General features: G+C 44.3%; 2 protein-coding genes across 2 annotated transcripts; one reads left to right on the forward strand and one right to left on the reverse strand.

Annotated features, from left to right (window-relative positions):
• Window positions 1-18,986: 18,986 nt before the first annotated feature.
• LOC147635397 (uncharacterized) lies at window positions 18,987-60,157 on the reverse strand. The gene is made up of 7 exons (XM_086802667.1): window positions 59,979-60,157; window positions 58,174-58,224; window positions 57,955-58,046; window positions 57,756-57,869; window positions 19,821-19,888; window positions 19,624-19,735; window positions 18,987-19,452 (listed from the first exon to the last, which is right to left on the reverse strand). The coding sequence occupies exons 1-7, from the start codon at window positions 60,097-60,099 to the stop codon at window positions 19,357-19,359; spliced, it is 654 nt and encodes a 217-aa protein (XP_086658793.1). The 5' UTR covers window positions 60,100-60,157; the 3' UTR covers window positions 18,987-19,356.
• LOC147635398 (uncharacterized) lies at window positions 38,898-40,821 on the forward strand. The gene is made up of 2 exons (XM_086802666.1): window positions 38,898-40,349; window positions 40,450-40,821. The coding sequence occupies exons 1-2, from the start codon at window positions 38,917-38,919 to the stop codon at window positions 40,781-40,783; spliced, it is 1,767 nt and encodes a 588-aa protein (XP_086658792.1). The 5' UTR covers window positions 38,898-38,916; the 3' UTR covers window positions 40,784-40,821.
• Window positions 60,158-62,513: the final 2,356 nt, after the last annotated feature.

The raw sequence follows: 62,513 nt of genomic DNA on the forward strand, positions 1-62,513 counted from the left end.
CATTTATCAAATACTCATAGAATTTAAACATAGAATTTAAGATAATTCTAATTTTGATATAAAAATTCTAGATGCATCTATTAGGAATAACACTTTTTAAAATAAAAAGAATTTCTTTATGCATCTATTTATGCATAAAAATTAAATTTAATAAGAATAACACTTTTGTAATTAAAAAAATTCCATTACGCATCTTTCTATGCATAAAAATCAAATTTAATAAAAATAACACTTTTGTAATAAACAAAATTCCTTTATGCATCTTTCTATGCATAAAAATCAAATTTAATAAGAATAACGCTTTTGTAATTAAAAAAATCCATTATGCATCTTTCTATGCATAGAATTCAATTTTAATAAGAATAACACTTTTGAGAGTAAACAATAACAAGAGTTTAATTAATCCCTTAGTTAATCTTTCTAGGATTGAGAAAGGTTGGAATGTAAAGAGGAGAAGGGGGTGGCTTTTTTATCAAAGGCATAGCATTTGAATTTAATTCAACATTGGTAAAACATAAAAATCAAGAAAACCATAGATTTTTCATTAAACAAGTAAGAAAATTAGCTTACATGGAGCTTGTAAGCTCTTCTTTGGCTTGAGGGATTGATGGTTCTACTCTTGTTTGAAGCAAGAGTGGCCACCAATTCACTTTGGAGAGGATTAGGCCAAAAACAATTGAATTATTAAAAAATTCAATGTAGATGGCTCAGGGCAGGAGCAGAGTAACAGTGCATAAACACCATTAAGCTTTTACAAAGGGGGAGGCTTCTATTTATAGGAAAAGGTGAGCCTCTAACCAAGCAAACTGATTCTAGAATTTTCCAGATCGGTTTGGTTAATTTTTTACCATTTTTGGGTCAGTTCAGCTTACTTTTTTGATCTAGTTTTGAAATAGGAGAGAGGAGAGATGAAAATATCTCATTTTATTGATTAAGAATTGGGGGTAATGATAAGAAAAAGGCACCTACTTCATGAGGGGAGATCCCCACTCTGAGAGAGGTGTCAAAAATCAGTTTTTTAATTCTTTTCTTTGGTCCTTAGTCCACTCTCCATCTTATGTGAGCATTTACTCATTTTTTGGGGGGGGGAGGGGGGGTTCTTTTATTCTTCAAATTATCTCCTCCCTACATTTGGATCAATCTTATTGGTCCATGGGAACCTTAATTGGACCATAATCCAAAAATTTCTGAAAATCTAGACCCTTAGGCTAAGGTCTTTTATACCTATTTTCAATTAATTCCAATTGCACATTGGAAAGTTCTTTTTGAGTTTTTGTTTCAAGGGAAACCATTTTAGACACTAGGAGGATTTTTATATCCAAAAATATCTCAATTTTGAATTACCTCCCTCTAGACATTTTCTCTCTCTAGGCCAAAACAGGGTAAAAATAGGATCTTTCTTTTATTTCAGAGAGGAGAATAATTATAAGATCAGAAGGGGAGGTTCTTACACCTGCACACCTCAAAAACTGGAGGGAGGAATCTTACACTCTTTTAAACTCACAAAGTTAAGCTTCTGGATCCTTCCTACTATGACTTCCATGAAAGACGGGTATTTTTTTCATTATAACTTGGATGGTGTAGAATTTATTTATTTTCAAGGAAAAGAGAAGTAACAAGATCCCCAAAATTAATTCTCCTTCTATATATATGATGCCAAGGACATAACACATCCCTTGCAAGTCTATTTCGCATACTGGGCATACTATATGTTGTATCCATGAGTCACGCCCACAAGGAAGAATCCTCACTCCTCTCAAGAAAAGGGTTTGCCATGTATATTGGACATAAGAGGTAAGTGATTCAAAGAGGACAATAACACATATCTTCCTTTCTTCTAGATTAAGATTCACAACACAACAAGATCAATACATACACATCCCATGGTACTTCATTATCAAGTATAGGAAGGATAAGGGGTTGAGGTGATTGTAAAATTTCCCTTAATCTCTCGAAACCAAAAAGAAAAGAAATATGTTTTTAACTCACTATAAGATTCATAGACAAAGTAGGGGAGGGTTGGCAGGGTTGAATGGGAAGATTTAGATGAAACATTAAGACATGAAATGGGTTTTTACCTCCCCTTTGAGAATAAGATTGATTTGCCTATCAATCATGAACACTATTGAGCTAGATAATATGCATGTGGAAGCATTCCATTTTAGCTCTTCTATTAGCTCTACTTCCACAACAAAAATCAGTCCATTAGATCTCATCTTTGTGTGAAGCATACCAAGTAAGGCAATTTAAACTCCTTCTACAATGACCCCTTCTACATAATTTGCTCAAAGTTAAATATGTACTACATAGGAAATCAAAACATGATGCCCAATAGATCATTGCAAAGATATTAAAGAGTAATAAAACTTTGCTTTTTGAAGCACTTAAAATTTCCTTCATTTGCAAAAGTTATAGCTAAAATAGTGAAGCTAGGTGCCCAAAAACAACAATTTTTAGAGCCCTTCCACATAATTATGAATGCCCACTTCTACCTCTAAAGCTTAAGTTTTCCAAAGATCAAAATTGCTAAATAAAGACATTTATTAGAGCTTCCAATTTCATCTTTCAATTTGAAAATACGTCCTTTGGTGGGGCTCAATTACATAGCCTAAAAAATGACATTTTGAGATATCTTTGGCCCTCTCTACACAACAATCTAACTCAGAGCTCAATATACTTTGCATATAAACTCAAAAATTGACATTCATAGGCTCATTATATAGAAAAGAGTACTACATTTTTTCCTTTTGAATAAGTAGGGACAAGTGTTCCAAAATACACCCAAAAGCAAGTGCGCACAGTGCAAGAAGTAGGAGTTCCGCTCTCCACAAGAGCCCACTATAGAAGTGCCTTTACCACAGAATGAAGTTCCAATTCTTCTTCATTTACAAGAGGAATAGGTAACATAGGTATGGGCAAAGAGCCAATATTAGGGGACTACCTCATCACAAAGGGGTCCACAAGAGGGTTCTATGCATGTTCTCAAGTGTACTGAGCCTATAGCCTTGAGCCTATAGGCTCAAGGCTAGGCTCACAGAGGATAACTATTGGAAACCATGCAGCCAAACCCCATAAGGCAAGAGATCACATACCCTAAAACAAAAGGTCTCACAGCCACCTCCTTATATTATTCCACTACCACATGAATACGTAGAAGAAATGTTGAGGATGGCATTCCAAAACTAAAGAGGGGGGTTGCAACCAACATAGAAAAGATTTGGGCAAACCTCAAGGATGATGACCAAATTTGATGGAATTGGAGATCTCATTCAGTACCTAGAAAAGTTTGATCAAATTTGTGAGACCATGGAATGGATTAATGATTCCACATAGATCTGTGCATCGGACTTTGCCTAGAAGGCAAAGCAAGCTAATAATTTGGGTCCCTAAATCTATAAGAAAAGGCTACGAGATATTGAGACACACTTTTGTATTGAGATTATCACCTAGTGGAGGTAGATGGAGCCCTATTGCATAAATATATAACCTCAAGGAGGAGGAGAGAGAAACTATGCAGGAATATCTTACTAGAACCAAGTATCTCCACATGAGATACAATGCCCAAAAAGACTGGATGACTTATCGCTCATCAATCAATTTATGATCCGTCTTAAGAGAAAAAAGGCTTCATGACCATCTCTACAAGTCTAGGCACTACATCTTTGATGAGTGTTGCTATTGGGAAGCAATAGACCTAGTAGGCAACCTGCAAGACAAGGACATAGAAGTCGTTCACACCCAAACCAAGAGATAGGGGATGCATCATCCAAAGCCTCATCATCATCATCAGAGCCAAGGGTGCCCACAACCAGTAGTAGCTAGAGTCCTAGTCAAGGACATGAGCATGGATGAGTTGGTAGGAAATTTACTTAATTTTTTAGGCTAGCAATGGCAACCCCAAGGTTAACCCCAACCAGCACCTCAAGCAAGACTCCCACATCTATTCCCATGAAGAGATACAATTTGTTGCACAAAATAATACAAGCACCGAGTGTCTGATGCCAGTTTGATGCTAAGGCCTAAACAACAATGGTATTATGTTCATTGCTAACGCCATAGAACCGCGACACAACTCATTAACCACGACAACCTACGGGACTAAAGAAACCACTAGCCCTATTGCCCATGCCAAATTCTTCTCAACCAGTGCATAATCCAACACCCATTCATCAAAACCCTATATCAAGAGGTATGTGCATGGTCCCACCACACCAATGCTATACCAGCTTCTCATATTACTGCCCCGTCGGTTCCTCTTGGAATCACATCAATACTACAGTACCTGTGACTTTGCGAGTGGACTCCGAGAGCCCAGAATAGGAGAGCCATGTGTCATATGAGAAATATACTTTAAATGGATATCTAGAACAACCCCAGCCATTGAGTATACCTCTGTATTCAAAGCCATGGTGTAACAAAGAGTGAGGGACCTCAACAATATGTCATGCAAGCCACCTCCTTAGAGCCTCCATTACAAGGGTCCACATTGTGTTATTAAGTGTCCTCATAGAACCATTGCACCTAGAACCCCAACTCCATCCCTAAATCTAGTGCCAAACCCTAATATCATTCCATACAGGAGTACATCTTATGTGTGAATTCGAACATGCTTTCAAGGATTGTCCTGATAGAGAACAAGGAGGATTTTTTCATATAGTCCCCCTCAATGTCATCACAAGGCTCCAAACCAAGTCGACAATAGTTCCAAAGGAAACATCTAAGGTAACTAAGAAGCAAAAAGCTCAAACTTAGACCTCAAAGCTAATAGCCCAAGAGCCACAGGTATAAGCCCCAAAGGATGTAGCAGCCCTAAAAAGGCTAATGAACCAGCCCCAAAGGTCTAAAAGTAGAGGACCTCAAAAAGCACACCAAAATGCAATGCACGATTAGTTGTCAAGGGCAATGATATCATGATTGTGCACTCACCAATATAAATGCTAGGGCTCCTCATTTGTGACCTTATTAGGTGCACAATTGTTGAAGTATAAACAAAAGTGAGGAACAAGACTCAATTAGACAAACTCAATTAGGCACATGCTAGAAGACTCAATTAGACACATGCTAGAAGACTCAATTAGACACACGCTAGAAGACTAAATTAGACACATGCTAGAGGACTCAATTAGACACATGCTAGAAGGGGTAATGAGAAGACACAATAAGAGACAACATAAACACAAGCATTACTTCTTCCTCTCTTCTCCTATCCTCCTCCTCCTTTTCTTCCCCTTCTCTGGTTTAAAACTGTAAGCCCATGGCTATTGCCACCACACCCTTGTGTTAGCCTTTTGTCATCGCTTTTCCCAACCCAAGGAGTGCAACCTTTTCTCGTAGCCACCCTCGAGCATACCCCTCCTCCTCCTCCTCCTCCTTTTCTTCCTCTTCTCTATTTTAAAACTATGAGCCCCTGCAAATAGCTATTGTCAGCACACCCTTGCATTTGCCTTCTGTAGTCACTTTGCACAGCCCTAGGAGTGTCAGCTTTTGCTCATGTAGCACAACTGTCTTATCTTTTTTCCATGTAGCAACTACCTTAGCTCCTTGTGTCATTCGCTAGAAATTGTTGGGTGTTGAACCTCTCGCCTTGTGCCATCGCTAGAAATTGTCATGTGCCAAACCAAGCATGTTACATGCTACTTTGCCTAGTTTTCATCGGGCCTACACTATTGAGTGTCAAGCTCAACTAGAGCTAACACTCACGATGTGCCTGGGTGACCATTCCACACTTATATCACTAGCACATCTAGTAGCTGACATGATAGATCTTTGCCAATGATTCTACAGCTAGACTACACCTAATTAGTCAACCCGTCGAGTTATGGCATACTTATCGCACCAGCTCACCTATTTAGCATGTTCACATTATGGACCGCTTATACATAATACTCTAGTGCTTATGTTGGGTTTTCAGTTATCTTTTGTAGCCTTATTTTAAGAGTAAGAAGAAGAATAAGATTTCAACCTTCCATCTTTGTGTGTGTGTTATCCATTGCTATGTGAGTGTGTGTGTATGCTTGCAAGAGCTCAAGCTCTCTCTCCTCCCCCAATATTTTCATGGTCCTAGAGCTTGGTTTAAGCTAAGGAGTGGTACATAGATAAATCATCATCATCTCTTCCCCTTCTTGTTGAGGTACGACACCCCTTAAGTAGCTCTGAGAGCTACACATCTTCAATTGAGAAGTTGTCTTCGCTCGCAGTAGGCGTGGAGGTGCCTATGTGGTGCGAAGTACTTTGTATTGAAATTTGGGGCCAAATTCATGTTTCAAGCGTGTTTTAGCCTCCGTTCAGCCACTGTAAGGTGTTCTCAAGCAGTTCTGAGAAGTTATAGTGAAGAACTGTCTCTGCTTGAAACCTGGTTATTGCAGCATAGCAGTGCATTTTGGGAGTGCAGATAGTATTTGCACATGCATTACTTATTTTTTAGGTGTATGTACATGTACTCTAGTCACATCTGGTGACATTCATGTTGTGCAAAAGTATTGCTGTACTCACAGAAGATATTATTGTGTTACAAGTTGCATATAGAAATTGTATGTTTGTAGGGTTCAGGTTGTTGTAGGTAAGCATGTCTGGACTCAATCAGTTTGCCAGTGAGAAGTTGGACAAGAACAAATTCCATACTTGGAAGTTCAAAATAACCAATTTTTTGATGGATAGGATTTTGGGACTATGTTAAAGGAGCTAGCAAGGAGCCTCCAGAGTTGCCTGAAGAGAATGCCACTCCAGCAAATGTAAAGACATTCAAGGAATGGAACCATGGTGCAAGGAAATTCATGTATTAACTTTCAATCAGCATCACAGACACAATGATATGACATATACAGGATGCCAACACTCCAATAGTTGCATGGGAGAACCTGGTACAAATGTTCTAGACCAACACAAAGGTAAGCAGATTGCATAGTGTGGAAAAGAAAAGTATGTCTATCAATGAGTATGCCTTAAAGATCAAGGGCATTGTTGAATCCCTTGGGTCTATCAGTGTCTCTATGGAAGATGATGATTTAGTGAGTGTCTATCTAAATGGGCTTGGCAAAGAGTACAAGCCATTCAAGACCTCCATTACAGACACGGCGAATGTTTCCAAATTTCAAGACTTAGTGTCTATGTTGATTAAGGAAGAAAATTCCTTGGGTGAAGACTCTTCTTCACAAAACAAGAACACAATAGAAGAGGCCTTCTACTCCAATTCAGGTAGAGGCACAGGTAGAGGGCATCATTGAGGCCAAGGTGGTGGCCAACATGGAAACCAGAATTATACACAACGGCGGTCCAATGATTCTCGCAGTAGTAGCAGCAGCAATCATACAGAGGTGGAAGAGGCCAGTCTCAAGGTAGGGGGGAGCCAAAGAGCCCGTGGTAATTGGAATAGACAAACAATCAGGAATAGGTTCCAGAGATTGCTATTATTGTGGAAAACTAGGTCATTTTTCTACAGAATATTGCAAGAGATAGAGTGATATGAAGACTGTGAAATTGTAGCAAAATACTTATACGTCTTCAAGAAAGCAAAGTGAAGATAGATATGAGCATTTATTTGTTATGCATCACATGGTAAATATAGTGACTGTAGATGTATCCACAAATGTTGATGATGTAAGTATGTGGACTTGGGAGCCTCTAATCACATGACCTGTCAATTATACGTCTTCAAGCAAGCAGACTGAAGATAGATATGAGCATTTATTTGTTATGTAGCACATGGTAAATATAGTGATTGCAGATGTATCCACAAAACTGATGATGTAAGTATGTGGACTTGGGAGCCTCTAACCACATGACCTGCCATGGTGAGTGGTTTCAAGATGTAAAGACCTTGGAAAAACTAGGTTATGTAGAGACAGGGGATGATACAGCTCATCCTATTTCTTATATTTGCAATGGGCTATTGGCTATGCAGGATGGTAAGATCAATTACTTATCTAATGTACTTTGCGTGCCCAACGTCACAAAGAACCTAGTTTTAGATGGAAAATGATTGAGAAGGGTTTGCAGGTACGCTTCAACCCTAGTGGCTACTATGTAGAGGACTGCAAGAACAAATGTCGTTTGGTTGCAGAGGGAAAGAGAGTGGGGAGAATATTTACTTTGGATGTAAACATACTTGAGGTCAAAGCTGCTATGTTTGTATAAGGTGCATGTATTGTGGTGCATATAGATATTTGGCACAAATGTATTGGTCATGTAAATGAGCACCGATTGAAGTCCATGCAAAATTCTAAAATTGTTACAGATTTGCCACCAAATTTTAAGGTGGATGGAATGCATACGGTTTGCGAAGCATGTCAATTTGGGAAGAAAAAAAAAAGAATGTATCTCTACATGACAGAAATGTAAGAAAGAGGGCACTTCATGTGGTGCACTTAGATGTATGGGGGCCGACAAAGACGGCATCAGTGGGAGGATGTCGATTTTATGTATCTTTCATTGATGACACACAAGGAAGGTGTGGGTGTACTTTATGAAAGAGAAAAGTGAAGTGTTTACTCACTTTCAGAATTTCAGAATGTTGGTTGAAAAACAAACAAACTTATAGATTAAGTGCCTGAGGTCAGATAGAGGGGGAGAATATTTCTCCAATGAGTTCAATGTGTATCTCAAAAAACATGGAATTTAGAGGCAATTTGCATGCAAGTACATTCCGCAGCAAAATGGTGTTGCTGAGAGGAAGAACAAGTACATTGCAGAAGTTACTCGTGCATTAATGGCTGAGAAGAGCATGCCTCATCATTATTGGGCTAAAGTAGTTGTGAGTGCAGTTTACATTATAAACATGACCCCCACAGCTATAGTGCATGGTATGACTCCAGAGGAGAAGTACAGTGTGGTAGACAACCTGATTTGTCACACCTAAAAGTTTTTGGGTGGATGCATTGCATATGTACATATTCCTAATGAGCTACACAATAAGCTAGATACAAAGCTTGAAAATGTGTTTTCATTGGTTACTCCCTTGAATAAAAGGGGTACGGCATTACAACCCTATCACACGTGAAATGAGAGATGTTGTATTTAATGAGATGAGTTGCTGGTATGCTGATATAAAAGACTTGATTGGGGTTGATGCACAAGAATAGGTGGTTACAAAAAATGTAGGTCAACAATCACATTCATTAAGTGGACCGAGAGATTCCTCTAGCAGTGGATCTATTAATAGACCATGGAGTGGCAAGCTACATTAGAACGTCAATCCTACAAATTCAACAGGTGCATCACGTAAAGGCAAATAGAAGGTCAATGAGCCCCTTCGTATTCCTGACATTTCAGTAGGGCATTCATTTGTTGATGAAGAGTACAGAGCCTTGATGAGGAGTTTGGGATTCCAACTATCAAGGCACCCAGTGTAAGGAAGGCTAAGGCAGAGGACACCAAAGATAGATCTAGCACCACGCGGGTCAAATAGGGTGAAAAACCTTGTTCAAAGATTGATGTATAATGGTTATGTAGCCACCATTATGTATACATGACAAAGGTTGTGCAGGATGTTGAACCCACATGTTTTGAGGATGTTGTTGGGTATGCAAATTGGGATACAAGCATGGATGAAGAAATGGCTACATTGGATACCAATAAGACATGGGAATTGGTGCCTTTATCTGAGGGTAAAAAGGCCATTGGATGTAAGTGGGTGTACAAAGTGAAGCACAACTCTGATGGAAGCATAAGCAGGTAAAAAGCTAGATTGGTTGCTAGACGTTATGCTCATACCTATGGCATTGATTATGAAAAGACATTCAGCCCCATTGCCAAGATGGCCACTATGAGAGCTATAATTGCAGTGGGGCTGCATATTAAAAGGTTGGGTCTTACATCAGATGGATGTAAAGAATGCATTCTTGCATGGTGAGTTGCAAGAAGAAGTGTATTTGGACCAACCACCTGGTTATGAGGATTTGAGTCACCTAGATTATGTGTGGAGGCTACGTAAAGCCTTGTATAGTCTGAAATAAGCATTGAGAGCATGGCATGACAAAATCGCAAAGTATCTTATCACCATTATATTCATAAGGGAGATGCAGATCATTCACTCTATATGCCAAAGAGTAATAAGGGGATTCTTGTCATTATTTACCATTTATGTGGATGACTTGATTATTGGGGGTGACAAGAGCAAGAAGTTGAGCATGTGAAGGGTCTCCTCAAGAAGAAGTTTAACATGAAAGATTTAGGTGAGTTGAGATACTTTTTTAGCATTGAGATCAATTGGATGCCTGAGCACACACACACACACACACATGTGTGTGTGTGTGTGTACATACATACACACATGCATGCATGCACACGCACACGCACATGTATATATGTATATATATACCTATACATATATGTGTATACATACACACACACGTATATATGTATATATATACCTATACACATATGTGTATAGGTATATATATACATATATATGTGTACGGTGTGTGTGTGTGTGTGTGTGTGTGTGTGTGTGTGTGGACATATAGGTATGTGTGCACTATTAGTACACATACTAAATGAAGATACATAAAAGAAAGATTGTATAAAAATTGTAGTTTTATAACTCACCCGTGGTTATGATGGATGTGTGTTCATGTATATATCTATATTAAAAAACATATGAATGTGTCTATGTTAGTTAACAAGGATGCGTGTATGTGTGTGTGTGTGTGTGTGTGTGTGTGTGTGTGTGTGTATTTAATTATGTTTGTGTTTGTGTATGCACGTACTTGTCTATATTAACAAAGATATGAGTGCGTTTATGTTAACAAAGATGTGTGTGTGTGTGTGTGTGTGTGTGTGTGTGTGTGTGTGTGTGTGTGTTTTCTTGTATTTATCTATGTGTGTATATTAACAAAGATATGGGTGCATCTATGTTAACAAAGATATGTGTGTGTTCCCTTAATTTGTCTATGTGTTGCACACCCATGTGTGTGTGTGTCAATAAAGTTATGTCTTTCTACTCATGCAAAGGAGCAACTCGTTCAAGTGAAGAGGAGCCATGTGAAGATGAAGCTTCATGAATGACACGTTGGCAAATCTTATGCCTTTCTTAACCAAGATTTTGATGCTTCCTTGATCTCTCGTAGGCGAATAGGCATTTAAGATGATGGAGAGATTATGCTATTGAGCCAATAGGTGAATCCATGCAGTTATTTGGAAAGTTGTCGAGACGATAGGCAAACTCTGCAAATCGTAAGAGACACTGTATTACAACCTCTTTTACTAGAACTAATGGGAATAAAGGGTAGTCAATTTGTCGTATTTTGGATACATTTTTTGCTTAATAATGCTGAGCAATATTCTCACACATTTTTGTGATTTTTAATGTCCAACACCTTAGTGACACAAAACATTACTCAAATTGAAGCCTTGTTTTTTTGCCAAAATACACGATATGCCTAGTGATAATTTAGTGACGTGCGTCAGTATTAACGTCACTTTTCCGCCTTAACATTAAACATCCCCAATCATTTTATAGATCATAAACATAAAATTCATGTGTTTTTTTAGGTGTGTGACATTAAGCCTATAGTTTTCTTCTTGTAGTGCTTAAAATTATGTGAGCTCTTACATAAGGTTATGACCTCATGTGAGAGTTAATAAGCTTTTATATAGTCCTATGATATCTTAAAAGCCTATCATGCTAAAGAAAACCACACTATTGGATTTCGTGGATGACAGTTTCAAGACCTCATGAAGGGGTGCCTAGGGATAGGATCCTTGACCTAAGGAGTTGTCCTCTCTAGCATTGACTCACCTTGCGCTTTTGCCCTTACACCACTCCATAAAGCATTGGAATTGGCACACCTTCATAAGCCCCTAATTCCTTAAACAAATCCATGTCTACAAAAGGAATCTTTTTCACCATCCTTTTGAAGAGATATATTCCCTATGCATTAGCATGCATCAACCTCTTAAGAGATCCAATTCAAACATGACAACATCCAAATAATTAGCATCTTTAACACTAGTTCTGTAATTGGACACTTAAGTGTCCTGAGACACTAAAGTGTCCTGAAAAGTTCTTGAATTTTTGTGGGCAATCTATTAAGAGTTTTGAAATGCTTAACATCCACAGATGTTCCTCAAGACCCAAAAAATCCTTGAGATTTTTTAAATTGCACTTTTCTTAGCTTTTGCAAGGCAATATTTTAATTTTCTTAGACACATGCTGATAAAACGCATGATTTTTGATGTTTTCAAAATAGTAGTAATTTGGACATAACTTTTAGAAGGGACATAGTTTGATCATAAACTTGGCTTGATGGAAAGCCCATGATGTAAACTAAATCCTGGAATCATCAAACGACAATTATTGGATAAATTTTTGACTCGCTAATATTGAAATGACGTTTTTTATACAGGTGGAGCATGAATTTTTCTCCTTCCATATGCAAGCTAATAATGTAAAACTTGAGGTGCACCCATGTTATATAGGGTAAATACTACTTTGTTTTGAATTTTCCAAAACTTTAGAGCCACTTTTTGGGCCTCTTCTCATACATGGCCTTTTGCCCAATCTGTTTTTAATACATAAAATGTCTAATTATGAGCCTAATTTTGATTTTCATCAAAGGAAAAAGCTGTGTAAGTGCATTATTTGTTGTAACTATAGGTGTAGACTACTGGTGCAAGCATAGTTATGATTAGTTTTTGATAAAAGATGATCAAATTTTGCATTTTTATTTTTTACAGTTTTTTTAGAACTAGGCGATAAGAACCAACTTAACTCGAGGCTAAGTTAGTGTCATACACATCAAATTATGGCTTATTTATCTCATCTCAAGCATGAAAACCAATAATCAACATTCTCATTGATAGGGCTACATTATTTTTTAGTGGCGTGATTGAGTTTTGATAATACGCGTTACTTTTGCTAATTTTATGCAGCTTTTTTGGAAAAAATTCTAGGAAAGGAAAATGATTTTTTTAGTGAACTTCTACCTCCTTGGACTGATGTATGCTATCAAAATATCTTGGGAAAAATGCTATTGATATCATTGGATTTTTTTTTGAGAGAATGATGCTTGCATATTTGGAAAAATCCTGAAAAATGTTCATTTTCAAGACATATGCTACTTTGTTGCTTATGTACTTTCAAATAAAAATGCATTTTATATGTTTAGCATTTTTTACATAAGCATAGGATTATGTTCTACATGCCCAATGAAGCCTTTTGGTTTTTAAAGCCTACATTAGGAGTTTGATTTTTTTCCGCAACCCCCAAAAAAGGACACTCAAGTGTCCTATTTTGGTACCAAACTAGTGTTAAGTACCCTATGCATTAGCATGCATCCGCCTCTTAAGAGATTCAAGTCATACATGACAACACCTAAATAATTAGCATCTTTAAGTACCTTAGTACTTAAAGATGCTAATTAGCATGCATCAGTCTCTTAAGAGATCCAATTTAAACATGAAAAGATCCAAATAATTAGCATCCAAAAGAAATCTATATCACCATCCTTTTGAAGAGATATATTCCCTATGCATTAGCAAGCATTAGTCTCTTAAGAGATCCAATTCAAACATGACAACATCCAAATAATTAACATCTTTAAGTACCTTAGAACTTACCTTAGTTTTCTTTTAAATTATCAAAATCCTAACTCATGTACCTACCTTTGCAATAGCCATATACATGATCCTACTTTCTCATCATCTTGTCATAGTATTAAACTAGTGCCTCCACATTTTAGGATGTGTCTCTTTACAATCATTTACCTCTATTCAAGCACATAGTTATATTAAATACTTTTAGTCTCCACCCTAAAATTGGAGCTGATCTATACTAACCGTATCAAAAGACGAGGGGGGGGATTATGGCTAGCAAAAGACTCAAATTGAATTAGGTGGTGGGGATGGAAGGGTACCTTAAAGGATGTAGCGAATCGTGTTGGAGTAAACAACCCAAATTCAAAACAAGCATCTTTCAATTATACAAACATATCAATGATCTACAGATTCTCTTCATGTCTCTCTCCCTCTCTCATAGATATAGACACTATCTCTTCCACTCACTATTGCTCTCTACCTTCTTGTTGATCCTTTCTGTCTTCTCTCTCTCTATATATATCTTAGCCTTCATACCCCCCTTTCCTCACACACACACACATGACCCTCTCTCTCTCTCTCTCTCCATTTCCATGTCTCCTTTCATCCTCCCTCTCACTCTCAATTTGTGTCTTCATGTGTTTCACACACTATCATTAGATATTAGACACACACATAAACACACACACTCTATCTCTTCCTCTCACTATCTCTCTAGCTTCTTGAGAGTGAGAGACACATACATAGATAAACACCCTCTCAACATCCCTCTGTCTCATTCTCTTGACTCTCTCTCTCTCTCTCTCTCTCTCTCTCTCTCATGGATACACACACCCTCTCTTCCTCTCACTATCTCTCTACCCTATTGCTCATTCTCTCTCTCTCTCTCTCTCACTCTCTCTCACACACACACACATATACACATGTTTGCTTACACCCTCTCTCTCTTCTCTCTCTCTAATATATATCTCTATGTATCTTTACTCTCACCCTTCCTCGCACACTTACACACACTCTCTCTATCCCCCCTCTCTATATCTCTACCTAGCTATACCTCCACGTCTCTTTTTCCTCCTCTACCCTCACTCTCTCACCCTTCCTCACATATATACAAACACTCACTCACTCTCTCTCTCTCTCTCTCTCTCTCTCTCTCTCTCTCTCTTTCTCTATGAAAATTCTATTTATATAGATTGATTGCTTTCTCAATACTAATGTACTTAATTTATTTTATGGTGTTGAAAATCTTTAGTTGGAGGCCATTTGTTTACTATGATCATATAAACATACATTGAGTTCTCTATATAGGTGTTGCTACTTTTTCAATATAGAGATGACTCATTTACTAGATGAAAGTTAAAATCCCTATGTAGATATTCTAATTTTCTATATAGAGCACACGTTTTTACTAGATGCCAAGTAGGTTTTTTTATATGGTTATTGCCAATTACTATATAGAAACTTTGCAATGCTATATAGAAATTACAGTTTGCTATGAAGGCGAAACTTATTTCCTAGTTGTAAGATTATAGACATTCACAATCCGGATATCCTTTACTAGATGTAAAGTTATTTTTCTATGTGGATATTATCATTTCCTAAATAGGAACCACTTATTTGCTAGAATAATATATCATAGATTAGATGATAAAAAAGTGTGTTGATATATATCTAACAAATTTTGTCGAATTTGTCAACTGTGTCAAAATTCCCTTGTGTAAAGAAGTTGTATAATCTTTTGCAATAAGCAAATTTTATGCTGTGAGCCAATTTGCAAAAACAATTACTAATACAAGTTCTTAATCCTGCGTTATGTAAGGTTTCTGTCAAATCAAGTGCTTTATGTGAAGTCTATGTACTCAACGGCAGCATAGAGCTTACTTCATGTAGAACCATGTGCAGCAGTACAAGGAGTTGTGTTTTGTACACATCAATATAGAGATGTTGTATGGTGGGCGATGGAGCTTTTCTCTCTGTCTGGCAGATGAACAGGTGCTAGCAGCTATAGTATACACTGAGTATACAAGATGATTTATTATATGTATTGCATACTATACGAAGATAATGTAGACCCTTAGGTATATACAATAAGAAGAGTGTTAGAGATACCACAAGAGCGTGTGTGAAGAGGAGACTGCCAGTCGAATACTTGAAAACTATGAGCAAAGTTGAAGCTGGTTTGCTTCATGTGTGTTTGCTGAAGGTTTGCATTGTAATTAGCAAAGAAGGCTTACCCAATAGGAATTGTACAGATTGAGACCAAGAAGGCTGCCATTGGGAAAGAAAAAGTCTCTATAGCACTCCAAAAAAAAAAGCTCTCTACATGTGTCCCACGTGAAGTATTGGGAAATATTGGGTAACCCCATATCAAATGGAGAGGACCCTCTCATTCCCTCATCACGAGAGCTTTTCATGAAGATGGCTATGGAAGCCTACGCGTTCTTGCACATGCAGTTGTTGTGAGATTGCACACATGGTATCAGAACCAAGCACACTTGAGATGTTGTCACCTCACACATGGTATTAGAGCCAAGGACACTTGAGATGTTGCCACCTAACACATGGTATCAGAGCCAAGCACACTCACCTCACACATGGTATCAGAGCCAAGGACACTCGAGATGTTGCCACCTAACACATGGTATCACAACCAAGCGCACACAATTGTTGTGAGATTGCACACATGGTATCAGAACCAAGCACACTCGCGATGTTGTCACCTCACACATGGTATCAGAGCCAAGGACACTCGAGATGTTGCCACCTAACACATGGTATCAGAGCCAAGCACACTCACCTCACACATGGTATCAGAGCCAAGGACACTCGAGATGTTGCCACCTCACACATGGTATCACAACCAAGCGCACACAATTGTTGTGAGATTGCACACATGGTATCAGAGCCAAGCACACTTGAGATGCTGCCACCTCACACATGGTATCAAAGCCAACGACACTCGAGATATTGCCACCTCCCTCATGGTATCGGAGCCAAGCGCACGCAGTTGTTGTGAGATTGCACACATGGTATCAAAGACAAGCACACTATACCTCACACATGGTATCAGAGCCAAGCGCAAGCAGTTCTTGTGAGATTCCACACATGGTATCAAAGCCAAGCGCACTCGAGATGTTGCCACCTCACACATGGTATCAAAGCCAAGGACACTCGAGATGTTGCCACCTCACACATGGTATCATAGCCAAGCACACTCGAGATATACCTTCTAAAGGAGGGGCGTGTGAAGGCAAGAAAACGGGGTTTCAAAAAGAGGCTTGACATGACATGTGGCTAGTAAAGGTCCCACATGAGGTATTGGGAAATGTTGGATAACCACTATCAAACAAAGCGTAGCCTCTCATTCTCTCATCCCTCATCACGATAGATTAATTGATGAATTTTTGGATAGCCTTTGATATTATAACCCTTGATATATAAATTTTTGGATAACCAAAAAATATTCCAAGAAGAGGATGGAGGAGGGAAGCGTTTCAAATGTTGCTATTGAAGAGGGACAAATTATGAGCTACCTTAGAAGGTGCTTGTTTTATTACAAGTCCACGAAGTTGGTGCTTAATGTATATAACTTGTATCCTCCTTGAAAAGTCCAAGCAACCTCTTAGAAGCAACGTTTTCAACCTTGTCTTTGTATACAACACAAGAAATGCCACACCAAAATGTCATGTATTTTCTTGAAATCAGCCCAACACATGCCCCCACATAAAATGAAACCCAATCTTCTCTATATATAAAATCGAGGGAAATATCAAAAAAAGAGATGCAAGCTACATGTGATCTACTCTGTCACAATAGCTTCGAGGTTGCAACATAGAAGAAAGAAGAAGATGTATTAATTTCTTGCTTGCAAAGTTTGAAAATCATAGGCTCACATACTCATTATCAAGGTCTCCATATAGCCTAAGCTATGAGAGATTTGTTGATAATGTCTTGTAGAGACATTTTGCACAAATGATAAACCAAGGAGGAAGAAGGCAATGGACCCATCCTAGATGTGTTGTTGCATGCATGTGAGGGTGGTGGAAAGGAAGAGGGATGGGGAGTAGGATAGATTGAGAAGATGGGAAAATGGGTGCTATCGTAGGATACAAATGGGATGGGAGAGAAAAGATCGAGGAGAAATGTGGAGTATAATGAACAAACAAGATGGCCAGATAGAGTAAGGGAGAGGTAAAGAGTTGTAAAGAAGAGCGAATAGAGGAAGGAGGCAAGGAGAGTGGCCTCCAACAACAAAAACTAGGCAAAACAGAGAGGAGCTGAAGAGAAGAGAGATGGATGGGAAAAAGAGAAAGGTGTGCACCAGTAGAAATGGGGAAGGAGAAAGGTCTGCAATATCAGAAACTATGCAAAACAAAGGGAAGGAGCTGGAGAGAAAAAAGAGGAGAGGAGGGAAGGGGCAAGGAGAAAGGCTTGCAACGAGACAAAGAAGAGAAAGGAGATGGGAGGAGGTGGAGGGGAAAGACTAGGGACGGAAGGTGTGTAGGTAAGTCAAGGAGGAACACGAATTTAGATGGGACAGGGAAGAGAGGCACGTAAGATGAGAGGGTGTAAAAGGGAAGGGGAAAGGAGGAGAGTAGGTCAACACATTATTCAAAAAAAAAGCCAAAAAGGAATGATTGCATTCACTTTTTATTAGATCTTAACCTCTATTGTCGATATTCCAATAGCAAATACTAATTAAAGTGTCTTGATGTTGCTAATCAATCTCCTGAAAGAGGCTTTGGAATGGAATATCTAGAGCTCTCCCTTATAAACCTTTTGTGTGAGAAAATATGACAATGTAAACTCATCATCGCTAAAGCAACATTCTTCCAAACATAGAGGTGGGGGAGAGAGCCTAGCAGCGGTACGGGTTCTTGCCCTACACCGCGACGGTCAAGGTTCAATACTCGCCCCTTTCTCCCACATGCCAGTTGGTATGTGGTCTGTCAAATTCTCTCTAAAATATAACCTCGCAAAAAAAAACATTATTCCAAACATAACAAACCTTAGGGAGAGCTGCCTTTGCAAATCGAATCATAGTATGAAGAAATTCTCTTTGATATTTATTCTAATAGGATTGCAACAATTTACCTTCTAGAACCTATCCAAGGCCTTTACACACTTTCCACCATCACCCATTAGCCATTACCTATCAATCTCACTTGTTTATCAAACATTTCCACCACTTATCAAAGTCAACAATGTAAAAGCCCTCAACTACATTTGCAAGCCAATAACAGCCCAAATCCTGCAATATGCTATCCATTTCTTGAAAGAGACCAAGCAATATACAAATCATACATTTAAGTAACCTCTAATGTTGGCAGCCAACCATTTCAACCTTACACAGCATCCATCTGAATCCATGCATTTTATAAATAGGTAACCACATAAATAGAAGGAAAGAACCTATGAGCAGTGAAGATGGATTTGGGATTCACGACAATTTAGACTTTGATTTAACCGTCATTATTTTCACGTAAGCATACTAAAAAATACACGTAGATTTGAAGCAGTTTAAATACAGGCCGGATCCAAAGAACCAAACATCAATCCCTCATGTGGAGGATGACGACACTGGACAATGCTAAACTTTTCGCCAACATCCAAGATGCAACACTTTTGTGATGATTATCTCAAAATATCAACAGGATTATTCAGCAGCACCACATCAGGCACTTAAGAAGCATGAGCACTAGACCAATATCGCACTGTCATAAAGGCTTCCGTATGATACAGACCCTAGAGGTCGTATCATGTAGCTGCAGTAAAGGGACAGTATGTGGCTTCCTGCCTTCATTATTATACGTTCGCAAAGTATGCTTATCTATACACGCTTTCAGCTCGCAGATTCTCTGCAATTTCAGTCTCCCATCTATCCCCATTCTCAAGCAGTTTCTCCTTGTCATATAGAAGTTCCTGGGAAAACGTAGCATGTATAATGTTAAGTGACCAAATTCTTCACATGAGAGAGAGAGAGAGAGAGAGAGAGAGAGATGATGATGATGATTGTATTAACGTCCATAAAGGCCAGATATGGCCTAGGAGATCAAAAGGCAAAACCAGAGAGAGAGAGAGAGAGAGAGAGACCTCATGCGTTTCTGTTGCAAACTCAAAATTTGGCCCTTCAACTATAGCATCAACTGGGCAGGCTTCTTGACAGAACCCACAATATATGCACTTTGTCATATCGATATCATACCTGCAAATCATCAAACATGAGCTTTACAATATTCATTTACTTGACAAGACCAGGCACTCTCATGTTATATATTGTGAGGACATACCTTGTGGTTCGACGGCTCCCATCTTCACGTTCCTCTGCTTCAATAGTTATGGCTTGGGCAGGACATATCTGCAAAATTATACAAGGATTTGTTAATGCCTCCCAAAAACTGGACAAGCCACACTAATAATCAACACGAGTGAACTCCTTCAGGAGCACACAACATTAATCATCCAAATTTTCCCCAAAGTTAATCCTCCAATTACATAAGTGCGCCTCACGAAAATGTCATCCGGACCAGATGAAGCTGAAACACATCAGAACTGCTTGGCGAACATCTCCCTGGCCCGGTTTGTAACCGCCTCATTATCCATCTTCACATATAATTCTATATGCTGCCGACCTGCTCTAGAAGCACTCCAAAAACTGGCCGACAGGGTCCTTGTCCTCTGGACTATCTTTGGTGCTTGTCTGGTCCTCGCATGAACCCTAATCTAGCTGTTTATCTGCTGCCTATCAGGGTTAGCCTTGGATTATGAGCCATGTACATGTGTGCACAATGCACATGACATCCCCTCTTGCTAACTCGATGACGGGATTCTGACACTGGATGACTGTCATCATCCCTTGTCTCCACATATGGTCTCCCATACGTGTCATCCTTCCCTTCCTCGCAACCTTTTCACTGAAAACCTTGCCTTAGGTCTCTCCATCCACTCCAAATCTGATGTAGAGATTTGTGCAGCTGTTCCACTTTGTCTCCTTGCCTTCTTGACTTGTCCTTGAACACAAACATGAATCCTTGTTCTACTGATCCCGGCACCCTTGGCTCCACCCCTTGGATGAACTTCATCCCTTGGAGTGCTCCACAAAAGCTTTTGGGGCAGCCCCAACTCGCTACCAACTCTCATGAAACCCTCCCCTTGGGTTTGCATGACACCAACCAGCTTCTAGGGGTCTTACACATGCTGTGTTTCTCTCCTTGGAACTGTGCACTTCTTTTGGGACACCAACAGCACTTAGCATAGCTGAGCTTGATGCTGATACAATGTTGCCCGGTCACCACATCACCAAAAGATCAAGACCCGGGCAATGCTTTCATCCATGCGTGATGCAGTAAGGGTGGGTGGGATGTAGACAACAGCAATATCTTAGAATCAGCCTGAAGCTTTGATACCAACGTCACATGCGGAAGCTTTCGGAGTCTTCTTTCAGCCCTTAGCGCTGCATGGGAACACCTAATGCAAGAACAATCAGCATAGACAAGGAAGAGAGAGAGAGAGAGAGAGAGAGGGAGGGAGGGAGATGGCTGTATTTTCAATATATTCATTAAGTACAAAAAAGGTACAATGACTATGGCCTTTGGCCTTCCCGAAAGAGAGTAACAAAAGCCTATTCTATGATCTACTTCATAAAGGAGTGAGATGAATCAAATAGATGCTGGGCTTAGCCTTTTATAGGACCCAAACATGCCCAAGAAGCTGGTCGACTGCTGGTCGGCGAACAGAAAATCCCAAATAATTTTATATGTTGCCAACCTGCTCTAGAAGCACTCCAAAAACTGGCCGACAGGGTCCTTGTCCTCTCACACTAGCTTTTGTGTTTGTCTGGCCCTGGCATGAGCCCTAATCTAGTTGTTTATCTGCTGCCTATCAGGGTTGGCCTTGGATTATGAGTCATGTACATGATGTGTGCACATGACATCCCCTCCTGCTAAACTTGATGACGGGATTCCAACTTCTAACCTTGGATGGCTGTCATCATCCCCTATCTCCACATATGGTCTCCCTTACCTCTCATCCTTCCCTACCTCGCAACCTTTTCACTGAAAACCTTGCCTTAGGTCTCTGAATCCACTCCAAATCTGATGTACAAATATGTGCATCTGTTCCACTTGGTCCCCTTGCCTTCTTGCCCTGTCCCTAAACACAAACATGAATCCTTCTTCTTGAAAACTGATCCCGGCACCCCTTGGATGAACTTCATCCCTTGGAGTGCTCCATAAAAGCTTATGGGACAGCCCCAACTAGCTACCAACTATTGAGTCTCATGAAACCCTCCACTTGGGTTTGCCTGACACCAACCAGCTTCTAGGGGTCTTGACACATGCTGCGGTTCTCTCCTTGAAACTATGCACATCTTTTGAGATACCAACAGCACTTCGCATAGCTGAGCCTGATGCTGATACAATGTTGCCTGAAGACCACACCAATAAAAGATCAAAGGCCAGGGCGATGGTTTCATCCATGCACGATGCAGTAAGGGTGGGTGGGACGTGGACAACAACAATATCTTAGAATCAACCTGAAGCTCTGATACCAATGTCACATGCGGAAGCTCTGGGAGTCTTCTCTCAGCCCTTAGCCCTGCATAGGAACACCTAATGCAAGAACAATCAGCATAGGCAGAGAGAGAGAGAGAGAGAGAGAGAGAGATGGCTGTATTTTCACTATATTCATAAAGTACAAAAAAGGTACAATGACTGGCCTTTGGCCTTCCTAAAAGAGAGTAACAAAAGCCTATTCTATGATCTACTCCATAAAGGAGTGAGATGAATCAAATGGATGCTGGGCTTAGCCTTTTATAGGCCCCAAACATGCCCAAGAAGCTGGCCAACTGCTGGTCGGCCAGCAGAAAATCCCAAATAATTCTATATGCTGCGACCTCCTCCAAAAGCACTCCAAAAACTAGCCGACGGGGTCCTTGTCCTCTGGACTATCTTCCGTGCTTGTTTGGCCCTGCCATGAGCCCTAATCTAGCTGTTTATCTGCTGCCTATCAGGGTTAGGCTTGGATTATGAGCCATGCTCCGAGGTATTTTTGCCTCGCCATCGCCTATGTATCACATATTACACCCCCATTATGGTACTGGTTGGAGCTAGATAGATCTGCATTGCATTCTTGTATACCCTACGCATATAGGTTGCATACTGAGCCTCTAGCAGTAGTGCTCCATCCATCACACCCCACCACTAGCTCAGTATTTTCATACTTTATTCCATGTTCATTTTGTCCTTTTTTTTTCTAGACATCCAGAAGACATTGACAGTTGTACATTGATTTGTCTCATAGGTCGAGTTCGGCCTCTGGTAGACGTTAATACACCTCTCTCTCTACGTTAATACAGCTCTCTCTCTCTCTCTCTCTCTCTCTCTCTCTCTCATGGCATCTTCTTCACAAGCAACATTCGGCTCCGCACGTCGTGGTGGTGCTATAGAAGAACCAATGGTTGGTCATGCTGGGAAGAGGTTAATGCCAACCACCCTAGAAGTGGAGGAGGTTCACGCCCGTGGTCTTGCAAGCTTTGCCCCTATAGGCGGACGAGTGGGTCAGACAAAGTGAGAGCACACCTTATGCATGAGTCCGGGCACAAGGTTTGATTTTGCAGGGGAATCACATCGGAGAAGAGAAGGGAGCTTCTTGAGCGCATTGCCGGGCATGAGGCTTTGAGGGCTGCAAGGCCGGCACGTGTGGCTGTGGATCCTGCAGCATTTGTGACACCACCTGAGAGGTCTGTTTCAGGGTTAGGGGGTGCATCTACCACATCTACAACACGGCCACATGGTGTACGTTCCTTTGCAATGCCCACACCCGCGCGGCGACAGAGTACACTTGAGGGAAGTTGGGATCCTAAGAAGAAGGAAGAGGTTGATACAGTTGTGGCTCATTTCTTCTTCCATGACCATATTGCTTTCCATACTGCTAGGTAAGCCTTGACCCTTCCCTCTTGACATGATTTTTCTAAGTTTCATTCTTGAAAGTTCACTTGTTTCTTTTTGTAATCAGATCCAAGTACTTCAAGACTATGGTGAAGAGGATTGGGGAGTATGGTCCAAACTACACCCCCCCATCATCGGAGTCTCTGCACACCACATTGCTCGACAAGGAGAAGCGCCTTGTCGAGCAAGCTGCAAAGAACACAAAGCGGCTATGGGCAAAGAATGGAGTGTCACTCATTGCGGATGGAGTGACACACGAAAGCGGTCTATCCATGGTCTCGTTGCATATTCGTGTGGCGAGATGTACTTTATTGCTTCACATGATGCCTCAGGGACAGGGAAGAGTGCAAATGTGCTTGCAGCAGAGTGGGCAAATGGCATTGAGCTCAAGGGCTCGGAATGTGTGGTGGGTTTTGTTGCAAATGGCGAGGCTGCAAATAGGGCAGCTGGAGCTATTATTGAGGACATGTATCCACACATGACTGTGTCATATTGTATGGCACATTGTTTGAACAATCTTTTAAAGGATATTGGAAAGATCTCCAACTGTGTAAAGGCTCCCATCCACCGTGGGGCCACTAGCTCGAGAGGCGTGAACCACTCCCCAGTGAGTGCCTCCTGAATGTCATCCCTCATAATCAACCCCCCTCTGAAGTGACTCAGCCTCTCCACCTGGATCTCCTCTGGGAGGCTGCAGAAGGCCTGCCAATCTCCAAAACTACGTGCTGGGCTTGCCGCCAATGGTCCCTAGGCTAGACGAGGCCGAGAACCCAGCATATGACCCTGCTTTGTGCGAACCGCTGGGCTCCAGATGAGCGGCTGTCTGGCCCACTCCTCAACACAAGAAGGGGGTGTCTGAGAAAGCCCCGGTCTCAGCGACTCCCAAGCTCTCAGGATGCTCAAGGCAAATCTGTCCTCCCATCCTCTACTGAGGCCTGTCCTCCTCATCTCTATGAAGATCCATCGTATCTCTGGTGCCCAAGTGCCCCCTGCTGGGGGAGCCCGAGCCTGCAGCCGCTGCAAAAGAAGCTCTTTCCAAGGCTCAGCGCCTAGAAGCAGCCCCGAACAATAAGCTTCCCCAATAAGGCTCTACTCTGATCAACTGGATCTATAATGCCCAAGCCTCCCTGGGCCAGCGGAAGTGTAATAACTGCCCAAGCAACCTTTGCCCGGGCTGTCTCACCATCCCGCCCAGACCAAAGAAAGTTCCTGATCAGCCTCTGTACCTGGCTGATGCAAGAGCTCGAGAAGATCCAGCAAGACGTAATGTACCACATGGTCGCTAAAAGCACCTGATTTGCCACCACCACCCTCCCAGCCAAGGATAGCCGAGCTGTATTCCAATACAAAAGCTTCTTCCGAATGCTCAGAAGAAGCGGGACAATCTGCTGCTCAGGTGACAAATCTAGTCCAATCTGGCATCCCAAATATCACACTGCTGTGCCAGGAGGAATCCATCTAAAACCCGGGTCTGGGCTCCATGCCGGAGTGGGAGCGCTACTGATCCAAAAGGCCACTGTCTTGCGCCAATTGATCAATGCTCTCGAAGCTGCACTAAAAACCTGGAGCGACTGCTCTGCCCGATGAAGATTGGCCTCCTGGCCATGCAAAAATAAGCCCGTGTCATCAGCAAACTCAGCATCGAGCAGGTCCTCCCCCCGGACTGGGAGCTGGAGTCCTCTCAAACCAACCTCCTCTGCCATCAAATACATGCTCATAGCCTCAGCAAAGAAGAGAAAAAGAAACAGGGCGAGAGGACACCCCTGACGGACTGATCTGGTTAGCTCAAAACTCGGCCCCCGTCCTCCTACAATCATCGCCTGGCTACGAGCTGTGGAATACAAAGCCGCCACCCCTCGAATCCAACCTGGCTCAAAGCCCAGGCAAAGAATAGTGCCCTCTAAGAAACCCCAATCGACTCTATCGTATGCCTTCTCAAAATCGAGAAGCATCACGACCAAGTCCTCACCAAGAAATCTAGCTTGGGCCGTCGCCTCCCAGAAGGTGAAAATGTTGTCAAGGATACTACGCTCCTTGACGAATCCTGTCTGGGTAGCATGAATCAACTCCCCCAGGAAGGGCTGGATCCTCAAACTCAAGGCCTTTGCTAAGACCTTGTAAACAGTATTGAGGATCGTAATAGGTCTCCAATGCCGAATATCATCTGATACTCCCTCCCCCTTGGGGATAAGAAAGATCAAGCCCTCTGAAAAGCTCTGTGGCATCACCCCAGTGTCCAAAACATACTGAAAGCCCTTGCGGAGGCCTGGCCCCAAAAGGTCCCAATAGCGCATAAAAAAGGCAGGCGTCAATCCGTCCTCCCATGGGCAACTATGGCGCGGGAGGACCCTCAAGGCCTCTGCAAGCTCAACCTCTGAAAGAGACTCACCCAAAATTGTACGCATACGATCTGTGACCCTCCTCTGCACATGGGCCCACACAGTCTGTCTGCAAGCATCCCGAGCCTCAGTGGCTGGCTCCGCTGAAAGCAGGTCTCCATAGAACCCAGTGGCAATGGCTCTGATCTCCTCGGGCTCAGTAGCTACCGATCCGTCCGGCCTCCCAAGCTGGCGGACTCCTGCTCGAGCATGGCAGGGTCCAGTAATCTCAAAAAACTCCCCAGTCACTCTATCACCGAGCTGCGTCCATTGAGAGACCTGGCGACGATAGTAAAACTCATGTCTCTCCTCCTTTGCCTCTCTAACCTCCTGGCGTGCCTGGCTCAGCTGGGACGCCACCCACTCACATGCAGGCTGCTGCTCCTGAAGGCGCTGAAGCGAAGCAAGGCTGCGTCTCAGCCGATGCTCCCGCTCGCGAGTCTCTCCCAGCCGTGTCAAGGCTGCAGCGTGCAGCGTGCAGAAAAGAGCTAAGCTCGATGAGTCCCTGGGCACACTAGCCTGCTGCATCCTGGTCGGAGCTCTGACTATCATGCCATATCCTCTCAATGTCCTCAGCGAGACCGGGATATGTAAGAACCCTCTCTGGGATCCTCAACTGCAAGCTGGTCTCCCGTGTCCTCTCCTCAAGTGTCAAAAGAACTGGCGCATGGTCTGAAAAAGTGGTGCCAACGAGAATGCCAACGGAGCCCCTCGCTCCCCTAACCTGTCGCCCACATAGAAGCGATCAATCCGTGATAGATTAGTCCCTCCCTGCCGGCGATCCGACCGAGAGAAACTAAGACTGTCTTGAGAGCGGGAGAAGGCCCCATGCTGCCATGCATCAGTGATCCTCAGTGACATGCAAAATCGCTCCCAAGCTGCAAGCTCCGTGCCATGCACTGTAACATGACTGCCTCCCACCCTATCGACCGGGTCCTCAAGCATGTTGAAGTCTCCCCCGACACACCAATGTGCGGCCTCTGGCAATGCATCCGTAACCTGGGTCCAGAACTCTGCTCTGGCACTAGCATGGTTGGACGCATAGACATTGAGCACGCCAAAGAGCTCATCATGCGTCCTCAAAATGACATACTGTGCTCTACCAAGCACAATGATCCCGCGATCCACAATGGCCTGCTGCCATACATCCGCAATGACCATGCATACTCCTCCCTGCCCACCCAAAGGGCCAAACCCTGCAGACCAAAAGGTGTCCCATCTACCAGGTATCACCGACCCATATCTCCGGATCCTGCTCTCACCCAAGTGGTGCTCCTGCATCATCAAAATATCAATACTGCCCCCAACCAAGCATCTCTGAAGCTCCTGCCTCAAGCAACCACGATAACGTATATAATGTGCTCCGCCAGGGCCCTGTACATTCCATGAGATGATCCTCATGGGTGACCTGCTGAGGTGGATGCTGTCTCAGCCGTACGGCGGGCCTTCGCTAGCGGCTTGGATGGAGAATAGTCCCCATCCGAGCGGCTATGAATCTGCCCACCCGGTGTGCTGCAAGAATCACGGATCAGGCGCCAGTGGTTGTGTCCCATGGCGACTGCCTCCCGCTCAGACAGAGCAACCTCGTGTATGCATACATATCCAGGGTCGCGTGCTAAGTCTGCCACTATGCGAACGACCAAATGGCGAATCCCTGAGGCATCCACACTCCCGAGATCCAAGAAAAAATGAGCCAACTCCCATAGTCGGCCTATCACATCTGTCACCTCCAGATCGCTCACATGGTGAGAAAACTCAACTGCCTAAGTCTTCAAAGTGCTAAGAGCGAGCTCCAGAGTCCACTCCCGGTCGCATGGGCCACAGAGAGGGAACGAGAAGGCCACTGCTGAATCAAGTGCCTCCTCCCCGCGGGCGGGAGGTATCACTACATGCACTCTGATGGGTGCTGGCTCATGGGGGCCCTCTGCTCCAAAAAGCCGTGAAGGAGTAATCAAAAGCCTCCGAGCGCTATCTAGTGCCGAGACGACTCAGCCGACTGCAGATAGATGATATCCGTGAAGCCCGAATCGGCATGGTAAGTCTCCTCTGCGGTGCTCGAGCAAGGTCGGTGCTCAGGGCCCTCCGGACTGCAGGTGAGCGCCAGGGGACTGCCAGGGCCTCCCGGGGAGCTGAGGCGGGTGGGGGGGGGAGGAGGGGGGGGAGAAGGGGGTGGAGAAGGAGCCGCTGCCGAAACCGGAGCGGGGACGGGAGGAGGCGAAGGTGGAAGCGAGGCGGAAGGAAGGGGACGGGGGAGGGGGGGTGGGGGCGAAGGAGGGGGTGCTGGCATCTCCTGGTCCTCAGTCGGCGCTCCTGGAGGGGAGCAAAGCTGTTCCCCACGAGAACCCAGTGATGCTGAGACTGTGGCTGCTGCTGCATCGGTCTCTGGGCGTGCTGTTGTGGTTGTCTCCCTCGACGGCGCCCCTGTCCAGGCTGCCACTCCGAGGTCTCTGTGGGCAGAGCAGGTGTCCCGGAGGCTGCCTGCCGAGCCGCATCTGTGGGCGGGCCATCAGGGGCCTGCTGCTGCGGTGAAGGTCGAGGTCTCCTGCCTGCATATAAAGCACTGGTTCGGGAGCCCCGAGAACTCCACTCTTTGATCAATCCATCCCCCCCTATCCTAGGTAATTGAATGACCTTCGGAAGGGAGGAGATGTCAGGAACCAAAACTCTGACCGAAGGTAGCCCAGCTGCTCTAGCCACCACTGAAGCTGCTGTGGGGGCAGTCTCGAGCACCGAGCCCACCACTGCTCCTAGCCTCGAAAGGAGCGGAAGGTACTCGCGACGGAGTCCAGGGAAGCAAACTGTAACATGGAAAAGGCGCTCTCCCTGCTCGGCCGCTGCTGGGTCAAAGCCATGCTGCCAAGGTCTGAAGAATGCCCGAGCGCCCCTGATGTCAAGGGGACTCATGGCAAGGACCTGGGCCACGCTCTGGGTTGTCTCGAACTCGATCTCGTAGTGTCCACGGCCCAGTAGTTGAACGTCCAGGATCTTGCCCACATCTGCAAGCAGGCGGGCCTGGAGAAGATCCTGGATCTCCCCTCTACTGGGGCGAGTGCCGACTATACGGCAGATGGTGGAATGTGCCTGGAGGCGTTCCACCTCTGCGGCGAGGCTCGCTTCCTCTTCTGGCGAAAGAGAAAGCTTGATGGGGGTATCCTCAGGGGCGAGCGAGGGGGCTGCGGAAGAGTCCCTCTGAGGTGGGGCGGGAGGAGCCTCCATCAGAGTCTGAAGCTATGGCGAAGGCGGAGCGAATGCGGAGAGACCTGCAAGAACCGAGCTGCACACGAAGGGCGGAGGGGGAAGGCGGAAGGTAAAAAATGGGAAAAACCCCAGGGGGCCGAAAAAACCACAAAGACGGGGAGGGAGGGGTAAGGTGGCGAAGAGAAAACCCCTAGGGGGGAGGGCGGAAGCAGCGCGAAGGAAGAGCGGGGGGAATGAGAGGGCTGGCGAAGGGGGGGACGGGAAGCTGAAGAGGGGAGGGGGGGCGCGAAGGCGAGGAGAAGGGGGCGCTTCAGCGCAAGATGGCCAGGCGAAGGGGGGGCGCATAGGCGGTGGCAGGCGGGAGGGAGAGGGCGCGAGGGAGGTAAGGGGGGAAGGGGTGTGCAGGTAGCGCGAGCAGGGGGGGATAGCGGGAGCTTCAGCGAGCGCGTCTGCCTCCATCGGTCCACATTATGCTATATGCAGATGATATTATTTTGGTCTCTGAGTCGCGGATGGGACTACAGCACCATCTCCATGCACTCCATGACTTCTGCACACAGAGGGGGCTTACAGTGAACCTTGGGAAAACCAAGGCCATGATTTTCCACACCTCAGGGCCGGTTCGACAACAGGCCATCTTCACACTAGCAGGAGGACAGGTAGAGGTAGTAGACTCATATGTGTACCTGGGGATTACATTTACGACTCCGCCAGGAAGATTTACTATGGCACAGGCAACCAGGGATAGACTCACACGAGGGTATGCAGCTCTCGCCATGCTAGAGAGACAGTGTCACCAGGCACACTTCCAGGAGCGCCGCATGAAGGGGTGGTTGTTTGACACACTAGTCACCCCTACTTTGATGTATGCTGCAGCAGTATGGGCACCTAGGCTCGCCACCTCCACATGGTCTCAGATAGAGAGGCCTCAGATTCTCATGCTCTCACGGATGATCCACAGCAAACCCTCCGTCCCACATGACATTGTCCGGACGGAGTTTGCTGCAACTCCTATGCTAGTAGAGGCCCTCTTCCAAACGATCTGCTTCATACAGAGGATCAGAGATATGCCATCAGATCGACTCTCACATAGAGCTTTTGAGGCATCCAGGCAGCTCGCAGAGAGTGGAGATAGGAGATCATGGTATTCACAGATGATACAGTGGCTCACTCAGCATGGTCTCAACATAGATCACCTACCACCTTTCCAATATGATATACATGCACACCACATCCAGCTCTCTCACAGTGAGAGGAACAGAGTCCTTCGACAGGATTTATGGCAGCGATACACTCAAGAGACTTGGATTACACCCAGTCAGCCTCTACCGTCAAAGATGCTATACTACAGAGATCAATTTATGCGTATCTCAGCGGGTGGATTCATACAGAGACCTGGATACATGGATGTGTACATGCCTCACAATGCCCGAGTGGCGATTGGCCAGCTCAGAGTGTCATCACACCAACTTGAGATTGAGGCAGGTAGGGCAGCACAGATCCCCAGAGCAGAGAGGATATGCAGACTATGCCAAGAGGAGGTTGAGAGTGAGGAACATTATGTATGCAGATGTAGAGCATATGGTGTCATTAGAGAGAGATACACCACCATCTTCAGTGGACATCCCTCACTCCGCCAGATCATGGAGTCAGTAGACCAGCGCAGATTTGGCCAGTTCTTGTTAGAGACACAGCACCACACAGAGAGACTGATACGGGCTCATATCACAGGGAGAGGGGGGGGCAACAGCTCCAGCTCACTGATTTCTTCCAGAGATCTATCCCAGTGCCTACCCTGACACAGGAGGGGGTTACACTTCAACGCGTTGCAGACCTCCGAGCCAGACGGAGACCGAGAGCACCAAGCTACCAGACTCCCAGACTACATCAGAGGGAGATCACAGAGATACGGGCTCGACATCAACACCATATCCAGGAGCGGCTAGCTCACTTACACTCACACCCGGAGATCATGCTCCGAGGTATTTTTGCCTCGCCATCGCCTATGTATCACATATTACACCCCCATTATGGTACTGGTTGGAGCTAGACAGATCTGCATTGCATTCTTGTATACCCTACGCATATAGGTTGCATACTAAGCCTCTAGCAGTAGTGCTCCATCCATCACACCCCCCCACTAGCTCAGTATTTTCATACTTTATTTCATGTTCATTTTGTCCTTTTTTTTTCTAGACATCCAGAAGACATTGACAGTTGTACATTGATTTGTCTCATAGGTCGAGTTCGGCCTCTGGTAGAAGTTAATACACCTCTCTCTCTACGTTAATACAGCTCTCTCTCTCTCTCTCTCTCTCTCTCTCTCTCTCATGGCATCTTCTTCACAAGCAACATTCGGCTCCACACGTAGTGGTGGTGCTATAGAAGAACCAATGGTTGGTCATGCTGGGAAGAGGTTAATGCCAACCACCCTGGAAGTGGAGGAGGTTCACGCCCGTGGTCTTGCAAGCTTTGCCCCTATAGGCGGACGAGTGGGTCAGACAAAGTGAGAGCACACCTTATGCATGAGTCCGGGCACAAGGTTTGATTTTGCAGGGGAATCACATCGGAGAAGAGAAGGGAGCTTCTTGAGCGCATTGCCGGGCATGAGGCTTTGAGGGCTGCAAGGCCGGCACGTGTGGCTGTGGATCCTGCAGCATTTGTGACACCACCTGAGAGGTCTATTTCAGGGTTAGGGGGTGCATCTACCACATCTACAACACGGCCACATGGTGTACGTTCCTTTGCAATGCCCACACCCGCGCGGCGACAGAGTACACTTGAGGGAAGTTGGGATCCTAAGAAGAAGGAAGAGGTTGATACAGTTGTGGCTCGTTTCTTCTTCCATGACCATATTGCTTTCCATACTGCTAGGTAAGCCTTGACCCTTCCCTCTTGACATGATTTTTCTAAGTTTCATTCTTGAAAGTTCACTTGTTTCTTTTTGTAATCAGATCCAAGTACTTCAAGGCTATGGTGAAGAGGATTGGGGAGTATGGTCCAAACTACACCCCCCCCCATCATCGGAGTCTCTGCACACCACATTGCTCGACAAGGAGAAGTGCCTTGTCGAGCAAGCTGCAAAGAACACAAAGCGGCTATGGGCAAAGAATGGAGTGTCACTCATTGCGGATGGAGTGACACACGAAAGCGGTCTATCCATGGTCTCGTTGCATATTCCTGTGGCGAGATGTACTTTATTGCTTCACATGATGCCTCAGGGACAGGGAAGAGTGCAAATGTGCTTGCAGCAGAGTGGGCAAATGGCATTGAGCTCATGGGCTCGGAATGTGTGGTGGGTTTTGTTGCAAATGGCGAGGCTGAGAAGTTGCAAGAGTTAGAGCCCGATGAGGACAGATACGAGGAGATTCGTTCCTTATGTGTGACGAGGTGGAACTCCTATGCATGCAGCTGCAGATATGGTGGACCCTGAGTTTCAGGGTAACAGACAGGAGAGTGACAGAGAGGTCAGTGATGGTTGGAGGTGTATCTTGGATCGTCTAGTGCGCCAGATGGAGGCATTAGGCGCAAAATCAGAGACCAGCTTGCTACATACATGTTCTTTCGTGGTGCTTTTGATTGTGTGGATGCACAGGAGGATAGGTTGAAGGTTGGGGCTGCTTTGTGGTGGGAAGACTATGGTTCAGATGGGCCTGAGCTGCAACACTTGGCTATCCGCATTCTTAGTCAAGCTGTAAGCTCCTCTTGTTTGGAGCAGCTTTGGAGTTCTTCACAGCCATATTGCATCAAAGAAGAGGAACCACCTTGGTGTAGAAAAGGCCAATGATCTTGTCTTTGTAAGCGCAAACTTGCGAATGCTTTGCAAGGATGCGACTGCGACGGCAGATCCCTTTACTCAGTGGGAGATGGAGCAGGAGGAGTGAAATGAGCAGGTGGAGACACAACAGAGCCCAGATGAAACCAATCCCGTCAAGTGGGAATAGACTCCGTTGGACACCCACACGCATAATAGCACAACTTAATATCACAATTTGAAATGGACAACTTAGTAACAACTAGAATTCAAAATGAAATGAAATGAAATAGATGGACACCAGCACTGGGGCCGGAACGGGCCGACCCCCCCCCTCAATATATGATATATTATTGGGAGTATTTAACAAATACAATGCTCCATGGGTTCAAAGAACCAGATGTTGTCCATGTACTAATGAATACAGTACCAAACAAGGGGCTCGAAGTAGATGTTCAAAGTAGAGCGACCACTTGAGTGGTCCAGTCTCTATGGTCCTAGTCTCTACGGTCCTGTGCCTTCACTGGACTCCGCGGAGAGCACCCCACTGGTGTTCCAGGACCACGCACAAACAGGCGCTCCCGTACTAACGCCTCGCTCTCCCGATCTCGGCACCTTTGGACCGTGGTTCTCCAAAAGCTTGGACTACCCAGCACCGAACGGGTGTTAGCCGTAGAGAGGGAACCTTTTATCAGATTTACAACACAAAGTTCTTTACTTAAATCTGAAATTCACTTACTTGTAGATTGCAGATTGAAGACCAATTCCCATGGTGTCTGTGTGCAGTTACTTGAGAGGGACACCAAGGTGCAGCAGCAGGTCGAGAGGAGTAGCTGCCTGGGGAAAAGTATAACCTCCTGAAGAAAGGAGATGCTGCCTGTGTAAAGGAGGCACAACCGCCTACCAAGGAGAACAGCCACCTGCTGTGCAGGACACAGCTGCCTGCTGTGGAGGAAGAGGAGGCGTAGCCGCCTATGGATAGGTTGAGCAGCCCGCTGGAGATGGAGAAGTAGCCGCCTGTTTGCAGAGCACAGCCGCCCGCCGCCTAGCTGTAGGAGCACAGCTGCTGGAGATGAGCACACAGCCGCCTGCTGTGGTAGGCAACGCAGCCTGTATGGCTGCCTGACTGGGGACGCACACACAGCCGCCTTGTTGAGAGGAGATGGAGGTGCCTCCAGTAGACAGGCGCAGCCTGCTGGACAGAGATGAAGCAGCCGCCTTGTTGAGAAGTGTAACACCTGGCTGCAGCCTGCGCAGCCGCCTGCTGTGTAGTGGGCAGCCCACTGGATAACCAGCACAGTCACCAGTAGAGGGTACAGCCGACAGCAGAGGGTACAGCCGTCTGCAGGACAGAAGCAGCCTAAGGGGTTGCAGAAGCGCAGCCTGATGAGAGGAGGAGGCGCAGCAGCTCTGAAGTGGAGGAGGCGCCAGTATGCAGAACACAGCCGCCTATGGGGTGGCTCAGCAGCCAGTCTGAAGGGGAAAAGTGGCGCAGCCTGAAGAGGCGTGGAGGAACAGAGTCGCCGGCTGTTGAGGTGGTGGAGATGGAAGCGCACGATTGTGTGTGTCTTTTGCAGAAGGGTGGTCGCCATCTTTTTAAGGTGTTGGAGGGGGAGTTGCACGACTTCAACTGGCCGGCTCTCCAAGGTTGCATGGGGGCGGCCAGTTCCATGGTGTGGTGTGGGTAGGTGGCCATGCACCCACCCCCACACACACGAGTTAAGTGTGGCTCCCCACCTTGGCCCCTATGTGGGTGCCCACTTTTAAGTGAATGTGAACATACAACCTTATAAAACAAAAGGTTAGAAAATAAACTATTAAACCAACATGTGCAATACACTTACCACCTGTTCACACGCAACAAAACTCGTCAGAAGACAGAGCAAACTTCACGACTCACTGGCAGGCGTCCCCGCTCAATAAGTGACACGTCAAGCAGGCAAACACAAAAATACAAGTCATGCGAAAACAGTTTCAAACATGCAGAACATGAGTGCATGTGCAAATAGTATCATGGACATATCTCCCGTTCATGAAACAAGTACAAAATATCTGTCGGGTACAAAAATGGCACGACATAAAACGTAAATCCTGGTCTTCCTATGGAGTGACAGTCCCATATGTAAAACACAGTTCCAGGGACGAGCCTCCCTATGGAGTGACAATCCCATAGGCAAGACACGGCACGAATACTGGCTCTTCCATGGCGTGACAATCTCATGGATAGAACACAGTCCAGGTCATACACGGGTGGCACCAATTTGGCTCCCGTCCATACGACACCTTCCTGCTAACACACGGGTGGCACCAGTCTGGCTCCCGTCCATGTCAAGCAGATTATATCACCCACCTCGGTTTCAGAATCTATTCTTTATTATTAGCTTATTTAGTGCCCTGTAATCCACACATAAGCATGCGGTCTTATCCTTCTTTTGGACAATCAGGATGGGAGTGGCAAATGGGGAGGAGAAAGGCCGGATAAATCCAACCCGGAGTAGCTGCGATAACTGTTGCTCCAGCTCGCTCTCCAATGCCTTAGAAAGGTGGTAGGGGAACTTGCTCGGAGTCCCTCGACTAGGAACCAACTCTACGCAGTGGTCCTCGGGTCTACTGGGTGGGAGGTCGTCTCGCAACATAATGTTGCTGTATTGAGACAAAAAACTAGTCATCCTCTACTCCAATGCAGGTGCTATCTGAACTACATTAGATAGAGAGCGGACATAAATCGACGCACACTCTGCTCCTTTTCTTATGGTTCGTTGGGCCTGAGTGTGGGAATTGAGTGGTATTCCAGGAATGCTCTGATCCCCGCGAATCATAATGGGCTGAGGAAAAACTGAATGGGAGAGGACATTAGGGTTAGAGATTCATGTGGGAGACTGTGATATGCAGCGGAAGTCTTTGTATTGGTTGATCCTGTCACACAATATGCTCACACCGTCTTCTGTATCCTGAGTTTCGTGAGTTTAGCAATCCATTTCATTTACTTCAAACTTTAAAGAGATGAGAGAGAGAGATATGAACACTGTACACCAGATTGGGTCCCGAATTACCCACTGAAGGGCCCCCTATCCCGATAACGAGATAGTATTTGCTTTATTACTTTAGAGAGAATGACTTTGGACTGTAGATAAGCCAAACGCAAGATCTCGGAGGATCGGAGTATGGCTGATCTGTACACTGCTGTAGAAACACCTCAATGACTTGATCTCGAGCCTATGCACTCCTCCCAAGGGCATGAGGAAGGGCTGCACACCTGAGGCTCAAAGAAGAAGAAGGTGGCCTGTTCTACACACTGTTAGAATGCTGAAAACACATATGAATGCTGAGTTACCTTCACCAGATGACTGCTGAATGTGCTGATGATGCAGAGAAGGCTGGACACTGATGCAAACAACTGTTTCAAGGCTGGAAACTGCTGTGGACTGTTGCTTCAGGGCTGGCTTCTGCTGTGGACAGAAACGCTGATCTGTGGGAGTGTTGATGGACTGAAACGCAGCAGCAACAGATGACTGTAGGGCTGGAACTGTACGGCTGGAGCAAAACGCAGGTAGGCTGCTGTAAGGCTGCACCAAAACGCAGGTATGAAGGCTGTTTGCTACTGGTTTTCAGGCGTGGAACTATGATGAACTGTGGGCTGAATATGGGGGACTGTAAGGGACTGAATCAGGGCTGCTTTGGTGCTGAAAACAGGCTGATTGAGGGCTGAGGACAAACACCTAGGGCTGGACTGAAGCTATGGTTCTCAAGGGCTGGAGAAGAAAGCTTATGGGCACTAGGGCATGGATTAGTCTTATGCTGAGAGCAAGAGAGAGAGGAGAGCTCTTAGCACAATGAAGACTGAATGAGCAAAGAGGCTCTAGGCAAGCCTATTTATACTAACTGGAGGTTGGTCATTTAATAAACTTAATATTTATAAATGCCCAATAATGCAAATAATGATAAATAAATACTAATAAATATGGGAAAAATACCAGATAAATCCCAGTAAATTCCCTAAGGCTTTGGGGATGTTCTAAATGATGCACAGGCATATGTATGCATATTATGCAAGATGCAGAGTGCTTTCTGATGCAAACCCTAAGGCTTCTACTGACTCTACATGCATGAATGATTCTCTCCAAGTGGGTTAAGGGACTTGACTGACTGACTGACCCACTAAGGCTGAGGAATGACCTACGTAGCTCGTGCCTGACTTATCCTGGACTGAGGATGTACAATGGGGTCACGGCGTACGACAAATATCATCCTACTGGGTTCTAAAACTGTACAAATGCTGCACTTCTGATGATGAGCCATCTTGTCACCATGCACTTAGTGCAGAGTGCATGTGACAGAGACATACACAGAGAGAACAACGGAGAGAGAGAGAGTTGTGGGGATAAGTCAACTCACCAAGATGAGAGTGTGTGACTCCCCTATCACACATGTATATTGCACTAGTACACATAGTGCACTTAGTACATTAAAAGTACTAAGTGTACTATGTACTATAACTTATGGGCTTGTACACACTATAAGGGTGGGCATTATGCCTTTACCCCAACAACCTCCACTTAAAGGCAAAGTGCCCTTAAATGAAGGAAAAGAAAAAATCAGCATGTACATGATAATATACAAGGCCATATCAAGGCTGAAACTGGCCTCATCCAATGCCCATCAAGTGTCTGCAATGAGCAAACCGCTCCAGAGGCAAACTCTTTGTCAACAGATCAGCCGGGTTGTCATCCATATGAATCTTTACAAGCTGAATTTGCTTGTTCTCTATCACCTCTCTGATAAAGTGATACTTCACATCCACATGCTTCGTCTTTGCATGAAAGACAGGGTTCTTTGCCAACTGGATGGCACTCTGACTGTCACAATGCAACAATGGAATATCCCCTGTATAACCCAAATCAACCACTAACCGAGATAGCCATAATGCCTCCTTGCAAGCCTCTGTGGCTGCAATATACTCGGCCTCTGTAGTAGATAAGGCAGTGCACTTCTGCATCCTGGATATCCACGACACAGCACCTCCTGTGAATGTAAACACATAACCGGTAGTAGACTTCCGGTTATCTGGATGACCGGCATAATCCGAATCCGTGTAACCATGCACTAATGCATCCTGTTTGCCAAAGCAAATGCACATATCCTGTGTGCCCTTCAGGTATCTCATGACACCTTTCACTGCTTCCCAATGCTTCTTGCCAGGGTTGGCCATGTATCTAGAAACCACTCCCACTGCAAATGCAATGTCCGGCCTAGTAGCAACCATGGCATACATGAGACTGCCACAAGCTGAAGCATACGGAATCTTGGCCATATCAGCCCTACCACTATCTGACTGTGGGCTGTCCATAGCACTGAGTTTCACATATGGAGGCAAAGGAGTACTAGTCTTCTTCCCCCCCATAGTAGCAATGAAACGCGTTTCGCTGTCCCTGAGGCATACGAAACGTTTCGAAACGTTTCGTTGTTTTTGAAACGAGTTTTTTTTTTTTTTGACTTTTTTGACTTTTTTTTTTCCCCAAAACTGCAATATCCACGTTAAAAAAAACGTGGCTGCCGTTTTTGTGCGTTTCTGTGCGAGCGCCGAGCAGCCTGCATCTTCGAAGTCACGCCGGCGCACAGGTTCTCACGCGTCCAGCCTCGCAGTGCGCACTCTAGCGTGAGTGACCACTGACTTGCCTCTCTCTCTCTCTCTCTCTCTCTCTCTCTCTCTCTCTCTCTCTCTCTCTCTCTCTCTCTCTCTCTCTCTCTCTCTCTCTCTCTCTCTCTCTCTACACACACACACAGCCGTGCTGCATTGCTGTCGTCTCTCTCTCTCTCTCTCTCTCTCTCTCTCTACACACACACGTCACACGTGACACGTTCTCTCTCTCCACCTCTCTCTCTCTCTCTCTCTCTCTCTCTCTCTCTCTCTCTCTCTCTACACACACGTCACACGTCCTCTTTACACACCTCTCTCTCTCTTTAGTATTTACACCTCTCTCTCTCTCTCTCTCTCTCTCTCTCTCTCTCTCTCAACTACAGAATTATGATTAAATTTATAAGGCTGAAAATTAACCTGAACTTTGAGCTTTGAAGGCTGAAATTTTCTTGAACTTTTTACAGAATCGAGATGGGTCGCAATCGTGATGCTGTATGGGCCCATGTCACCTCACTTGGAAGATACGGTGGGTCTGGGGCCGAAAAGTGGAAGTGCAATTTCTGCTTATTAGTGACCGGCGGGAGTGTAACCCACATCAAAGCCCATTTGTCTGGCTTGAAGGGTGAGGGCATTTGTGCTTGTCCCAGGGTACCAAAGGCTGTGTATGACAGTCTACAAGAATGGAAGAAAATCCAAGAAGGGGTTGTAGACTCTAACACAGGTACAGGTGTCGAGGAAGAAGAGAGCTCCGAGGCAGTGGCAAAGAGGGGGAAAACTCATGTGGCTGAAAGCCAAGATTCCTTTGCAGGTGGTGTGTATGCAGGTACGAGCTCTATGCCGGTAGTGGCTCGTTCTAAATTGCCGGTTGTGGGGTCTCTCAAGAGAGGCAATATCAAAGCAGGTTTTCAAAAGCAGGCTGTGAAAGAGGCAACTCGAGAGCTCACTAAGCTCTTCATACAATGTGCCTTGTCTTTCAACATACTACGCACAAATCGTTGGAAATGTGCCATGCGTGCCGTCAGTCGGATTGGGTACGAGTGGGAGGGACCCAACTATGAGACTATGCGCACTAAAGAGCTACGTAGAGAGCGTGCACAGGTGCATCACGAAATTCAGCCATTAAGGAAGACTTGGGAAAAGTATGGTTGCTCATTGCTTTGTGACGGGTGGTCAGATGTACGCAAGAGAAGTGTGTACAACATCTTGGTGTCCTCTTGCAAGGGCACAATGTTTTTGCGTGCCATTGATGCATCCCAGCCAGGCACAGTGGTTACAGGAGAGTTCATTTGGCGCCATTTGCGTGAGGCTGTTTTGGAAGTTGGGCCGGAAAATATTGTGCAGGTTGTGACTGACAATGGTTCAAATTGTGTCAGTATGGGCCGCATACTTGAGGATGAGTTTCCACACATTGTTTGGACACCATGTGCCAGTCATAGTTTGGATCTTATGATGGAGGATATGGGCAAGCTAGGTTGGTTGCAGGAAGTATTAAATACAGCTCGCTTCATTGTCAAATTTGTCACAAAGCGGCCCAAGATCCTTTCTATCTACAGGGCACAGGGTGAGTTGGAGCTATGTAAACCCGCCACCACTAGGTTTGCATATATGTTCATAGTGCTTGATAGAGTAGTAAGAGTACGAAAGGGACTCTTACGACTAGTGGTGTCCAAGGAATGGTATGACTGGGAAGCTGAAAATAAGTGTTCAAAGTCAGATAAGTTTGTTAGCACTATCATGGGTGCTGAGTGGTGGGCAACAGCAGAGGGATTGGTGAGGATTTTACAACCTTTCTACAGCGTATTACGAATCACCGACATGGAGGGTTGCACCATGGGCCTCTTATATGGGTACATGGACAAGCTCGGGGAGTGCCTTATAAAGGCAACTGGTATTTCTGACATCCAGTAAGTATTATATTTTACTTCTCTTTAAATTTCAGCTCTAAACTTTATTTAATATAAACTCTAAATCGTGATTCGTGATTCGTAATGTTCAAAAAACTAGGAAGGCCAGCCTCCGTGCTATTTGGCAAGATCGTTGGGATTGGTTTCATAGACCAATCCATGCAGTGGCCCACATTCTCCATCCTTTGTGGAGACACGAAGATCAGGCATGTTGCGAGGAGTTGGAGGATGGTTGGACCGAGTATGTCACAGCATGGGTGGGTGGAGATGTGGATCAGTTGGCTACCTTGGAGCAGCAGCGGCTTGCCTTCCGCAACAAGACAGGAAAGCATTTTGGGTCACCGACTGCTGAGTTGCATTCAGGGATGTTACAACCTGTATCTTGGTGGGAGAAATATGGTATAAGTGCCCCACAGTTGGTGAGTATTCATTAAAGTTTTATGCTCATGTCACATGATATATCATGATTCATGCATGTGCTTTCACCTGTGTCATGGATAATGAATCATGTCTCATGTGTGATTTTTCGGGTTTGAATTTTGGCAGAGGAGGCTTGCTATGAGAGTGCTTTCACAGGACTACAGCTCAGGTCCTTGTGAGAGAAATTGGAGTACATGGGCCCTTTTCCACACAAAGAAAAGGAACAAATTTACCACTCCACAATTAGAGCGGTTTATTGTCATTGCAACCTCCGTCTACTTGAGCAGAGAGGTACTTCTACAGAGCCGATTCAGGTGAATGTCGACAAAATCGACATTGAGAAAGTGAAAGACATCCCAGAGATCCCACCTGATGAGCAGGACATTTACACCATGTTATATGAGGAGGCGATGCAGGGAACCAGGCAAACACGTAGCCGCTCTCGAGCCAGGGTGGGCAGGGATACACATGGTGCTAGCACTAGCAGGAGTTTTGTACGTGGCACAGATGATGGTGGTAGCACGAGGTTGCATGTGAGACAGCGACAGCAACAGAGGTTGTAGATGACTCTTCTGATTGGACCACAGCTTCTGAGGCATCTGATGTTGCAGATGAGGATGAGGATCTTGAGTTGGATGATGCAGAGGAGGATGAGTAGGCTCTCAGAGTCTAGTATCTACTTAGTACCTACTACCTAGTCATGACTCATTCTCATTTTCATTTATGATTTTTTGACATGTATGATGTATTATGTCATGTTTGACATTGGAGGCTACTAGCTAGAGCCTTGGATAGTGTTGTTATTTTTAGATTTTTTTGAGTTTCTTTCATGTATGGTGTTAGTGACAGTCACATGTCACATGTGACATACTCTCATTTGCTTCGGCCATAGCCCATGTGGCATGTGACATTTATGATGTATCATGTGACATTTCTCATTTTATGGATTGCCACTCTTTGGTCCTGACTCCTTTTGCCATTTGGTTACTTGTAAGTTGTAAATCGTAAATTATTAAGTTGTGCTAATTTATTTGAGCCTATGAGATCAAGGTAACATGTGTCCCCCCCCCCTCCCCCCCCCGGGGACCCTTGCCGTTTCATACTTCTGGGCTTCACCATGAAACGTTTCGAAACGTTTCGAAACGCGTTTAAAAAACCTTTTTTATGAAACTCCTGGCTACTATGTTCCCCCCGTCCATATTGAACCTCTGCAAGACTTTGCCAATGTATTCCTTCTGAGACAAGTACAACACATGCTGATTTCTGTCCCGAAGTATCCGCATACCCAAAATGTGATTTGCATCACCCAAATCCTTCATATCAAAGGTTTGATGCAGCCTCTTCTTCAAGGCATCCATCTCTTTACGAGATTTCCCAGCAATCAACATATCATCAACATACAAGATGAGGATCAAGAGACTGCCATCCAAAGCTTTCTTGGTGTACAAGCAGTGATCTATGTCACTTCTCCTGAAATCCTATGATTTCATGAATGTATCAAATTTATGATACCATTCCCTTGGTGCCTGTTTGAGCCCATAAAGACTCTTTTTCAGCTTGCATACAAGCTTCTCCTTTCCACTCACTGCATAACCCTCTGGCTGTTGCATATATATCTCCTCATGGAGATCACCGTGAAGAAAAGCAGTCTTCACATCCATCTGAATCAAGTCCAGATCATCATGCGCAACCAAAGCTAACACAGCTCTAAGTGTGGTCATTTTGACCACTGAAGAGAAGATCTCCTCGAAGTCCACACCATTTGTATCTTGGCTTTGCATCAGGTGCAACTTTGAGCCTGTAAACCCATTTGCATGGCAAAACCTTCTTGCCTGCAGGCAAATGCACCAACTTCCATGTTCCATTTTTGTGCAGAGAATCCATCTCTGACTTCATGGCACGCTCCCAAAGAGCCTTGTCTGCCCTCTGTAAAGCCTCCTTATAACATGAGGGCTCCCCACAGTCAGTGAGCATCAAGTAGTCAACCCCTGGAACAAACCTGTCAGGGACTCTGGAGGGTCTAGTGGACCTCCGTACCCAATGACCATCATTTGTAGGTTGCTGTCCAGCCTGCATATCACCTATTGGTGGCTCCTGTTCCATGCCATAAGGCTGAAAAATCATGCCCGGTATCTCCTCTAACTGTGGTATATCCATAGGGATATCTTCTGCCATCTCTGGCTGTCCATTTGGACCATTTTCAGCACCATTTAAGGGCTGGTTTTGCTGCTGTAATGGCTGATTTACAGCCCTTGGTTGTTGTCCATGATGTCCATCATCATCACAGATGACTCTGCCAGGCTCCTGTTGCCTTGCAGGCTCCTTATACATGCATGTTTCATCAAAAATGACATCATTGCTGCGTATAATCTTTCTATTCACGGGATCCCAAAGTCTATACCCCATTTCACCTCTGTCACCATATCCTAGGAATATGCATTTGTGAGACTTAGGATCAAGTTTGGTGCGTATTTCCCTGCGTATGTGCACGTACGCAACGCAACCAAACACTCTCAAGTGCTTGTATGACGGAGGCTTCCCTGTCCATACTTCCTCTGGCACTTTCCCACCAAGCCTCGTGTTAGGTGACCTGTTTATAAGATGAACGGCTGTCATAACAGCTTCAGCCCAAAAACCATGAGGTAATGCAGCATGTGACAACATAGAACGGACCTTCTCCTGAATGGTCCTGTTCATCCTCTCTGCTGTCCCGTTTTGTGGAGGATCATAAGGAGTAGAGAGCTCCCTCTTGATGCCTTTAGCATCACAAAAGTCCTGAAACTGTTTGGACATATACTCTCCACCATTGTCGGAACGCAAAGCCTTCAGTGTTTTGCCAGTTTGATTCTCAACAAGAGCAACAAACTTCTGAAACACTGAGAATGTATCACTCTTCAAACGAAGAGGATAGACCCACACCTTGCATGTGGCATCATCAATAAAAGACACAAAATATTTTTCCCCTCCCAAAGAAAGCTGAGGCATCTCACATACATCTGTATGCACAAGCTCTAACTGAGCATCTTTCTGTCCAAGAGCTTTCTTGTGGGGGCACTGGAGTTGCCTGCCATATATACAATGATCACAAAACTGAAAACTTGAAAACTTTAGAGAAGGCAAGTAACCCAAATGAGACAATTGCTCCATTCCTTTGACACTCATGTGTCCCAACCGGCTATGCCACATAGAGATTTCCGGCAGCTCGGTTGCATTTACATTAGCATGGTGACAAACACCTGCATGCATAAAGTAAAGAGTGTCCACCTTAGAGCCTCTGGCAACAACCAGTGAGCCCTTACTAATTTTCCACTTTCCACGACCAAATGTGGTAACATAATCAGCATCATCAAGCTGTCCAGTAGAAAGCAGGTTCTTCTTGATCTCAGGCACATGCCTGACATCATGGAGCATAAGCTGTGAGCCATCTGAAAACACAAGCCTCACATCACCTCTGCCAAGAATCTTGCATCCATGGTTATCACCCAAATAAACTACTCCTTCATTGCCAGCAGTATACCTGACAAACAAGTCTCTGCAACCTGTGACATGAAAGGAGGCACCTGAATCAATGATCCATGAGTGCATACCATGACCATCTCCTGTAAGAAGTGAATGGGCATCAAGTGAAGACGTGAATAGGACCTCATCCTCACTGTCACCTGCATGTGACACATTGATTTCTTCAATCTTGACTCCACTTTTGCCCTTTGGCTTTACATCTTTGGCTTCATCTTTGTCTCTGTCTTTGCCTTTTCCCTTTTCCTTTTGATCATAGCATTGCTTTTTGATGTGTCCCTTCTTGCCACAATAATGGCATTCCAAGTCCTTTTTGGAGCGGGACTTGCTCCTTCCCCGTTCTTGGCTTTTACCCCTTTGCTGGGATCTCCCACGTGTATTCATTGCATTGGACTTTCCAACAGAGTTGTTTTTCCTGTTCATCTCCTCTTGAAGAAGAGCACCCTCAACATCTGCATATGAGCATAGCATTCGAATTGCTAGTGGCTGTCCTGAATGTGTCCCAACTCTCTGGCAAAGTGCATAAGAGAAAAGTGGCTTTGAACTCATCGTCCATTGCCAACTTTTGATTTATAACTTGGCTGACAATACCATTAAACTCATTTAGATGGGCTGCCATAGACGCCCCTTCCTTCATCTGAAGGCCTATGAGTTTCTTCAACCAATACACTTTTGCTTGAGCCACTTTGCTGGGCATACAAGTCCTGCAATCTCCGCCACATTCCCCAAGCTGTCTTCTCTTCACGAATGCTGAAAAGTAAAGAGTCTGACACAGACAACATGATAGTAGATCTTGCCAGCTCATCCATATCTTCCCACTCTTCAGCATTAAGAGAAGCGGACATTACACCCCTTTCTTTGATAGGCTTGTGCTACTTCTTCTGAAGCAACACATTATAGCACTGGGTTTGCCAAATATCATAGTTATGTGAGCCTTCAAGCTTCTTGATGTGAAGCAATGAAGAGCTCTCACCTGTGGTTGCCATAGCAATATGCAACCAGTCAATGCCTGACTCCCTGCAAAATGTGCAAACACTGCACCAAAAGCACACAAAGTGCTCACAGTTATTCTCCCAAGCTTTATCTCCCACTGCGGAAGCACAAATGCAACTTTTCTCCCACTGTATGTGATGAAATCACCAAAATCTGGTTGCTGCAGATTTAGGACAGCACCTTAAATGTGCTCTGTTGCCCTTCCAAAGTACTGATGATGTACCAAACCTGTACCGGCAAGTACAGCAACTGAAATTGAGATTTTTGCTCACTCAAATCAATGTGCAGCCATGCCAAAACTTGTACAAAGCTGTACCAAATCTGTACCAGCAGGTACAGTAGCAATAGATGCTCTCCTGGCTGTCCAAATGAGTGAAAATCAGACTTTTACAGTCCCGAACACTGCATACAACAGTCCCAAACAGAAATTGGGCAAAAGCCCCTTGACTGCAAGCTGATTTTTGAGAATTCAAGACATAAAAGTCTTGCCTGCTGCTTTGCCAAGCTTAACAAGCATAAAATCTTGAAAAGCCCCTTGATTTAAGATCAATTGCTGATCATACATGGTACATTGACGCACATGAAGGTATCCAGAGTCTTCACGATGCTTCCCCCTGGCCACATATACATCCAATACATGAAAGCCCCTTGATTTACAGGCACATTGAGTGCTTGTCAGGCATCAATACATTGCCCAAAGCATCAAATGCGAGTGCCTGCATGCAAATCAACCCAATCGGCACAAAAGCCCCTTGATTTGCACTGCAATTTGCTGCAATTTTGCCCAAATGTGCGATTTCTCACATCATACAGCATGTATGAATGCTTAATTGCACAATTACATCAAAAGCCCCAAATTTTGACATCCAATTTCCTGCAAATTGATCCTGATTGTGACCAATGTCACCCAATTTTGCCAATTTTGCTCAAAAATTGAGCAATTTGGCACCTGTACCTGCTCAATTGATGATTGTACCTGCTCAATTGCAAATCCCAAAAAAAAATTTGAAGCATGTACCTTTGAAATCAGCTGATTTCTCTTTTTGTTGCAGGAAAGAGGGTGATGAATTTGCTGCTGCTGTATTGATGCAGGTCTTGCAGGTTGTGGCGTGAAATAATTCAACTGCGAAGGTGGTGAAGCTATGGCCGCTACAACTGCTGCAACATCTCTGGCAGCTTCGTTTCTGGAGTCTTCAACGCAGGAGCTGTCGTCTACCTCCAAGTCTTTCGGTGTGGGCTGCTCGCTTCTCAGCGTACAGAGTATTCGTGCAGGTGGCCTATATTAGCAACAGATACTACTGCCACGCTGCCACGTTTTCTTTGAAAAAAAAAACGGCGAACACAAACTGGCGCTGCTTTTACGTGTCCGCCTGCTGTGCGCTGACTCATAGACGGTTTTACGCCTTCGCCTAGTGGTGGCGGGTAGTGCTCGCCCAGCGATTACACGCCTGCGTGTGATTCAGCGCAGAAATGGCTGCCCGCCACCTTCTCTTTCCGCCCACTTGCCTGCGACTGCTGCCTTGTGGTTTGCTACACGTAGCTCTGCTCGTCAACCCCTAGTCGACCTGCTATCTCAACGATCACACACACTGCTGTAGGCGCCTAGCTCCACCATCATGTTGGAAGTAAACTGCACATGTAGAGAGCTGCAGGCTGGCTCTGATACCAGTTGATGGGAGAGTTAATTAGGGTTAGAGTTCATGTGGGAGACATACACACAGAGAGAAGAAGGGAGAGAGAGAGAGTTGTGGGGATAAGTCAACTCACCAAGTGTGAGAGTGTGACTCCCCTATCACACATGTATATTGCACTAGTACACATAGTGCACTTAGTACATTAAAAGTACGGTACTTTTAGTGTACTATGTACTATAACTTATGGGCTTGTACACACTATAAGGGTGGGCATTATGCCTTTACCCCAACAAAAACTTCAACAATAGTGAAAGTGTCCTACCTCCAATCAGGAATGGGTGCATACTATCTGAACCATTGGATCCCGAGAATCATGTCACACCCTAAAAGAGGGGAGACAAAGAAATCCCTCTGGAATGTTGCCTTTTCAACCTGAAACTCAAACTGCTGAGCTTTTTGAGAGAGATGTGTACGTAGACCAAGTGTAAAGCCATCCACATCTAGATGATAAGGAACCAAGGTATAGCTCATTTGGCTTGCCAACTACGGAGAGATGGCATCTTCGAAATTGCCCATGTCGAAGAGGACAATGAATTGTTGTCCCCTCACAGTGCCATAGACATGGATGAGAGCCTTCTTCTATCCCTCACCCTCCTACTTATCATCAAATACCACTGGTGGCACCGAATTCAAAGAGGGCAATAGTTGAACGGCATTAGAGGCTGATGGTGGAGGTGTGGATGGGGATGCTACGGTCGCAACTATGGAAGTGAGTGCCTTGGCAAACTTTTCAGCCTGCCACTTAGTGCAATCCTTCTTCCTGGTTCTTTGCCTTGTACCAAGTCTGTTCATCCAGCTGGAAGAATGATGCCCTCCTTAGACTTTGCCTTAGGAGTATTCTTGGGCGCGGAGTCTTTCTTATTGCCCGAAATTTTTCTTTTGGTCCTTTTGGTCTTTGTTGTTTTGAGCCCCCTTACCTTGGGTAGATAGCTGTTGGGTAGATGATTGCTACTGGGACTTAGGACTAGACTGTACTTACTTGGGACTTACCTCCGTTCAACATCATTCCCTGATTCTAAGCAAGGGTCAGTGCCCGTGCATAAGTCTGAGGCTCAAAATTCCTGACTGGGTACCTAATGTTTATGTCTAAACCTCTAATGAACTATTGGGCCGTGGTAATGACCTTGTTGGAATAGGTCAAAACAGGGAAACCATTCTATGTGAGTTTGTAAAACTCGTCCTCAAGATTGGTCATATACTATGGAGGAAGAAAACGGGCCTTGAGGTCAACAATTAAAATTGGCATGTTAATGGGTCTGTGTGAAGTTGAGACCAATGCTGCCACCAAATAATAGCCTCCGCAGTGAGTTGAGGTGCTGCCACATGGACTTTGTCTTGTGAATTTGTGATTTTAGCAAAAGGAAAATGTGCATCAACCTAATGAATAAATTGAGTGACAGCAGCATGATCGCACTTACCATCATACTTACTAAAGTTTAGTGAAGTTTGGATGACAGTGGTGGTTGGGACAGTGGAGGATAACCATCTTGGGAAGGGATGCCAGAATCTGTGCCATCATCTGTCGATGCTGGATTTGCATAGCCTCCCAGTTAAGTCTTTGCTGGAACTCTCGATCGACGGCTTCTCGACAATGCTCATCTTCCTCATACTTGCGTGCTTCCTTATCCCTTTGTTTCTCCGCACGTCTCTATTTTCCTTTATTTTTTCTTCTTCAGCTTTTCTTCTTGCTTCTTCACGTCTTTTGTCATCTTTTCTCATTTGTTCCTCTAGACCACCACCAAAGACCATTTTTGCCAAATCTGAGAGGCCTTCTTTGGGCTTCTCCTTTTCTACAGCAAGCTACGTCTTCAATGAATTTATTTCATCCATCATTATTCTTAGGAACTATTCTATGCTGGCGGAAGCGTACTTTCTTTTGGTGTGTCGCTTTGGAGGCTTTGTGCCTCCATAACTTCTTGTTGGCTTTCTTCTTGATGCGTTGTCTCTCCTAACATGGTGGACGCCAGGGTGGCTTTTCCGAACCCCAGTTTTACCATCCACCAGATGCTCTCACTTCTTTAGGTAGCTGAGTTGAGCCACCAACCTGATGCTCTGATACCAATGTTACACACATTGAGGTTGATCGTGGTAATGCACAACAAGACTTCTTTAAACCTTTACTTTAGTGAGATCTATAGCATCCAAATCACTGAGTAGAGAGAGACAGAGAGACAGAGAGAGAGAATAGAAGAGAAAGTAGACGACACAGTATTGGGTCCCAATTACCCGATGCACCCCCCCCCCTCTCCCTCTGCTAGCAGGAGTATTTGCTTACATTAATTCTTTGGAGAATTCGTGTACAATGTTTGAGAACAAGCGATATGACTCCCAATGCAAGGACGAGGAAGACCGTACGTCGGTTAAGAATTCACCAATCCAAGGACACTGTAGGTAGAAGAATCTTCGCGGCCACTTATGCAAGTCCTAGATAGCTGTAGGACTGCACATATGCTGGCTGAATGCTGAAGAGAACTTCAAGGATTTTGCCTGGAGAGGCTGATTTGAGGACTGAAAACTGCTTGACAACTTGGCTGATGATGAATGATTTATGCAGAATACAAGTGCCTACTTATATATGCACAAAATTTGCTGGTCAGCTAGATCATGCTGTCAGCCAGGTCCTTATTGGACAAAAAAATGCTGAATACGCTTTATAGGCTAGCATTAAATGCTGCCTTAATTCTGTTGCTGCCCAGCCTGCTGGCCAACTGCCCATTGGCTGCTGTCAGCCCATTATGCTGGCCGACAGGAGCAATAAAGCTCCCTCATGCTGTCAGCCATTCCTTTATGCCCACTAGGGCTGCCTACCGAGCCTTACAGCCATGTTAGGCTGTTACATGGGCAGCCCAAAGGTGCCCATGAGGCATGTCCTGCCCGTAGCTCGAGATAGGGCTGCAAATATCTTTTGCATTCATGCCCATGACTTGCCTAGATGCTTCTGATGCAAACGTAATGCTAAGGCTAACTGCTACATGCACTTATCTGATGAATTCTCCATGTGGGTTAAGAGGTCCAACTCCAGACTGACCTCTATGGCTTGGAGACTGAACTACGTAGCTCGTGCCTCATTGTCCCTGGACTGAGGGCTCACAATGGGGTCACGGCATACAACAAATATCCTAACAAGGCATTACTTCTGCACAAATATTGCACTGATGATGATGAATTCTCCAAGTGGATTAAGAGGTCTGACTCCAGACTGACCTCTATGGCTCGGAGACTGACCTACGTAGCTCAAGCCTCACTGTCCTTGGACTAAGGACTCACAATGGGGTCACAGCATATGACAAATATTCCTAAAAAGGTAGTACTTCTATACAAATATTGCACTGATGATGCCAGTGTGACACTGTGTACTTCTATACAAATATTGCACTGATGATGATGCCACTGTGTCACTGTGTACCTCATTGCAAGGTTCATGTGACACCGGCGCTACAAGATTGACCCACTGCAGTGCAGGCAGCACAAAAACATGGCATACTTTTAGTAAATAATCTAGGGAGCACATGCAAACATTAGCAATGCACATGCATATGAAACTTGAAAATCCCCACTCTCAGTACTTGTATCCATCCCAAGGTTCTAGTCACACTAGGGTACCCTGATGTGTATGTGTTCCCAGTCACTCTGGTGGCACATCATTGCCATTCTCACTGGCCCCTCATCTAGTCACACTAGTAGAGAGCAAGCACAACTAATTACATTAGCTATCTCCAGTCACACTGGAGTCACACTAGCACAGCCACTCACCTCTAGCGAAACTAGAGTAGTAGTAGTCACAATCATACTCGCTAAAAATAGACACAATGACTAGTCACACTATTAATCATGTCCCAAAAAAGAGCTTTTGGAATTAATGATGCTCTTACATCATAGCTAATCATGCTTAGGGAGCCAAATAGTGACATCTACCCCCTTTTCTAAACAATTTGCCGCAACTGAAAAGCTTCAAGATAGTTGTCCAAAAGTTGGAGATACTCTCTCAAAGTCTACTCATCCAACCACTTTGCATCCATGGCTAGATAATTGCGGAATTCAAGTATCTCCGCTATAAGCGCCTCCAAGCAACCTCTTTTCTTTGTGGAAAACAATTTGCTCATGTTACAAAATCTCTCCCAACTCTTCCACCTATGGTGGATCTAGCTCAATGGGTTGAGGTCTTAACATATTTTTTGCGAAGGAGGCTAACATGAAAGACATTGTGGATCTTCCAATGATCTAGCAATGATGCCTTATAGGCCACTTCATTGATCTTCTTGATCACTTTGAATGGTCCATAGTACCTATTGGAAATCTTGGGGGTGCTTCCCTCTTTACCAGGCCTTTTCCTCAGCCTGGCTTTATCAAATTTCAGCTAGACCCAATCACCGACTACAAAGTCCATCTCCCTTCAATGCTAGTTGGCTTCCTTTTTGTGCCTTTCTTGAGACTTCGCAATGGCTGTCCACCCTTTTGCAAAGGCATCCTGCAAATCTGTTACATTTTGGTGCGGAGAATTGGTGGTAGTATTACCTTCCCATGCATCATTTCAAAAGGTGCCTTGCCTATAGATGAATGCACAGTATTGTTGTATACCAGAGATACTTTTCCCACATGGTTTTTTGCTCGGCCACAACACTTTAGCAAATCCAACAATGCTGAATTTGTAGCCTATTCTGTCCATCCGTCCGAGGATGATATGACGATGAGAAGTTAAGCGTTGTCCCCATATTGTCAAACAAGGCTCTCTAAAACAAACTCGTAGTTCTTGGATCCCTATCACCCACTATGGATTTGAGCATACCATGCTGTTTAAACACTTGAGCAAGAAAAAGCTTTACCATTTAATGATCTTCCTCACCAGCAAAAAATGAACCTACTCGTTAAACATATCCACAATAGTCATAAAGCATCATTGCCATGCTAGGTATGAGGAAAATCCATGATAAAAGTCCATGGTGATGCTTTCATTAGGCACATGCAAAGGTTGAAGCAAGCCTGGTGCCTTCCGTCTATCAAACTTCCCTTTTGGCAAGTGATACACTAATGCACAAACGCCTCAATGCCCTTCTCCATAGTTTGCCAATAGAAGTACCTCTCAATCATTTGAGTTGTGGGCATAATCCCTCTATGACCAACAAATGGTGGTGCATGGGATTCTTCCATAACTTTGGCCCTAAGACCCTTCAACACATAGCCTATTCTAATACATGAGGTAACCATCCTTACGTGTGAAAGGCATGTGCTGTCTGGCCTGCAAATCAACCCATATGGCAGCGAATTCCTCATCTGTGACATAATTCTCACGCATCTCAAACAATTCCTCATGTGACCCAATAGAAACGGCACGAACATAAGGCTTTCTAGACAATTCATCAGCAACTACATTTCCCTTTCCGGGCGTATGGACAATCTGAAAATGAAACATTGATAAGAAGTTTGCCATATGCATGTGCTTCTCAGAAAGCTTTGCCTCAGTCAAGAAATATGTAAGGCTCTGATTGATCAGTCTTCACTGTAAATTCAGCCCCTAAAAGATAGTGTTTCCACACTGGCAGGGCATGAATTACAGCCAAGAGTTCCCTCCCATAAATATGCGAGTGTATCTTTGCATCATGCAGCCTTCTACTCTCAAATGCAACTACATGACCTTCTTGGTTCAAGATAGCACCTATGCGGTCCCCACTTACATCCCCCACTTACATCACATTGAACCATAAAAGGCTTATGAAGGTCGGTCACTAGAGAACGGGCCCCAAGATAATGGCATCTATTTCATTTCCCAAGTCTTGCATCCCCAAACCTTGGATGGTCTTTGCCAGACACGTCCACAACAGCCGTAAAAGCATAATCATAGTAGCGCTCTATACCTGAGGTCTGAAGACTAGCAACACATGTACTCTACCACACAGCACATGGCTATGACATGACCACCAAAGACATGTGTAGAAGAAGCGCCTGCAACACTTCACTGTTCCTTCGTGGCCTTGCTTCCCGGCGTCTGTAGCCTTGCTTCTCAATCGACTTCACTTCGCAAGCCCAAACTTCATACGAAGTTGGTCGACTTCAATTCGTGTGTCTAGTCTCGTGGACTTGGTGTGTCTGCCTTTACAAGAGGAGCAAACAAGGGCCAACCGTACTCATAGTGTAGCATGCAATAGGTCGACCGTCGTAACGCACAACAAAGTCTTCTTTAAACCTGTGAGTTTATGCAATCCACTTCACTTTAAGAGAGACGAGTAGAGAGAGAGAGAGAGAGAAGATGAGAGTCAACACCAAGTTGGGTCCCAAATTCCAATTACGCACTGACGGGTCCCCCTACAAGCAAGAGTATATACCTAGATGAATCCAGGAACATGCCCAAATTCACCTTATAAGAAAGTGCAATTAATAACCTCGTGGTAGTCATCCACAAGACAATAAACCATCAACTCCACCATGCATAGTATGGACTAGATACTATGACATCCCCACTAACGTCATCAATGCCCAATAGTGGGTGTAGAACTTGGTATCGATATATTCTCTCACCCCCCCCCCACGCACACGCACAGCATACATTCATACAAAGGCCTGTGTACTCAGTTTCTGTCAGAGCTTCAGAGATACAGGGCAGACTCAGCCATAATGAAGCCTAGCACCAAGGATCATAACAAATAGAAAGAATTATTACAACAAAAAGGTACTTGATAGGGCATATGTACCAACTACAAGCAAGAGTACTTGCTTGTATTTCTTTGGAGAACTTTGTACAATGATAATGAATGATGATTGAGAACTGCCCAACGCAAGGACGAGAAAGACCAAACCTGTCACGTGCACGCCCGTGCCATGTCCTCAGCATGACGAGCATAATCCCTGTTTAGCACAACAGTTATTAGGACAGCAATTAAGGCTTAGCATTACGCATCATCATAAGTAAAAACATCAACATCGCATCAATATCAGCACCATCATCATCATCGTGGATGGACATGTGTACCCAGTCGGCAACCTCCAGACAACAATTGGCAGCCAGCAAGGGACTCAGGCAGCACTCGGCCAGGCACCAATGTGAAGGCCAACAATATGGGATAAGCATGGAAGTAAGCGCAGCAATTAAAGGAATATTTTATAAATATTTTGGCCAAGAGCTGGCCGACAGCAGTGACCAGCACCTTCATGAGCATATATAAGCGTAAGTCCACCATTTGCATTATTCATTCATCATATATCATTTGCAAAAGTTAGAAGTCGACATTTAGCATGTAGAAGGGGCCAAAGGGGTAGACCAAGGGCCTAGAATATTTACAATCATTCAGTCACTTTTTTGTACCATAATACAATAAAACCCTGACACCAACTCTCTCTCTTCTCTCTCCTCTGTCTTAATCATGTTTAATCAACATCTTGTTCTTAATCAAGCTTAGGACTGTGGATTAGTACAATAAGGCTTCTGTGCATGCAACATTGATATCAAAGCATGCAGACTCAGCCACTAAGCATAGTCCCAAGGAGGTGCACAGTTCCATCAAAAGAATATAACCAAGGTAGTAAATGGAGTGGTCTGCAACAGGCAAAGCTGGGGGAAAGATAAATTTTACATTTATGCTTAAATTAAAATATTTTTTAAGCATATCTCTCTCTCCCCCAAAGAATGGTCATTCCTATGACCTATTCTATATTCAAATGATGCTTTTCATGAAGCAATTCTCAAATCTAAAAGTAATTTCTATGCTTTTAGAGGCCACCAAAGAAGTGGCTTTTTAATGCTTTTATGGTATTTAAATTATGAAAAACTTAGGAATCAAGTCCGTAATTGGATATTGATCCTAATGATAGTTATTCTATCATATTGTATTACTAAAACTTTATGATAAATGATTAATTTATTCCTCATTGGAATTCGTAACTAATTTACGTATGTACTCAGAACCATAACATCATTAAGCTCTCAAATCAATTCCAAAAGGCCTAGCAACAAGCATGATCAGTTCCGACAAGTAACCCGCCGCTATGTTAAGGGAAAGGGATAGCAAGCATGGGGACAGCAATGGAGCAAATGCTCAATTCTTCAGCAACACTTGGAAGTGGAGATCAGAAGTAAAAGATGTTCAGACAAAGTGTCAAAGTCAGAGCATTAAGTCAAAGTGTCTAAGTGAGAGCATTAAGTCTAAGTGTCGAAGTCAGAAGTCCAGGAAGGAGGGATGACAGAGTGTCCACCCCATCATCAAGTTTAGCAGGAGAGGATGTCACGTGCACGCTCGTGCCATGGCTCATCCTCAGCATGAACAACATAATTCATGTTTAGGACAATATTTAAGGCTCAGCATGAGTACCCAGCCGGCAGCCTCCACACAGCAGTCGTCAATCCCAGCAGGGGACTCAGGCAACAGTCGGCCAAGCACCAGTGTGAAGGCCAGCAGTATGGGATAAGCATGGAAGTAAGCGCAAAATTAAAGGAATATTTTATGAATATTTTGTCCAACAGCTGGCCGACAACAGTAGCTATGGACCAACCAACACCTTCACAAGCATATATATCACGATTGCATGTACCAAAGGAAGATAATGTTCCCCACTTTAACTGTTGATCCTGGTAATACGACTTGAGAACATCAAATACCCATAACCCACCTCATTATATATTTCTATCTGGCCATCTCTCTGAGGATGGAATGCATTGGACAACTGTAACTTGGTTCCAAAGTCGTTGAATAATGCTCTCTTTAAAATGTGAACCCTATCAGATGTAATTGCCATTGGCAAACCACATATGGGATACCAAAGGCGAAGAAACATGTGAGCGATGTCTTCTGTTATGGCCGTTTGCTTGCACGGAATGAGCTTGCAAAACTAACTAAATCAATCAACAATAGTCATGCATTGTGTGCTCCTGGATCCAAATGCTCCAAGGAGTCCTACAAAGTCCATTCTAATGTCCTAGAAGGGTCGTTCTAGAACTCGTAAAGGTTGTAGCAACCCTGCCTACTTTGTATGAGGAACCTTCACCTTTCGGCAAATCTAACATGCTTGGACATGTTGATAGACATCCCTTCTCATTTTTGGCCAATAAAATAAACACTCTAACTTCTCCAATGTACTGTTGATACCGCGATAACCTCCAACAAGAGAGTCATGGGCATCGTGAAGAAGTGCCTATTGCTTTTCCCTTAGTATCGGTTCTTGTAAAACAACCAACCATCTTGGATGGTATATTGACCCGTTTCTGACTAAAGGGCCAATCTATATTGAGTCCCAAATTCCAAAAAATCCTCATATTGTGCCTTCATATTGTCTAAATCTTTTCCTTGTATTTCGAGCACAGTGAACTCCTCCAAAGTTTGAAGGGTACCTTTGCGACTAAGAGCATCGGCAACACAGTTATTCTTGCCACGAATGTATTCAATCATACCTACAAACTGTTGGAAGATTTGACTCCATATGGCTTGTCTGTCACTCCATTGGACACTAGACATAGTCTACAACCATTTAAGTGCCTAATGATCTGTCTTAACTACGAACTCCCTCCCGTAAAGGAAAGGTTTCCAATGCTTAAGAGCCATCATCACCCTCGATAACTTTGTCATACACTGAATAATTCTTCACTGTGTCATTTGATTTTTGGCTATAATAAGCCATTGGGCGCCCTTCGTGCTAGCAGCTTCAATGTGTGCGTAAGGTATTTATTTTTGCCCAAGGATTGTCCCCGCATGCCTACATGACAATAGGCAATGGCTAGTAGACAACGTAGTGGCAGTGCTAGAGAGCTCGCACTAGCAGCGTCAATACATGAAGGCGTACACAAGAGGGCTAGGCAGCTGGCTATCGTTAACATCTAGTGATGATGACAAACAACATCAGATATCGAGCAGAGGAGAAGAGCAGAGACAAAACCCTAAAAACTATGAAAACCCTAATTTTTTGAAAACCCTAAAAAATCAGCACTCTAATACCATTTGTAGGCCTAGGGCTAGGGTTTAATACACAACCAGAGCTATGGTGGATGAAAGATATCCATGGTATGTGTGGAGAGAGAGAGAGAGAGAGAGAGAGAGAGAGAGAGAAGTAGAGAGAGATGTGACAAAGCTCAAGGAGAGGGAAAGTTACACGACTAAATGATGTGAAACTTGATTGATTTAATTTGCCAAGTACAAGTACATTTTATAACGTGTAGTAACTTATCCCTCAATCCAATCATCACCACACCATATGTTGACACAAGGACAACCACAACACAGACACATGGCACACTTATCTTATCCAGATATAAGAGGGTGTTCACACCTACGCTGGTGTTCATGCACATACACATGAATAAGATTACTCACACACACAACCCTTTTAGGGGTTATTCACACACAGACACAAGTGGGTACACAAAGAGGGGAACACAAACATGATGGATACACACACGTGAAGCTCCAAACACCCAACAAGTTGGGGGAGCCCAGGGATTAGGAGAAAGCAAGCTAATACAAGCGGCTAAGGTTATTATTAATAAATCCATGTGTGCTAGCTATTTACAAACAAGTTTGGGCACTATATAAGTGAAACATGGATTATTGTGGTCATAATCTCACTTTTGGTCAGAGTAACTTATTCGTTTTTTTACAGAGACAAAATCGACAAAATCTGTTCTCGTTCTTTAGTCAAGAAAATAAGAGTTGATCTACCCCCATAACAAAACTCGGGACAATAAAAACCAGAAAAACTTGTCCTCACAAAAAGCACAAAAACCACCTCCCTCAAGAAACCTCTCCTAAAACTGTGTATATAGGGTAAATACACCATAAAATTAAGGAGAGCAGAAGATACTAACAGCTTCACATAACTTGCAGGCAATACAGCGCTCTTCTCCAGTCGGATACCTCCGAAGAGCATGTTCACCACGGAATCGGGGACTTAATGGGCCTTTTTCAAAAGGATAATTGATCTCCATTGCAAAGACAACAAAAATTGAAAGTCAGCTCCATAAATGGAAAGTAGACAACTAAGCAAAAGCCTGAGTGGGTATGTACCGTCACTTTCTTGTCAAAAAAGTACTTCAATGTAAGAGACATGCCCCGGAACAGCTCAGTCAAGAATAAGGTGTTCATACTCTTGTCCAGAACTGGAACCACGCAGGAAGTTAAAGACTACAAAGAGTGCCCTGGACCTTAATCTCTAGATTACATTCTTTTATGATCCTAATACAGTTGGGTAAAATATCATTAAGAAAATGAATAGAAATGTTATACCAGTACTCCAGTCTTTTGAATATTCTTCAATTGGTGATGGAGAAGGAGCAGCTGCATCATAGTACCAAAAAATCTCAGTACCGCAAACATAGCATTAAAAACGTAATTCTCAAATTATGCCTCATTTTCATTAGTCTAACTGGTTTGAATACACAAACATTACATAAAGATTTCAGCACATAGAAGTCCAACACACATACCCCTAGTCTATGTATGGCATGCCCATAAACGCCAGAACCACTCCAAGTCTCACCCTTTAGTTCATTAGTAAGCACAACACCACCCACATCACCATCTCAGCAGCATTTGGTTTGTAAAACAGTGCACATGGGTAGTTCTTAGGGCGACTAACTTGTTTGGCTCTCATAAAAACTCAATAGTCCCGAGACAAAGAAAAGTTGACCATCGATTAGGCTACATACTATGCCAACCCTACCCATGTCATTCAATCTAATCTTTATACATCAAACGTTACATTTTGATTATACATAACGCAGGCTGTGTGCTATGAAATTCTTATACACACCACCAGTGTTGCAGGTCAAACAAATCCATTACCAATATCCTAGATCGCATGATTATACGTATGAACCTGAATTTCCATCGCTTTTCTCGATGTGAAGGACACACACACATTGATGCTAAAGGAGAGAAAGGACATATCATTAAGTACTGAATCTGAGGCAAGGAAAAAAAAAACATATAATCGTGCGGCAAAAACAACAAATTGAGGAATCCCATCATTCAACATGCCTACTATTAAGACCCTCTTTCTCTGAACTTGGGCACGTTACATAAACTAAATCATAGTTACCACGGAACGTCGTTCCGCCTTCCTGGAACGCCGGAACGCCGTTACGGGCGAAGGCACGTTCCCGGAACGTCGGAACGTTCCGCCCCCCCCAAAAAAAAAAAGGGGGGGGGGGGGTGTTTTGCTTGCAGAAATGTATGTTCATGTCTTGGGGGAGCAAATATTAGGAAGCATATTTGGCTATCCGTATACAAAAAGTTACATTTTTTTGTGTCATATGCTGACATGTCATATGACGTGGCGTTCCGCGACGTTCCCGATCCGCTCCCGTTCCCGTTCCCGCTCCCGTTCTAGCATCCGACGTTCCCGGAACGTTCCCGTTCCGCGGTAACTATGAACTAAATGCTATCCATCCTAGAACGCTTGGGAAAGGCCCTCTAGACTGAACTAAATGAATCACCGCTGATGATCTTATTTGGAGTCAGCATCATAGGGCCATAGCAACAGGCAGAGCCAAAAGTTGAAAACCTGCAATTTGGCCACTTGGAAACCTGCCGGCTGGACATGGGTCCTTCTCTGTCCTTCACCAACCATGTAAAGATGGTCATCCTAAACCATGTACAATGATATCGCTATTTGCAACTGAATGAACGAAGCTATGCAGAAACATGTCAATGTGGTCGATAAAATGTCAAACTGACAATTCATGGAAACGACATTCTACTGTGACATCAAGGTGCCATGTCTTTTATCAAAGGCTTTAAAAGCAAGCAAGGGCAATTAGCCAAAAAAATATAGCTAGTCTTGCAGCGAATAAAGGAAAAATGGGGTGGGTGTACCTGTGCAGAATGATTCAAGCTGGAAAAAAAAAACTCGGGTTTGCAGATATAAATGGATCGAATCCAGGAACATTAAGTTTTACTGATTTTGCTTCGATGGGACCTAATTACCGCACATTGGATGGGAAAAGAAGGGGCAAAGGATCCCCCGCCGGGAGGAGGCCACGGGCGCCCCGGGGGCGGGGCGGCGCGGCGCGGGCATCGAGAACGCTTACCTCTGGGTGTGGATGTGTGGATCGAGTGCAACGAGGATGCTCCTCCTGCTGATGCTGCCCTCCTTGTTGTGGTAGAGAGGGCGCCATGGCTGAGAAGGCGGATGCCTGCACGCCTCAACATCTTCGCGTCCTTCAGCTTCAGCACAAAAACGTGAGGGCGGTCAGTATTGTATTAATTAACTCGGCCATTTAAATAATGTAAGGTTTTACCTTAGGTTACTACATTTATTTATTTTTTCATGAATTCCTAAGGTTGTGCCACTTCAACAAATTAATTAATTCCCAAACAAAATTTGGGACCCATATTCGCACTCTATACACACACACCATACTACTCACTGCACACACACACACCCCTGAGTACCACAAGGGGATGCTAGCCTTCCAAATATTGGCCACTTTAGACAGTGGACAAGCCACGGACGAACCCCACAAGTAAGTCGCTCGATCAATTGGAGTGAACACCCTGCACAGCTTTGGTAGAATTGGGCGTTGCAAGTTGAGTCGCGATCTTTGATACCCATAGCAACCATCGCTGATCCAGAGTGTGAGCTTGAAGGGCAAGCAATGCACATTGTTGTTGTTGCAAGATTATCGAAGAGGAGGGTGGAAGTAAGTGCCACGACACTCGAACAATGATGGTCTAAGGTGTGCAGATGGCAACCTACGTGCCCACCTGCACATGAACACACCCTTAGTATGAGGTGTCCCAAAGAGGATCTGAACCTAGGAGCTGGTAATTACAACAAAGCTTCATCACCAACTCAGCCTAGTGTTTAAGACCTCCCTAGGAAATACCTTCAAATGCCCAAATTAGGCACAAGGAGCTAACAAGGGCATCTTCATGCAATCCCAACACATCAAAGGGGCAGTATACAATGTCCAAAACAAGGTTAATGAAGGTTTTATTAGAAGCTTGAAGAAGGATCAAAAACAACTTAGAATGGGTTAAAATTTAAAGTGCACCTTACTCTAAGGTAGGAGAAGCCATGGGTCAAATTTCGTAACCAACAAAGATTTAGAAGGAGGACATCTTAAGGCTAGCATCCCTTGTCTCCTAGAAAGAGGCCTCCAAAGACCAGCCACATAGGTGGGGACACCAAGAGGGCCTTGGCAACCACCACAATCCACCTAGATAGTCTTTTTTGTAGCAGATAATAAGAGGGTCCTAAACCCAACCCTCTGAGACTAAAGAGTTCCTAGAAATCCAAACCTCCTACAAACATGTAAATCTTATGAAGGAGAATAGACAATTTCTTTCTTTTGCAAGCCCCACACTTTTTCCTAAAAGCCAATGTGACCAAGATAGGTGCACTCCAAATACATTTTTAGCCTCTTGCTGCAAGATACCCCAACAATCCAAACTCAAAACAAGGTGGACCTATTTCATTGCATTAGTTTTACCACCTTAGTGTGCAACATAGCATCCTTATAGAGTCCTAAGCAATGCATTCTCATAGATCCCGCAAAAGTACTCTTTTTTTCCATTTCTTTGCATTTTTTTAATGGCTCAAAGATAAACCCTAAAGTTATAGATAGTTGACATTTGAGTGTAAATTAGTTTCCGTAAAGAGGGGGTCTTCGTGTAACTCATAGTGAGATGTCTTCATGCATGCACAAACACAGATCAAAAGGGAAGTCTACTTTACTTTAAAGGGATGGTAATTTTTCTGGCGACGACCATTTAAGAGCATGCTTTCATTCGAAGGGTTACTGATATGGTAATGTCCATGTTGACATGCCACGTGGCACATATAGACATTACACATCATGGGCATACCATACATATTAACATACCTCATGCACTATAGACTTACCATACACATCATGGACTTACCCATACACGTTATGGCCATACCGTACAAAGCATGGATATACATGAGCATAACAAACAATCATGACCAACAAATCATGAACATACTATATATATTGTCCTACTCTTTATCCTTAGGGGTGGGTAGCTTTTTGGAGCAAGCATTTTTTGAAAACCAATATCTCTCTATACCCTCTAATGTCTTCTCTCTCTTCTCCCCTCCTCCTCCCTCCTCCCAATCCATCCCAACCCAACTATGTGGCATGGCTGACCTAGCCTCCCCCCCCAAGTCGCCAACCCACCGCACCTCTCTCTCTCTCTCTCTCTCTCTCCCTCCCTCCCTCCCCATCTACCTCTCTCTTCTCTCTTTTTCTCTCTCCCTCTCCCCTCTCTTATATTCCTCTATCCCATTGTCTTCTCTCTCTCTCTCTCTCTCTCTCTCTCTCTCTCTCTCTCTCTCTCTCTCTCTCTCTCTCTCTCTCTCTCTCGTACACATGCACACATACACACACATTGATTCACAAAGTGGTAACCTATTAGTATATTTGTGAAACTCATTCGTTAATACACATATGGAAATCTCATTACATCTGTGGTGATTTCAAAACTATCTAGTGAGACTAGTCTCGTTTATTTCAATTTCAACAGTACAATAGTGCATTTAGTACTATGGTTCTACTCGTTTTTCTCTTCCACCTTTTTTGCAAGTTGTCGAAGGACAG

Source organism: Cibotium barometz, chromosome 9 (assembly GCF_041138505.1).
Source record: "Cibotium barometz isolate CiBa-2024 chromosome 9, ASM4113850v1, whole genome shotgun sequence".
Lineage (NCBI taxonomy): Eukaryota > Viridiplantae > Streptophyta > Polypodiopsida > Cyatheales > Cibotiaceae > Cibotium > Cibotium barometz.

Coding starts and splice junctions, on each gene's coding strand:
- LOC147635397 (XM_086802667.1), bottom strand. CDS start 60,099: ATGTTGAGGCGTGCAGGCATCCGCCTTCTCAGCCATGGCGCCCTCTCT. Junction 19,889..57,755: donor CCTGCAAGTTATGTGAAGCT/GTTAGTATCTTC, acceptor ATAATTTTGCAG/ATATGTCCTGCCCAAGCCAT. Junction 19,453..19,623: donor TTGCAACAGAAACGCATGAG/GTCTCTCTCTCT, acceptor ACGTTTTCCCAG/GAACTTCTATATGACAAGGA.
- LOC147635398 (XM_086802666.1), top strand. CDS start 38,917: ATGGGTCGCAATCGTGATGCTGTATGGGCCCATGTCACCTCACTTGGA. Junction 40,350..40,449: donor ACTGGTATTTCTGACATCCA/GTAAGTATTATA, acceptor TCAAAAAACTAG/GAAGGCCAGCCTCCGTGCTA.